The sequence below is a fragment of the Pogoniulus pusillus genome, chromosome 11 (genome assembly GCF_015220805.1).
Source record: "Pogoniulus pusillus isolate bPogPus1 chromosome 11, bPogPus1.pri, whole genome shotgun sequence".
NCBI lineage: Eukaryota > Metazoa > Chordata > Aves > Piciformes > Lybiidae > Pogoniulus > Pogoniulus pusillus.
The window spans coordinates 15401753-15454307 of record NC_087274.1 but is presented as its reverse complement, the minus strand read 5'-3'; the positions used below and the strand labels follow the sequence as shown (position 1 = coordinate 15454307).

At 47.9% G+C, this 52555-nt stretch overlaps 1 protein-coding gene across 1 annotated transcript; it reads left to right on the top strand.

The window, feature by feature from the left end:
• The first annotated feature begins 16368 nt into the window (after nucleotides 1-16368).
• DDRGK1 (DDRGK domain containing 1) lies at nucleotides 16369-51397 on the top strand. Its single transcript, XM_064151177.1, has 9 exons — nucleotides 16369-16507; nucleotides 22356-22514; nucleotides 28489-28595; nucleotides 30352-30453; nucleotides 40534-40656; nucleotides 42665-42703; nucleotides 47261-47317; nucleotides 47978-48026; nucleotides 49906-51397. Exons 1-9 carry the CDS (start codon nucleotides 16420-16422, stop codon nucleotides 50076-50078), a joined length of 897 nt encoding a protein of 298 aa, XP_064007247.1. The 5' UTR covers nucleotides 16369-16419; the 3' UTR covers nucleotides 50079-51397.
• Nucleotides 51398-52555: the final 1158 nt, after the last annotated feature.

Sequence of the window (52555 nt, the reverse complement as noted above, 5' to 3'; positions counted from 1 at the left end):
ATTGAACTACTGAAGCAGGTCCAGCGGAGGCTACAAAGATGATCAGGGAGCTGGAGAACTTCCCCTATAGGGCAGCCTGGGAAAGTTGGGGCTGTTCAGCTTGGAGAAGAGAAGGCTGTGGGGAGGCCTTAGAGCAGCCTTCCAGTACCTGAAGAGGGCTACAGGAGAGCTTTTGATAAGGGCTGGGAGAGACAGGATGGAGTGGCAATGAATGAGAGGCTGGGAGAGGGGAGACTAAGAGTGGAGATAAGGAAGCGATTCTTGACAGTGAGGGTGGAGAGACACTGGAAAAGGTTGCCAAGGGAGGCTGTGGAGGCACCACCACTCACCCCAGAGGTGTTCAAGGCCAGGTTGGACTGACCAGGAGGGGTGGAAGTCCAGAAAAGAGAAACACTGATTCCTGCCCCATCCAGCTCTGCTTTTCAGATAGTCTTCTTGGTGTGGCCTTCAGCACATCTCACTTCTCACCCACACCACCCAGAAGATAAGAGAGGGGCAATCCTCCCCTTCCCACTGACAAATGAGAATCTTCTTGGACTCTGAGTGTGTGAAGTTTTCCCACACATTAGCTCAGGTTTCATTAAAGCAATGACAAGCAACCACTTTGTGCTTCACTTAAAATTTAGCCAGGATAGAAAATACAACTTGGGATGGCAAAATGAGACTGTTTTAATTGAAACTCTTTCTGCACTGAGCTGCTGTTGGCACTTATTTTTCAACCTGCAGTTCCACGGGTTTAGTTCAGGCCTGCCAGCCAAGGCAGAGGAAAAAGTCTAATCATATAAAATCAGAACTTCTGGGTCAGCTTGGAGAGATTCAGAGATTTAAACACAGGTCTGGGCATTTGTTTCACTTCATAGTCCCGGCTCAGTATCCTTCTTGCCATTTCCATGCCCCACATGGTTACCATCACAATCTCTTGAAGAACTGAGGTTGGGGGACACCTCTAAGGTCTCTAGTTCAAATGCTTGCTCAGAGCAGAGACAAACAGAAAGTCAGAGCTGGTTGCTCAGTGCCTTGTCCAGGTCAGATGGACATCTGGTTCCTAGCACTGCTGGGTTAATGGTTGGACCTGAGCACAGAATCATAGAAGGCATCGGGTTGGAAGGAACCCTTAAAGGTCACCTTGTGCAACCCCCTGCAGTGCGCAGGGACATCTTTAACTTGCTCAGGGCCCTGTCAGGATTGGCAGAGTGAAAGCCCTGGGGCTAACGTTTAGTTTGGAGAAGAGCAGCTCCAGAGGGGATCTAATCAGTGCTCAGCGAGTGCTTATAGGGCACAGGGTAAGAGGATGGGGCCAGTCTCTTTCCAGTGGTGCCCAGTGACAGGACAAGGGGCAATTGGCACAAACTGGAACCCAGGAGGTTCCAACTGAACATAAGGAAAAACTTCATTGCTGTGAAGTTAACAGACCCCTGGAGCAGGCTGTCCAGAGAGATTGTGGAGTCTCTTGGAGAGATTCCAAACCCACCCAGACACTGTGATCCTGGCCAAGCTGCTGTGGGTGACCCTGCTTTAATGGGAAGTTTGGACTGGATGATCTCCAGAGGTCCTTTCAAACCCAGACCATGCTGCAATTCTGTGATATGCCAGACCCAGGGCAATGCCACAGAGTGGCCAGGTGGAGCTGGCTTTGCTCCAGGGCAGGGGTGGGGTGCAGTATCAATTCCACCTTGAAGCCACCAATCACACAATAAGTGAGCTGCTTAGCTTTGCTGCCATCTCATCATCTCAGTTCTCAGATACGATCCAAAAGTAGTAATCGTTTTTCCAAATCAAAGCTATTTTCTGGGAGTTTCTTCCAGCATTCTTCCCAGTGGGTGGTGGTCACCTCAACTGCAACTAACTCGCTGGGATTGCTCAAGCCAAGAGCAAGAGGTTGACTGAAGCATGTTTGCTCTCAGCAATCCCCATCCTGGGAAAACCAGAGAGGAGCAGCCCCTGCAAACCAAGCCCTTAAACCCCAGGGCACAGCACAGTAGACCAAGCTGTACTCCTGAGTCTTCTCAAAGGCATTAATCTTCCCATTACAGCCTGACTGAAGTGCTGAAGCTTTTATTGTCCTGGGCGCCTAGAGGTCAGTGGGAGCAAGGGCCTGAGTGTTGGGCAATCAATTTGACTCAGTGTAATGACAGCTAACTGTGCTGTGAAGACAAACCAAGATGCTCCATGCTTAAGTCTGCCCAGAGGCTGCTTTTGTCCCTTTTTTTTCATCCCTGGTGCTATAAGTGTAACTCTCTCAGGTCCTCCAAGCTATTTGCTCTAACCCATTACCCACCAGACTAGAGTAAGTGGAGCTCCAGCTCTTAAATGTTGTGGAGGTTGTTCTTCATTATTCTGATAATGGTTTTTGAGAGGGGTGAAAAAGAGAAAAAACAAGGTGGGGGTTGTGGGGTTGTGGACTTTCCTTTCCCTTTGGTAAAAAAATACAAACATGATCCAGAGATTCTGCTACTGAGGCTAATGTATCACAAGCAGTTACACAGGCTTAACATTGGTCTTGATCTAGATAAATTCCCACCCTACTGCACATCTGGGTGGCATTTCAGCCCTCTGGAAATCAGAGCCTGGATTCTGTATCCAGCCCTGCCAGCCACTTACCCCATAACCCTGAGAAGGTCACCTAGGCTTAGCTAGGGGTGGACAAAGCAGACATTGAGCTGTGCCTGACTCTGTCAGCAACTGGAGGTGAATAGTCTGGGAAGAGGATCAATCCACTTGAAAAGCCACTCTCGTGCTCCTCTGCACAGCAGCACTGCTGCAAGTCATTAAAATTGACTGGATTAATTAATGCTTCTAGCGATTTAATGGAGAGCAAGAAGCCTGTTACCCAAGTGCCTGGGAGTCTGTGCATGGATGGGAGGTCTGGCAGTGTTCAGCCACACCTGCAGGCTGAGGGGACCTTCCTTTCTCAGAAGGTTCTGGGATGAGAAAGCAGCTGGAAAAGCATGGGGAGATCAGGAAGGATCTAGAGAAGCTTCAGAGAAATGTGCCTCCGTCTGCACATGTCAGAACTGGAGGTCTCCACTTTCTGATCAAAGATGGGACATCTAACCTAGAAGACTACCCTTAGCCATATCTAGCAGTGTCCAGCATCTCCAAGGATGGAGAATCACAGCCTTTCTTGATGCTCTTTTCCTGTGCTTGACCACTTTCACAGTGAAAAGGGTTTTTTGCATCTCACCTACCATTGGATTTGTTTGATACCTCCTGCCCTTGCCTGTGCACCTCTCAGAAGAATCATAGAATGAGTTGGGTTGGTTGGGTTACAGGTCCAACCCCCTTGTCATGGACAGGGACATCTGCAACTAGAGCAAGTTGGTCACAGCCCCAAACAACCTGACCTCGAATGGTTCCAGGGATGGCAGCCTGGGCCAGGGTCTCACCACTGTCAGTGTGAAACATTTCCTCCTCCTCTCCCATCTAAATCTCCCTCTTTCAGTTTCAAACCACCCCGTGTCCTGTCACAACAGGCCTGTTCAAAAGTCTGTCCTCATCTTCTTATTGGCCCCTTTAAGTACTGAAAGGCTCACAGAAAGTTTCCCTAGAGCCCTCTCTTCTCTAGGCTGAACACTAACTCTCTCAGCCTGGCTTCTCTCAGCTTCAGGCAGGAGTCCAGCCCCATCTTCTCTATAAATCTCCTTTAGTGGTTGTAGACAGAACTTAGATCCACCTTAGTCCTTTTTTCCACCAAGTTGTCATCTCTCGTGACTGTGCCTGCAGCCAACAGGGACATATTGACTGTGCTTTGAGACACAGCTGTATTTCACATGTGCATTCCACCACTTAGACCACCTCAAAGGTCTCAGAGGATGAAGTGCCAGGCTGATCTGCAGGAGCTACAGGAACCTGGGGCACCTCCTTCTGGATTTTCTGGGCTGAAGACTTTTTTGGCAACTGTCAAAATTAGCTCTGCAGCATACAATGAGGTTGTGAAAAACTGCTGTTTCTCATGTCTCGTGTCTATTACTTGGTGGCCATCCAAGTAATAAAGTCCACTCCAGCTGATTTATTCTCTGGATCAGACTGTGGGCAGGTAGGGAAAGAAAAAAAAAGAGGGGAGGGGGGAAAAAAGCAAAGGAAAGTAAGGGAGATGTAAACGTCAGTGGGGAAAGCTACAATGTGTGGTGGCAAAAGGTGTCTGCTCAGCTCTTAGCTGGGCTTCTTCCATTGGAATTTGAATGGAGAAAGGATGGCATTCACTGTGATATGCCAGTTCTGGTGCCCAGCACGGCCAAAACAGATGTGTAAGGTGTGTAAGGACTCCAAAGCTAACAGCCAGTTTTAGAAAGAATTGGAAAGTTGTCATTAGAAATGGAAGTGGACTTGGCACAGGTGAGCAACCATGGTGGGGTATGGCCATGTGGTGTGGCCAGAGGTTGCTCCTGTGGGGCTTCCAAAGCTGTTCTTCCACATGAGGGCAGACTGAAAGAGCTGGGGCTGTGCAGTCTGGAGAAGAGGAGGCTCCCAGGTGACCATACTGTGGTCTTTTAGTATCTGAAGAGGGCCTACAAAAAAGCTGGGGAGGGACTTCTTAGGGTATCAGGGAGTGACAGGACTAGGGGGAATGGAGCAAAGCTGGAGATGGTTAGGTTCAGACTGGACATGAGGAGGAAGTTTTTCAGCATGAGAGTGGTGAGAGCCTGGAATGGGTTGCCCAGGAAGGTGGTTGAGGCCCCCATCCCTGGAGGTGTTTAAGGCCAGGCTGGATGAGGCTGTGGGCACCCTAATCTAGGGTAGGGTGTCCCTGCCCATGGCAGGGGGGTTGGAACTAGATGATCCTTGTGGTGTCTTCCAACCCTGACTGATTCTATGATTCTATGATTCTGTATTGTGATGGGCAATAGATACAACCGAGGAAGTTCCACCAGAAGAAACTTCTTTGATGTGAGGGTGCTGGAGCTCTGCAGTAGGCTGTCCAAAGAAGAGTCTCCTTCTCTGGAGAGATTCCAAACCCACCTGGACATTGTGATCCTGGGCAATTTGCTCTTACCCTGCTTTAACAGGTTAATTGGTCTAGATGATCTCCAAAGGTCTCTTCCAACCCCTACCATTCTGTGACTGCAATATCCTCAGCAAGACCACACCACGGCTGCTCTGCTGTGCTCCAAAAGTAAGCCTGCACCTTCTCCTTCCTTAATTTTGCTTCTATTTAAAACCCCACATTTCTGTTTTGCTGAGGTTTAGGGGTTTTTTAACATGGCCTAACAAAACTCCAGATAGTGACAAACAAGTGAGCAAGGCTTTTGGCACAGGCAAAGAGATTTAATCTGTCAGCCCGTGGGCGGATGGAGCAGGATACTGCTGGCTCTCTTCTCTTAAGGTGGCTCCTTCCATCCCTGGAGCTGCTTAAAATAAAGCAGATGGGAATACAGAATTATCCTGAAGGCTGAGATACAGTACTCCCTCCAGAAGGTGCTGCTTTTTGTGGAGTCTCTGATCTGACACACTCTGTCCACACCAGACACTCAAACACTGACTGGAAAGCAATCTCCTGGAAGAAGCCCCAGCACTGCAGTCAGCGAAGTGCAGGATCCTCCAGTGGCTCAGACTGGAAGGCACTACAGAGATCATCTCCTACAACCTCCCCCACCATAGGCAGGCACATCTCTCAGCTAGACTCAGATGCACAGAGCTTCATTCCAGCACAGATTTAGGAGGTGCAAGTCCTGCTTGACCAACCTGATTTCCTTCTGTGAACAGGTGAGCGCCTGATGGACATGGAGCAGGCTGTGGATGTAGTCTACCTGGACTTCAGCAAGGCCTTTGACACTGTCTGCCATAGCAAACTCCTGGCCAAGCTGGCAGCCCTTGGCTTGGACAGGGGCACTCTGTACTAAGAACTGGATGGATGGGCAGGCCCAGAGAGTGGTGGTGAATGGTGCCACATCCAGCTGGCAGCTGTCACTAATGGTGTGCCCCAGGGATCAGTGCTGGGCACAGTCCTGTTCAATATCTTCACTAATGATTTGGATGAGGGCATTGAGTCCTCCATCTGTGAGTCTGCAGACAACACCAAGTAGAGGAGGCTCAGGAGAGACCAAATTGCTCTCTACAGCTACTTGAAGAGAGGTCGTAGCCAGATGGAATTGGTCTCTTCTTCCAGACACTCAGGGACAGAACAAGAGGACACAGCCTGAGGCTGTGCCAGGGCAGGTTTAGGCTGGATGTTAGGAAGCAGTTCTTGACAGAAAGAGTGATGGCACTGGAATGGGCTGCCCAGGGAGGTGGTGGAGTCACTGTCCCTGGAGGTGTTTAAAGGGAGACTTAGTGTCAGGGTTTAGTTAATTAGAAGGGTTGGGTGATACGGTGGACTCAATGATCTCAGAGGTCTTTTCCAACCTGTTTGATTCTGTGATCCAATCTGGCCTTGAACATCCCCAGGCAAGAGGCAGACATAACCTCCCTGGGCAGCCTGCTCCAGAGTCTCATCCCCCTGGTACTGAAGAGCTTCTTCCTCAAATCCAGTCTAACCCTGAAGCTCTGCCTCAACTTCAAGCCATTCCCCTTGCCCTGTCTCTAGTCATCCTCATGAAAAGTTCCTCTGCAGCCTCTTGGAAGGCAGCTCTAAGGTCCCCTCAGTCTTCTCTCCATGCTGAACAACCTCAGCTCCCTCAGCCTGTCCTCATAGCAGAGGTGCCCCAGCCCCTGGATCATCTTAGTGGACTTGTTCCAACAGCTCTGTGTCCTTCTTATAACGTTTGGTATGAGTGCTTCATTCCATACTAAGGTCTAGACAAGAGTTCATTTAAGAGTCAAGATCAAGGAGCTGTTTAAGTCACTCTATGAAGTGGGAGTGGCTACTCTTCTGTAACTCCTGTTGACTTTTTTTGCTTCCCTCTGATCTAGACTGTGTTGAGTTGATGAAAATCCAACTTGGTTCACACCAAAGACCTTTTGCACTACAGTAATGGGTCACACCAGGGCAGAAGAATGGATTTGTCCTCTCTCTACAGGAAAGAAAGAGTTAGGAGAGGTTATGTGACTTCTCCAGTGCCACACAGGTAAGCAATGGGAGAAACAGGGACAGAGATCTCCCAACTCCATCAGTGACAGGACCCTGAAAAAGGCTGGCTCTGTCCATCAGCAAAGGGGCTGCAGTGTCTTCACATACTCCAGCACTCCACCATGCCCTGCCCTGAGGCTTAACTGTCAAAGGTGATGCATGGTGAACTTAGGCATGCAAAAGATACAGTCCAAGCTCCATGTGGTGACTGTCTGATTGCATGCTTCATACCCAAGGAATATGTGGGAGGAGGAAAATGCATCCAAGGAGCAGAGTCAGGGACCTGCAAGTGAGCCTGAGGAGCAAAGGGGACCTTCAGTTTACCCAAGATCCATGAGGAGGATAAGCTGCTGCAGAGATGCTGCAAAGGACAGGATTTGGACACTAGACTGAGATTGAAACCCCTCTGTAAATACAGAAAACAGGGGCGACAAGTGTACAACCACCAGCAGCCCCAAGAAAGCAGGAGGAAAGTGGAGGCCATGACTCTAGAGGCCACAGCCAGGCTGCAGGAAGGACTTTGGCAGGAAAATGGACAGTTTAGCCATCCCAGACCTAAAGCAAGGACTGTGAGGGTGCTGCCCAGATCTCATAGACTCCTGCCATCCTCTGGCAACTGAGGCACAGAGACTTGAGACTGACTTCAGCCAGAGCAAGATGAATCCCTTATCTTATGCCTCCCAGCCTTCCTGCTTGTGTCCTTTAAAGACCTGGGTGTAGGTTTAGAAAGGTTTTTAGGCACCTAGAGATGAAAATAGCATCCCATGGCCACCCTCATGCCTAATGGTGGTTAAGGCCCTACTCGGCATCTGCCCCTATATGTCCTGTCCCCGTATTTCAAAAGGAGAAAGGAGGGGCAGCCACCTTCCTTTCTCTCACCTTTGACTGCTTTGTGCCTGGTCAGTGGTGGTCTGTCCACCTAGGACCCGGAAGAGACATTGCAAGACCTGTTGCAGGATGGAAACCACCAAATTGCTGCCTTCAAACCAGTTCAGTGGCTTCAAAGGGCAATGACCACAGGATGGCAGCAAAATCTGTCTCTGAAGAAGTATCCAAACCAGTTCTCCCAGTTCTTTGTTGAGTACAGCTGGTGGCATCAGGAGATGCAGGTGTAGAGGCTGGAGGCGTCAGGTGAGTGCAGAACCCAGCTCAAGGCTGTAAAGAGACAGGGCTGAGGTAAGGTAAAATGGCTGATGTTCACCTGACTGGGAACATGGGTCTGCTCTCAGCTCCTCAGGGTTATTCTGGGGTATTTTTTTTTGTTCTTGAACTGAAAATCCTACAAAAAACCCAATATAACTTCCAAATCACACCAGAATATTTCCATTTCCTCTTGGCCAGATCCTCCAGGGCCAGATGTTCCCTGGGGAAGAAGATGAATGGGAGAGAAGAAAAATAAAGATGTTTGCAAAATCCAGCCTATTATTATTATTATTACAAACACAAATACATAGCAATCTGGTGAAGCTGTAAGGTTTAGCTGCACAAAGGCTGCAGCTCTCTGAGGGTCTGTGCCTCCTAGCATGCAGCTCTGTGGGTGGCAGGAGAGCAGGAGAGGACCACGGCAGGCACAGGGCAGGGAGAACAAGCTGTTCTACTGAACGAGGAGATCTCTGGCTGATGAGTTGGCCAGATTTCCAGAAGAGCTGCCAGGATGAAATGGGGTCTCTCCTCCATTTATTCATTTGAATTGGATACTTAAAGCCTCTCCATCTGTGTCACTGCTGCGAGGAGAAGCAAAGTGGACCGGGAAGAAGAGGAATGCACTCCTATTTATCTCTGGGCCTGAATCCTGCCTGAGCCCCACGAAAACCAGAGTAAATCAGGGCTCTTCATCAAAGCCTTCCAAACCAACACCTACCCAGTGTCCCTTGCCTTGCTTCTCCGACTTCTAGAGAGGAGAGAGGAAAACTAAAGGTGTGAGGTTTGGGCATATTTTAAGTGGGACATTTTGGGAATAATCATAGAATCAGAGAATGGGTTGAGTGGAAGGGATCTTAAAGACCAGCCAGCTCCAACCCCTGCCACTACCCCAGGTTGCTCAAGGCCCCATCCAATCTGGCCTTGAACACCTCCACAATCTCCCAAACCTGTAGGTTTGGGGTTATTTTAATAATCTGGGGGTTTGGTGGGGTTTTGTTGTTGGTTTTGATGGGGTTTTGGTTGGTTTTGTTTGGGGTTTGAGGGTGTGTGTGTTTGTCTTCTTTCAATAAAGCTAAAACTGGAGCAGGCTGCCCAGAGAGGCTGCGGAGTCTCCTTCTCTGGAGACATTCAAAACCCACCTGGATGTATTCCTGTGTGACTTACTCGAGGTGAACCTGCATTGGCAGAGGGATTGGACTGGATGATCTTTGAAGGTCCCTTGCAACCCCTAACGTTCTGTGATTCTATGATTTTCTGGTTGACTTTTCTCCCCCTTCTTGTTTTAACCCACATAAACTTCCTAACTCCACACAGCTGGAATTTTGGAGTGTCTCATTTGATTCAGAATCTCCCACAAACAAGGCAAGGCAGATAAGCCTGCATGAAGGGCTCTTGATCTGCTTTCAGTGTAATGGAGGCATAAGTCTCCATTAAGTATCCAGCATGGCACTGGACAGAAATTGGAGGCAGATGTTTGCTTGCTGTCTGCAGTGAATAAATCCTAGAGAGACAAAAAGTCTCTGCATGGGCCTCTCAGCAAAACCCATCCCTAAGCCTAGTAACTTAGAGCTAGAATAGACCAAGGCCTAAGCTGCACAGTAGATGTTCTCCACCCACCATCCCCACAGTCACTCCAGAAGTGTGCATGAAAACCATCCCAGCAGGAGAAGATGGCTTGGCTGTATCACATGGGGGTGTCAGCACGCACACAAGTTGAACCCCTACATCTCCAGCATAAAGAGACCTTCTAAGACTGCAGGCTTAGGAGTGAAGAGTGTAATAAGCCTGCAGTCACTTGGACTAATTGAAATTAGGTTGTTGTTTTTTCCATTTGATTAAAATAAGTCTTAAAATTTCCCTTCCCACCTGTGTTTCTTATTCAGGCAGAATTTCCACTACCTTCAGTTGATGCTTTATTTAACTACCTGAAGCTAAAACTTGATGGCTTCCTTTCACCTGGCTGCCAGGACTTTCCTTAGCACCTTGCCACTCTTATGATACTAATGACAGGACCTCCCTGCTATATCCACCAGTCACCTCTGTCATTAACTGGACCTCCTGCTGCCTCTCCTCTATCTTGTAAAGAACATAGTGCTTCGTTATGCATTGTAGTGAATATTCCTCCCAGACAGGGGGCAATATCAGGCTCTCACTGCCCCAGGAAGATGTAAAATATACCTAAATAGAAGCCTTATTGTGATATGAACAGTAATGAACTAGAAGGACTTGGAGGTGGCACAAGGCATGTATCCCATCACTGGAGGCTTTCAGGCACACAGTCAAAGATAAGGGGTGTAGCAGGTAGGGTCAGTGCTGATTTGGGTCAGATATCTACCTATGTGACCTGCCCTAGGTGATCCTCTTTTGGCAGAGGGGTTGAACTCAATGACCTCTGGAGGTGCCTTCCAACTCCTGACATTCTATGACTTCATGAAATCTATCAGTCACCTGCAGGAAGGGATGGAACGGACCCTCGGCAAGTTTGCTGGTGATACCAAACTGGGAGGAGTGGCTGATGCCCCATCAGGCTGTGCTGTCAGTCAGCAAGACCTGGATAGGCTGGAGAGCTGGACAAAGGAGATGCCCACCCTGCTGGTCCCCTATTCAGTGCTTTGATTTTATGGATTTGGGGTTTTGTAATCTATTTTTAAATAAAGACACTCTGTCTTCTCCGGCTCCCCCCCTCCCCAGCTTCCTCCAGCAAAGTTATCTATTAGGATTAGCTCCAGAGAGATGAAAGTAGCCTCACTGCTTTCAGTTATCAGTGGAGTCCATGCAGTTTGAGTAGAGAAGGAAATATGCCACACTGTTGGTGCAGCTCGCTCAGCTCTGGGCCAGCCAGCAGCAAGGAGCTGCTGAAATGGAGAAGTGCATACCCTGCATTCAGATCAAGCTCTTCTTGTCCATGCATTTCCTTCTGCTTTATTTCATGGTCATTTGTAAAGTGGCAGCAAAAATCTGTCCAGCTGAGTGTGGAATATCTCCAAGGAAAGCAATGTCTCCAACTCTGTACCAAGCACTCATGAGCCTGCACTTTGGATGCTGGGTTCAGTTTTGGGCATGGGGGACTGGAGTGGATCCAAAGAAGAGCAATGAAGCTGGTGATGGGCATGAGAGCAGGGCTGGTGAGGAGCCGCTGAGGGACCAGGGGGTTTTCAGCCTGGAGAAAAGGAGGCTGAGGGGAGACCTCATTGCTCTCTACAACTTCCTGGAAGGAGGTTGGAGCCAGGTGCATGTGGTAGGACAAGAGGACACAGCCTCATCTTGCACCATAAGGAACGATGTCTTCCTCAAAAGGGTTGTCAAGCCCTGAAACAGGCTGCCCAGGGCAGTGGTGGAGTCCCCAGCCCCAGAGGCCTTTAAAAGTTATGTAGATGTGGTGCTGAGGGACATGGCTTAGTGGCGACCTGGCAGTGCTGTGTTGTGGTTGGACCTGATGTTAAAGATCTGTTCCAGTCACAGCAGTTCCAAGATTTGTAAGTTCATGGTACTCTACCTGCAGACAGCAGCACAGCTGATGACTGTGATCACCTGAACTCTGTAGAGAAAAGGCAAGTAAAGAGAGACATCCATGACATCCCACCTGGCAGGGTCTTTCTCATGTAACTTCCAGCTAAGCTCAGTTAGCATTGCCACAGTCTCACCAAAGCCCATCACAAAGCTTTGCTTGCATTCAGTAGTATCCAGGGAGCACATGGGAGACAAGAACACAGGGCTGCAACTCTTTGGCATTGTCTCCTTTGCACAAAAACTTCAGCAACTAGAACAAGGGACCAATGCAAGCAGAACCTGACTTTCCTCTGCCTTTGCTTTCATCTCAATTTGACAGATGTCTTAATGTTGCAGGCCTGTTTGAAAGAACTAAGACTCTTGTTTGTTACTTTTGTTTAAATTTCTACACTTAAGGTAAATTTAGAGGTTCTCAAACAACACCAAACTGTGTCCTTCCTCTTAAACAAGCAATTTAAGACAAAGTAATGAAAACAAAGCATCAGGGTCAGGCCAAGATAGTTCTTGGAAGCTTCTTTAGAGGCTCTGGAGAGGTGCTGAGATATCACAGTATCACCAAGGTTGGAAGAGACCTCATAGATTATAAAGTCGAACCTGATCCTGGGGGAGTTCACCTCACATCTACAGCTACCAACTCATTGCCTTGCAACCACAGGCAAACTGTCTCATGACCAGTGGGATCAAGATCATACTCAGCAAGTCTGAAGATGAGACAAACTGAGTGGTGTGGCTGACACACCTGAGGGACCTGGACAAGATTGAGAAAGGGACCTGTGAGTGAACTTCATGAGGTTTAACGAGGCCAAATACAGCTCTGCAGCTCTTGAACTCAATACAAGGAGTCAGACACTGATCCTGCAGCCCACTGAGTGCTTCCTGGAAGGTGATGAAGACCTTTTGTACCCACTGGCGCAGTGGAGTAGATGCAGAAATGCTTCTATTCATTAGCACATTTCCAGATGAGTGATTGGAAGAATACCAGAGGTCCATAGCTGCGTGGGAGGGAGTGGGCAGGCAGCATTTGCCTTGTTTCTCCCTGTGAACATGTTCTATTACATCCACACTGTAAACCCAGGCACGCCCAGGCACTGGTAAGCAAGCATCCACGCGAGGAGATTGTCAGAATGTTCCCCAGCAGAGATCAGGGTGCCAGATTTGCATGTTCTTAGATAATTCCCAGGCATGGCTCAAGGCACAGAAGAGTCCAAGCACAAGTTCTAGCAGGCACTTTGCTTCCAGCCACCCTCTTGTGGCAGGCAAGATCGTTTGCAGGTTGTGCCAGCTGGCCACAGGGCTCAGAATGCATTCGGTCCGTGGATGCACTTAGTTTATTAGGAAAGATGGAGCTGAATTGCCTCTACTTAGAGGCTCATTACCGGACATCAAGACCTGACCCACCTCTCACTCGCTGAACCGAACCCGCCAGGGCTGCTCTGCCAGCGGCACTCAGGCTCCTGCTGTCACCCAACGGGGACACTCAGGCAAGTCTGTGGCACCTCACACACACAGGGGCACCTGAGGGGGCAATGTGCTGTTTGACCTTTTGTCAAAATAAAGACTAAGTGTGGCCGGCCGGACCAGGGCAGGGGGATTGTACCCCTGTACTTGGCACTGGCAAGGCCACACCTTGATTACTGGCTGAGGTTAGTTTTGGGCCCCTCACTACAAGAAGGACATTGAGGGGTTGGAGTGTATCCAAAGGATAAGACAGCTGGTAAAGGGGCTGGAGCACAAGTCTTGTGAGAACCTGACAGAACTGGGGGTGTTCAGCATGGAGAAAAGGAGGTTGGAGCTAGGTGGGGGCCAGTCTCTTCCCTCAAGGAACAAGTGACCGAACAAGATGAGTAAGCACCAAGTTGCTCCAAGTGAGGTTATTTAGGACATTCGAACAATTCCTTCCCCAAAAGGGTTGCCAAGCACTGGAACAGGCTGCCCAGGGTGGAGTCCCCATCCCTGGAGGGATCAAAAAACTGTGTAGATGTGTTGCTGAGGGACATTGTCTAGTGGTATACATGGCAGGGCTGGGTTAATGGTTGGATCTGATGATCTTAAATGTCATTTCCAACTAAACAATCCTATGATTCCATGAAAAGCCACATACTTCCCCTCGAGACTGCCTGCATCAGTATCAGGCACTGCTCCCACACTGCCTGAGGGAATCATGTAAACCTGCAAGATCCCATCAGATTTCAGTGATTGAGTGGGAGGTCTGATGCACCATCGGTGGTCAGGTCACTGAACTCCATCAACCTGCTGCTCATCACAAAAGCTTGATGTCCAGATAGGGGCAGATGACAAGTGGTGTCCCTCAGCGGTCCACATCAGGGCTCCTGCTGCTCATCACTGACAGGCACTAGGATTGAGTGCACCCTGAGTGAGTTTGCCAAGCTGAGAGGTGCAGATGACAACTCCTAAGGGACAGGATGTGATCCAGAGGGACCTGGACAGGATTGAAAGGTGGGTCCTCACAAGGTTCAACAAGGCCAAGTGCAAGGTCCTGCACCTGGGTTGGGGCAATTTCAAAGTCTCAGTAGAGGTGGCTAAAGTGCTGGCAAGTGACCCTGTGGAGGACTTGGAGGCTAGCATCTTGTTACAAAGTCAGTCTCAAAATCCTCTGAAATCCACAGTTATTACAGAAACAGGAGGCATTTATTTCAAACATAAACCAGGGAAAACATAAGAGAGCATCTGAGAAATACAACGCAAGGGATATGAAATGTTTCTTAAGACCCTAGTGTCACCATCGAACCGAAAAGTGTCCCATGTGCTGCCGCTCATCTCTAGTTAGAGCTCCCCTTCTACAGTATGGCACTGCTGACACCTACAGGGAAAACCTCACACAGCCCAGAACGGTGCCCGTGACATCACCTCTTTAATATTATTCCCTTCTTAACAGCCCCAGGGTCCGTGCACGCAAATAAAACACATACCTCACACAAGTACTGGCTTCAGGGGAAGGTCCTTAACTGGATGATGAGGAAGGAAACAGGATCTGGGAGACATCAACTGCCTTCACATCTGCTGGGGCCACTGATACTAAGCAAAGTACAAATGACAGCAGAGATAAGCAAAGCAAGAAGTTGGGAGGAAAAGGAAGAAAGTGAGAAAGAACATTTCTATGAAAATGCTTCTTTCTGGATGCATCGTTTGAGCTTTGCTTGGTGGATGCCTCACTGTCCACCACAGCGGTTCACACGATCCCGCTGTCAGCACAGAATGCTTGGCCAGGACCTGCTACAGGCAATGAGCTGCTGGGTCACAGCGAGTATATTACAGTATCACAGTATCATCAAGGTTGGAAGAGACCTCATAGAACATCGAGTCCAACCCTTTACCACAGAGCTCAAGGCTAGACCATGGCATCAAGTGCCACGTCCAGTCCTGCCTTGAACTGCCCCAGGGACGGCGACTCCACCACCTCCCCGGGCAGCCCATTCCAGTGTCCAATGACTCTCTCAGTGAAGAACTTTCTCCTCACCTCCAGCCTAAATCTCCCCTGGTGCAGCCTGAGGCTGTGTCCTCTCGTTCTGGCGCTGGCCACCTGAGAGAAGAGAGACAGAGCCAGGCAGCTGCAGGCGGAGAAGGTCAGCCCACCGTGACGCCAAGAGGCGCACCCCAGCGGCCACCCTCGGCAGCCCTGCCCAAAAGCCAGGCCCACCAGTGCCACGCTCACGCACGGGTTTGCCTCGTAGTTCCTAATTACAGTCACAGCATTGTTTAGGTTGGGAAAACCTTTTAAGATCATCAGGTCCAACCTTTAACCCAGCATTGCCAGGTCAGCACTAAACCACGTCCCTCAGTACTATGTCCACACAGCTTTTAAGTCCCTCCAGAGATGGGGACTCCACCACAGCCCTGGGCAGCCTGGTCACAGGCTCGACAACCCTTTCAGAGAAAATGTTCCTCAAGTCCAGCCTAAACCTAATCTGGAGCAATCTGAGGCTGCTCCTCTTGTCCTATCACTTGTTCTTTAGGTGAAAAGATCAACCCCCACCTGGCTCAAACTTCCTTTCAGGGAGCTGCAGAGCCTCCTTTTCTCCAGGCTGAACCCCAGTCCTGTCAGCTGCTCATGACTTGTGCTCCAGACCCTTCAACGATTTTGTTGCCCCCCTTTGGACACGCTCCAGCACCTCGATGTCCTTCTTGGAGTGGCCCAAAACCGAACACAGTATTGGAGTTATGGCCTCACCAGTAGCAAGTACAGAGGCATCATCACTGCCCCGGTCCTGCTGGACACAGTATTTCTGATCCAGGCCAGGATGCTAGTGGCCTTCTTGGCCACTTGGGCACACGTTGGCTCATCTTCAGCCAGCTCTCCTCCAACACCCCCCAGGGTCTTTTTGCTGAGCAGTTTCCAGCCCCTTTGCACCAAGCCCGGGGCATTCACGGTGAGGCTGCGGCTCAAGTGCAGAACCCGGCACTTGGCCTTGTTGAACCTCAGCCCATTGGTTTTGGCGCACTGATCCACCCTGGCCATGGCCCTCTGCAGTCGCTCTCTACCCTCCAGCAGCCCAGCACCACCACCCAACTCGGCGTCACCCCAAGCTCTCCTCTCCCTGTCCCTCCCTCCCGCCCCGGCGCTGACACCGCCCGCCGCCCGCTCAGGTCCCCTCGCCCCAAGCGGGCTGCCCTTACCGCGCCGGTGCGGCCCCGTCGAGCCCTCCCCAGCGTTTTTCCGCTGCAGGCAGCGTGCGGGCAGCCCGGCTCGGGGTCCTTGCGGCGCTGAGTGCCGGTGTGGGCGGCCCGCCCGGGGTTGGAGGATGGATGCGGTGCTGCTGGCTGCAGCTGCGGTGCTCCTCGCCGTCCTCCTCTTCTTCGCCACCCGCCTCCGAGGCCAAGCGAGGGCAGGTGGGTCACGGCTCGGCTGGACTTCCCCTCCCGCCGCCCCCGGGGCTACTGCCCGTCCCGGTCGGGCCGGTCTGCTTTCGCGGAGGAAGGAGCCGCTGGGGTGGGAAGAACCTTTCCCTGGTCAGGAGTCCTCTTAGTGGGGGCTCCCGGTGGTTCCCTTGGGGTCCCCACCTTCCTGCCCGCTCCTCCGCCCGCTGAGGTCGGCTCTCCAGCGGCGGCGAGGCCTCCTGCTGGTCGCCGGGCCTGAGCCCGGTTACTGGGCCGAGGGGTGAGTTGGCTGTCTCTGAGTTCCTATTCTCCGCCTAGGCGGGAGGAGGGAGAGTGTCCTTAAGCTTCCTCCGCTGCGTGAGGTGACAGGTGGCTCTTCACTCCGGTCGCCTCTGGCAGGTCCTGGGTGGCTTTCTCACCTTGCCTGGCGCTGCCAGGGATTGCTAGCCACGCCAGGTGTAGGTGCAAGCTTGCGCGGCCCGCTTGGGGGAAGAGGTAGATGATACAGCACTTGCAGTCCGCTCTCCAGCAGCTAGAGCCATAGCATCGTTTAGGCTGGAGAAGAGTTTTAAAATCACAGATTTCAACCGTAAACCTAACTCTGTTAAGTCCACTGTGGCAGCGTGAAACTGTGGTGGAAGTGACCTTGTTTAGATACAGGTTGAATGCTATGGGAAGAAGTCAGATGGAACTGTGAATTCATCAGCCTTGTGTTTTCAGAGTGGATAAAGGCAGTTTGTTTAGCTGTGGGTCTGAAATTCAGATATTTAGCTAGGGCAAACACCGAAGCCTTTGTCAATATAACACCATTTCTTGGTTTTGGGGAGCTTTAGGGACTTCTGTTTATCTTTTGAACTCTTGTAATCCTTATTTTAAGACAAAAACCCTACAAATGCCCCAAGTATGAATGCAGTTGTGCCAGCGCAAAAGTGTGTGCTGCTGAGGACTTGGGATTAAAAGCAGGTATTGCTGCTACTAAATTCTCCAACACATTTCTCTCCTTGCATAGACTAAGATTTCTCAACAGCTTGAAATTTCATCAGATTCAGAGTGACTTATTGCTGAGCTTTTGGTAAATGCAAGTGACGTGTCCCAGGGAAATGAGACTGCTGGAGAGAAGATTATTTCCTCAGCTTGACTTTTAGCACCACTTAGGTAAATTAGGGGCTGTGGGGCTTGGGAGGATTTGTTTTCTAAGTGTGCAAAGTTAGAACAAATTTGAAGCCCAAAGATTTGTTTGAAATGATCTGAGCTCTCAAAAAGCTTTAATAGTGGTTTTGTGCAGCTTGGTTATAGTTAGTTTACATTAAGTATAATAATTTTGAAGCCTCTTTTTTGGCATCTTTTAGACACTTCCACATTGGTCTTGCTTTTTTTTTTTGTTGTTGTTGTCTTTTCAAGAGGTTTTCTACCTTAATGTAGAAACAGAAACCAGGATAAAGGCCTTTGCAGAAAGTCAGTCATGGGGATCTCTTTGTTCTTACATGACAGAAATGATTTCTCAAAACCACTGGGGCTGTGATGCATTTAACATCTGCAAAACTTGGTTTCAAGCAGGATTTTGCTTTCCTGTTCCTTTTTCTCATGTGGAAAATGGAGGCTGCTACAATTCTGCTAGTAAATGTCTCATGGGAAGGCATTCTTGACCTAGAGGACTGGTTGGCAGCTCTCACTTTTGTAATGCCCTGGGATAGGGGCAGAAGGGCTTGCCTGTGTTAGATAATGAAGGCAGCTCATGATCACAAGAGGTAAATCCTGCCTTTCATTTGAAAGGTCATTTGGAGCAGTACAGTGCTTCCAGCAAGATCATGCCTGGACTTGTTCTGCTGAGAACAGAAACAGACAGGAAGCATTTCTACCTGTTTGGCCTATCTTTGTGAACAAGTCTTGATGTGATAAGCCGCACTAGGCAAAAGCACCTCCCCAGGGAAGCCGGGTATTTTGACTCCTTCTGCTTCAATTAGGTTAGCAGGAGTGGCAGATGCCGGACGCTGCTGGTGTGGTGGTGTTTACCACTGACCTGTGGGGGTGCAGCAGGTGGAGCTCTCGTCGCACGGGTGCAGGATGAGGCAACCCACAAAGTGTGGTTTGCTGGGCTGCCTCGGAAGCTGCCAGTCCAAGTGATACCCTGGTGGGTTTGTTTATCTGCTGTAACTGGAGATAAAGTGCTGTGACAGGCGAAAGGGGACCTCTCCAGAGAAAAATCTCTTAGCTCTGAGCCGGTGGAAATTTGCAAAGCTTTGTAAAGGAGCAGATTTCTACTTTAGGACATGTGAAATCAAGTTCTGAGACATCTGGGGTCTGAAAGAGTTCATAGTGTTCCCTGCAGCACTAGAACAGTGGTGCTTCACACCCAATTTAGGAAAGAGTTTTGCTTTCTGAGCAGTCCCTCAGAGTAGAACTGGAGTCTCACAGGTGCTGCTGTGCACTGCCTGAAGAGTCAGATGAAATCATCTCCCTGAAAGCACGAGGCAGGGCTGCTGTCTCATCACGGCTCTAAACGTGCTGTTCCCAAAAAAAAGAGGCATAGGATGGAGTTTTTAGGAGGCTGAGTCAGAAACTAGAAAACCTAAAGCTTAAAATACAAACTAAACCTGTGAGCATTTTTAACATATCTGTTTAATACTTTGTGTTCTTAATTCCAAGGCTTTATCTCATTAGTTTCTTCTGGCCTGCCTTCCTGCAATGCCATCAAGCAGCTGGTGGATCACTTGTCATGCCTGTATAATATTGGTCACTAAGTTTGACTCCTGTGGTTCTGTGTGAAGTCTAATTGGTCCCTGTGCAACTAATCTCTGCATTAATTGGTTAGCCTGAGGGGCCACTTCTGCTGGAGACCTCTTGCAGCTACAGGAAAATGAAGACATGCCATCAGATCAGTGCAGTGGCCAAACCACACCCTGTGCTGCAGGAGGAGGTGGAGGAAAGCACAGCTGGACTCCTGAGAGAATGGCTCTTCACCTTGAATTTGTCAGTCGAGTTCCAAGAGTAAGAGCAGGAGGGTTTTTAAGTGTATTCTTTGTGTTCTGTGAAATTGTCACACAGAGTCCTCTGTGTGCAGCGGTAGGCCCAGTTCAGAGGGAGAGTGAGCACATCCAGCTGCTGAGATACTGCATCAAGGGATCTGTCTTGATCCTAGGCAAATCACTGACCCCTGAAGAACCAGCCAAGTGTGTTACAAGCAGAGGAACTGATTTTTCTCCTCCTCCTCATGAAGGATGGGAGGAAGTGCAAGGACAGACATGTCCAGCTGAATGTCTTCAGTTCTTTCAATGTTTTGGAGATCTGGCAGGTGTTGCCCAACAGCTGCCTTGTGTGTTTGACCGTAACATGAGTTGGGCTTTTCCTGATTTCTGAGTCCTGCTCACGCTGGTAAACTTTGAGGAATGACCTTGTCTCCTGTAGAGAATTTGACTGAGGAAACAGGGTAGCTTGGTTCATGGGTGGCTCTGTGAGAGTTAAGCACCTTGGTTCGGTATGAACCCATGGCTTGTAAATAGATTCCTCTTTCACAAAATGCAAAGCAGGCTGTTTTGCAGGACCATGGAAACCAAAAGCCAGCTCCATAAGGAATGGGCACAGCCCAGCTGACACCTGGGCAGGACCACCTCTGGAAAGGGCCAAGGTGCTGCAACTCAAATCACAACATATCTCAAGAACGTGGAGAAATACTGCACTGGTATAAAAAGTCTGCAAAGTCTTTCTGACATTTAGCAGTGTCCCAGTAAGTGATCTGCTGCTCTGCAGTTCTCTAGCACTCAAAAGAGTCATGGTCATGTTTTAAGACTGGACAGGCCTTGAAGTGATTAGATTCTTGGAGACTACACTACTTTATTGCAAACCTGGCTTGGTCTGCAGATAAATGGAGCTGATGGGAGTGAGAGAGTGAGTGCAGGGACTCAGTACAGAATCCCAGCATGGTGCAGGGTGGAAGGGACCTCTTGAGGTCATCCAGTCCAATCCCCTGCTAAAGCAAGGTCACCCACAGCAGCTTCCCCAGAGTTGCACTGTCCAGTGGGTTTGGAATATCTCCAGAGAAGGAGATTGCACAGCCTCACTGGGCAGCCTGCTCCAGGGTTCCAACACCTCAAAGTGAACAATTTTGCCCTGATGTTCAGGTTGAACCTCCCGGGTTCCACTTTGTATCCACTGCCCCTTGTGTCACTGGGCAGCACTGCAGAGTCTGGCCACTAGACAGGGCGGCACTGACACAGTGCATGCTAGTGCTGGTGTCTAACGTCATTGTTGCTGCAATCCAGACCTGTTAATGTCTTTGCTGACCACAGCTCCACAGCTTGCTCTGCTCTGCAGCCTCAGCTGAGCCGTCTGCTGCTGCAGCTGTGTTGTTATCAGTCCCTGGGTTAGCTGCTTTCAAGCTAGTTGAGATATACTGAGATGGGCTGCAAGCACACCTTTGATCCTCATGTAGTCATGATGAATCTCATTTTCTGATCATAGATATGCTAATAGTAGTTTTTTTTAGGAAGGCATCACTTGGATCAGAGGATGCTGGAGACTTGGCAGTGTGGAAAGTGTTTTGAACTCCTGCAGGGACACTAATCTGGCAAAGCACAAAAGAGTGTCCTGAGCTGAGGTACATGAGGAGTTCTGCAGCTTTAAAATTGTCAGAGAATCAGAGGACAGCCTAGATTGGAAGAGACCTTGGAGACCATCTCCTCCAACACCCCTACCATAGGCAGGGGTGCCTCTTAGCTAGACTTGATTGCCCAAGGCTTCACCCAGTCTGGCCTTAAACACTTGTGGGAGGTATCCCTGAGACATTGTAAGTCTTGACCTGAACTAAGGCCTAGCAGTTAATGTTTTTTAGGACTGAGCAGGTAACAACATACGCAAACCTCTGACACACTTAGCAACTGAATATGCAGAGTGGATGTCAAGGGTGGTGATCTTAATCTGCTTGCTTTGGCATGACTGCCATAGTTGATAGCAGTAAGGAGTCATGGAGGGAAATCCCAGTGGAAGGTTTTCAATGGAGGAATTATGAAAGGAGCCCTGTGGTCAGTCTCTTGCTCACACTCGTCTCCAAGCTGCTCCTGTAAGGGTGTTCCCTGTTTGTCAGCTCTTAATTAGTCACTGTGGAGAGGGCAGCAGCAAGAGCTGCAGTGACCTGTGGTGTTCTGTTTTCCCTACATGTGTTTGTCGGGACACCTGCAGTGTCACTCAACATGGCACAATGAAGTCAAGCCTGGATGTGTGTAATTTATACTGCTTCTTAGCTATGCAGGGTTTGTTTCAGGCATCACCACTTGCATTTTGCGTTCTGAAACATGCATGCTCTGCACTCAGTGCAAAATAAGTTGCAAATTCACAATACTTTGGAAGAGGAGAAAAAGTACTTTTGGTTTCTTGCCTTTTGATAGCTTTAAAATTATATGCTGCTAGTCCTGCCAGATAAAGAATTGCTTTCTGGTAAAGGGAAAACCAGATTATCAGTACCTTCAGTTACTAGGTTCTGAGCACTTTGGGAGAGGGGCTGTCCTTATTTTGTGGTGGGGTGATTTTTTCTGGTGGGGGCCTCTGTCAGATCAAGGAACATTATCAACTTGTAGCTGTACCTTTTTCTTTACAATAATCTGTATGCTGTTGCCACAGGGACTGCTGGCAGGATAAAATTCCTGTTGCAGAGCACTGTGCATACACAGGCTCCAGTGTGTGATCCTGTTTCATCATGGGAAAGCAGCTTCCAGGAATCTCCTGTCTGCAGGAGAAAAAACACATGGGAATGGGGAGCCATTCTCCACCTGGAAGACAGCACTGGTATTGCAAAAGCTGAGTGGCAAAAGAACAGCTGTGGCAAGCAGAGGTGGCAGATCTCTCATGGATTGTTTTCCTTTTACAGCTGACGAGGAGCACCAGCAAAATGTGGCAGCAGCAGCAGTGGCCAGGCCTTGGCCCCATGCTGAGGAGCAGGGGGAAGGGATGCCACGGCGCAGGAGGAACATGGGCAGCAGGATGATGGCCCAGAGGAGAGCTCAGCAGGCAGAAGACAGGCTGGAAGGTAACATGTGGTTCAGTTCATCTTGCAGATGTTGAAATAGACCTCAACAGCAGATGTTAGGGCAGGTGAAGGAGCGCAGTTGGCTGCTGAAGAATTTTTTCATTTCTACTGGCTGTGAATTATTTACAACTTGACTACAACTTACTTGAGTCTCCAACTTCTCTCTGTATTTTCTTTCCCTCTAGATAGCACTTCTCTTTAAGTGAAGTGTCTGCCACCTCCTGTGGGGAATTCTGGCAGGCTGTTGTGCCAACAGTGCATCCCAACGTAGTCTGTACTTCCTAGGAACTGCCTTTTGTATTTCTTGTTCAGCCATGCAGGTTGAATTTGGGTAAACAGAACCCACACCTTGCACCAGAGTAACACGCTGCAGTAGAAGCAATTGTTTCTTCCTAATTAGTGTGAAGCATTATTTTTTTTCCAACATGATCTTTGCAAAAGTTGTAGTTTTCTTTCTGACAACTCATCCAGGTGGTGAACAGAATCCAACCAGTTAGCTGGAGATCACCACACACTGTAGCTTTGTCTTGCTGCCAGCACCTTGTGGACAGCAAATCCTGTGCTGAATCTACAGTTGGTAGAATGCTTTGGGTAAAGAGGGACCTGTGAAAGTCATCTAATTTCAACCTTTAGCAGTCAGCAGGGACATCTGCAACTAGAGCAGTTTGCTCGAAGCCCCAGAACACCTGATCTGGAATGGTTCCAGGGATGGGGCATCTGCCACCTCTGGGCAACCTGGGCCAGGGTTTCACCACTTTCAGTGTAAAGCATTTCTTCTGTAGTCTAAGTCTCCCTCTTTTACTTTAAAACCATCACTCCTTATCCTGTCAGAGCAGACCCTGCTAAGATGACAGTTAGCAACCCTTTCTAACAGGCCCTCTATGTTCTGAAAGGCCACCAGAAGGTCTCCCTGAGCCTTCTCTTTTCCAGGATGAACAATCTCAACCCTCTCAGCCTGGCCTCACAGCCCTTTGAGCCCTCCCAGCATTGCCATGGCCTCCTCTGCCCCCACTCCAACATGTCCATATCTCTGCTTTTCTGAGGACTCCAGGGCTGGGGACAGTACTCCAGCTGAAGTCTCAGCAGAGCAGAGGGGAAGAATCCCCTCCCTACCCCTGCTGCCCACGCTGGTGGGGATCATAGAATCAACCAGGTTGGAAGAGACTTCAAGATCATCCAGTCCAACCTATCACCCAGCCCCATCCAATCAACTAGACCATGGCACTAACTGCCTCATTCAGTCTTTTCCTAAACACCTCCAGGGACAGTGACTCCACCTGGGCAATCTATTCCAATGCCAATCACTCTCTCTGGCAAGAACTTCCTCCTAAGATCCAGCCTAGACCTCTTCTGACACAACTTGAGACTATGTCTCCTTGTTCTGTTGCTGGTTGCCTGGCTACAACCTCCTTTCAGGTAGTTGTAGACAGCAATGAGGTCACCCCTGAGCCTTCTTTTCTCCAGGCTGCACACCCCCAGCTCCCTCAGCCTCTCCTCATAGGGTTTGTGTTCCAGGCCTCTCACCAGCTTCGTTACCCTTTTCTGGACATGTTCCAGTATCTGAACATCTCTCTTGAACTGAGGGGCCCAGAACTGGACACAAGACTCAAGGTGTGGCCTGATCAATGCTGAATACAGGGGCAGACAGAATAACCTCTCTTTTCTTACTGGCCACACTGTTCCTGATACAGGCTCTCCTGGCCACCTGGGCACACTGCAGGTTCATGTTCAGCTGCTCTCTACCAGTATCCCCAGGTCCCTTTCTTCCTGGCTGCTCTCCAGCCACTCTGTCCCCAGCCTGTAGCACCACTTGGGGCTGTTGTGGCCGAAGTGTAGAACCCTGCACTTGGCCTTGTTAAATCTCATCCCATTGGTCTCTGCCCACTGGGCTGGAAGGGACATCCAGAGATCATTCAGTCCAGCCCTTCTGCAGTCAGTGGGGACATCCCCACTAGAGCAGGTCACCCAGGGCCCTGTCAAGCCTCACCTTGAATGTCTCCAGGGAAGCAACTGAATATGCATAGTAGATGGACATTCCCCAGCCTGTACTGATAGTAAGGATTGTTCTAGCCCAGCTGCAGGACCCTGCACTTGCTCTTGTTAAACTTCATGAGGTTTACTTCTCCAGCTTGTCCAGGTTCCTCTGGATGACCTTCTGTCCCCCTGGTGTGTCATCACTGTCACACAGTTTGGTGTCATCTGTACACTTGCTGATGGTGCCCTCCATCCCTCTCTCTGTGTTATTGATAAAAATATTAAATAGCACAGGTCCCAGTATGGCCCCCTGAGGAACACCACCTGTCACTGCTCTCCATCTGGATGCATCAGTCCAGGACACATGTACGTGATGCTCTGATTAGGGGCTGGCTGCACTTCCTTCAGCCTGTCTTGCAGTTTGTAGAAAGAGTCTTGCACTGGCTGCCAGGTAAACCTGCTCTTCTAGCTAATTATCTTCAGAAAGCTTTCACCAGTGGAAAATTGACAGGGCTGAACTATTCAACTTCAATTCTTTCTTTTCATGTGATAATGTCCTGGAAAGAAAATGAAATCTGAAAATTTTTTGCCTTAAATTCCAGACATCAAAAGTTTGGGTGCTGAAGGCTGTCAGTGAAGCTGTCAAAGCAAGCAGCTTGTCTTTCTCCATTGCTTGAGCAAGAGAAGAATCTGTGTCATTGGGCTTTATAAATAATTCTTTTGCAGCTCACTGTACATCACCTGTGAGTGCTGAGGTTCTAGCAGAAAGTCTTTGAAATGACATCATTTAATTAGGGAGTTTAATCTCTTTTTCCCAAATCAAAACAACTTCTTGCTCTCTGCTTCTCAATTCACATTCTGGGTTGGTGTTTGCAAGTGCCGAAGCACTGCTTCACACCCGTAACACCACTTAGCCTTTGAAGGCTGTGCACAGACTTCAGCAATGTAACTGTAGAGAGAAGCATCTGTCCTGCTTCCCCAGTGCTGAGGGCACTAGTGGCCGTTACTGCTTGGCATTAGCTACCTTCTGTCATGGAGTGGCTTGCCACTGACCTGCAGAGCTCCTAGCCTGACTCTGAGCTACTTGGACTTGTGGCAGGGCTGGGAGGATTCCACCTTAGAGAAGGCTATTTTGCATCTTTTCAAGTGAGCATAGAGCCCAGGCTTGGATTTGTCTCCTTTGTGCTGGGGCCATGTGCATTTTCTCCAAGGCACTGCAATACAGAACCTCCATCTGAAGAGGTGATGCATAGTCCCTGGCAGTGCAGGACCAGCTGGGGCATTGCAAATAACTAAGTGCCTCATCCTATCTTTTCTTGAACACCTCCAGGGATGGCAACTCCATCACCTCCCTGGGCAGCCCATTCTAATGCCAATCACCTGGCTACAACCTCTCTTTAGGTAGTTGTAGACAGCAATGGCTCTGCCCTGACCCTTCTCTTCTCCAGCCTGCACACCCCCAGCTCCCTCAGCCTCTCCTTATAGGGCTGTGTTCCAGGCCCCTTGCCAGCTTTGTAGCCCTTCTCTAGACATCATTCCAGTATCTCAACACCTCTCTTGAATTGAGGGAATGAGCACGAGTAGCTGAACACCTTGCACCACATCTGAAGTACTGGGGGTAGATGGAGTGCACATTCTCACAGACTGACCCCTTGTCAGGTCTGCTGTGAGTGTATCAACACAGGTTTTTAAAAGCTACTGAAATGACAACTTCTTGATATCAAGCAAAGGCAATCCCACTGGTCTGTGCACCTCCAACTCTGCTCTGATGACCAGCTGACTGAGCAAACCCATAGCTTCTTGTCAGCATGTTCAAGTTTATTTAGCAGATATTAACTGAGCCCAGGCTTAGTGCCCTGAGTGCACCAAGCTGACCTTTAAAGCTCTGCTGAGTCATAGGCTGTCTGCATCAGTATCTCTGTTTTTTGTTGAATGGAACTCCACGCGCTAGGAAAAGCTTGAGGGAAGTGATGCTTAAGGGATTACATCAGGTGCTTCAAACAGGAAGAAAGCCAATGCTGCTGAGCAAAGCCATGTTTGATCCAGCACTGAAAAAAGGCTTAAAAAGCCTCTCCAATCTTCTGCCTAACCTCTGGCTCAGGTATTCTTGAGGACATCTGAGAAGCGTTGAGAGCCTGAGGTTGAACATTCCCATAGATGGTGTTTTGTGCTTGTGGTGTTCTCCAGAAAGAACATTTTAAATGAGAACGATGCCGGTACTGAACTGTTACTATTAGAGTAATAACTCCTAATGCTGGGTCACTCACTCATGTTCTGAACTCCCCTTGGCCTGGTATTTCAAATACAAATACATTTATTTTAAGCTTAAGCAAAACTGTAGAAGCAACTATGTCAAGTCCCAGTGTCTCTTGTTGCCCTCTTTGTGGTGTAGGAAGGAAAAACCCTTTTGATCATCCCAGTAAACAGCTACCAGTAGATCTCTAAAGCCTAGTTCAGCAAACCTGCCTTGTGTTGACTTCCATGAACTGGAAACAGCAAAGTTATTTGAGAGCCACCTGCACAGCTCTCAGTTGCATTTGTTTGTGATGATGTGTCTCGGTGGCTTGACCATGGCACCGTGCTGTGTACTGGAATTAGTAGAACCAGAGTCCTTAAAACCAGAGTCCACACAGAGAAACAGGGTGAGGCTTGCACGTGCTCCTTTAGTGGCAGCTTTTGGGGCTTCTCAAAAGTGGAGACCAGGCTCTGAAGTGAGCTGCCTATGGAAGATAGCTACCAAACCAGTTCTGGTGGTTGCCACAACGTGGTGAGGTCCAGCTCCAGCTGCTGCAGGCTCTTGTGGAACTGGTTATTGAACATGGTGGGCTTTTTCTTCTTGTTAGCTTGACCTTACAAACCAAGGGCTGTTGTGTAAGTTTGGAATAGTTAGGATTTCTTCCCCCTTGAAGATGAAAGCTAAATAAGAACAACTTTCCCCCTCACACTCCAACTCTATTCCCTTTTTCCCTCCCTAAATAAATGCTGTATCTCAGGAGAGGAGCAGCAGCTGGCAGTGCCACTCTTCAGTGAGTGAAGATGCGTGGATCTGAAGCATAGCAGCAGTGTGGGTGCTTGATGTGTAGGTTACCCCACCAGAGATGCACGTGACAAAGGTCTTTCATTTTGGTTCTGCCATCTGATACAGGTACAGGCATTTCTAGGTGGTGTGTGGTGGTTCACAAAGTGACCTTATTTCTCTTAATGTGTCGAGGTCAAGCCAGTGCACTTGGGTTGTAGTACCAAAGACTAATTTAGGTCATCAAATAAAGTGGCCAAACATTCCTGAGCCATGGAGAGGAACTGGCAGTCTTTAAAAGCTCCTAAGTCTTCCTTAGCCCATGGGTGAGCAGGAATGTAATGCATTTGCACACCATTGCAGCGTGACTCCTATTTCCCAGCTGTAGAAATCATCTTTACACAGATAATAATCTCTGTAAATTGTACAAAAGGGAACTGTTTCCCTTTACCTTTGGTGCAGTCAAGCTCAAGATTCACTGTGCAGGGAGCTTCTATTTTTCTTCCTCCTCCCTTAAATGTTGGTTATATCAGACTAGAACTAGTGGGTGGGTGACACGCCTGACTCCCACTTCTTGAATGGATGGCTGTTGAGCTGAGCTTGAAGGTTACTGGGACAAAAGGGGCCTGCAGGTAGGGTGTAAGTAATTGCATCGTGATAGCCAGAGGCACATTCTATGTACAATAGAAAGGATCTATTCTAATTGTGGGAAGCAGGAGGTGTTTATGAAAAGCCTTCTCTCAAAAAAGCAACTGTTTCTTTACCTCTGGCGTCACTCAAGCCTGTGTTTGCCTTCTTACTTTGTGACTTTTGGCTATCCCTTGGTATTTTGGGTGTTTTGCCTCTTTCCACCTAAAAGACCTTGTCTGAAGTGTACATATGTGTCCCCTTTCCATCTGCTGCTGCTGGCCTAGGCAGCAGTGAAGTTTCCTAAAGGGACTTTTTACATCTGATTTAAAAGTTACTGTTTGCTCTTAAATGCAGAGGAAGATGATGCTGAGGAGGTGCCAGAATTTCAGGTGTCTGGCAAAATTGGTGCAAAGAAGCAGAGGAAATTAGAAGAGAAACAAGCCAGAAAAGCACAGAGAGAGGTAAGCAGTTCCTGCCGTGGAGAGAGCCCAGAGAGCCTGAATGGCAGCAAAGACTTGCTGATGGTAGGCACCCCAGAAAGGCAAAGGCAGTGTCATCAGCACTGTGCTTTGGTCTTACAAACCAGCTCTTGATGAATCCAGCTCTTGATGTCATAGCCCATGGAGTTCATAGACTGTGGTGTCTTTTCTTTCCCACAGGTTCTCTGGCATTCTCATGGGAAAGAGAGAGGAGTTGATCTCTCCAATGCTTTTTAATTGGATGCTTCCTCTGGTTTGCAACTTAGTCCTATCTCCCCCTAAAGATAGACTTAGCACCCACATAGCAATGCTGTGCAGCACTGTAAGCAGAACCAGGGGCAGTTCTGAGTAGTGTTCTGGCAGTGCAAAAGCCTTTTGTGTCTATTGACCCATGTTTGTTGTTATGGACTTGGGTGAGATGAGAATCAGAGCCTATTGTCCCCTGAAATCTGCAATGAAGGCACATTTTGGGACTGTAGATTTTAATTCCAGGGAAGCAACAAGCATTTTGAAACTTCCTCTGGAGTGTGCTCATGGATGGCAGCAGGCTATTCATGAATTCCTTTTAGTTGTTCTAAATGTGTTTTACAAACTCTGAGACTTGGAATGTGTGGTTGTAAGAAGCAGATAAGAATTCAAGCTGCTTTTTCCTGGCAGAGGCTGGAGTGCACAGTAGACTTCACTCATCTTACAAAAAGGCAAGGTTTATGAGAGTACCAACATGTCTGGAGTGTATAGGGTCCAATTGAAGCCAAGGAGATTCCATCCTGAGATGTTAGTATCACCTGAGGTTCAAATCCAGTTTCTTAGCCCACAGTGACATGCCCTGTAGCTGATGTGTTTGGTATTTTGCTTGGTTAGTTTTTTTATATCAACTTCCATCATGGTCACCTTTGCACTCTGTGCTTCAACCATTTTGTTGCTACTTTCTGTATTATTTCTATGCAATTGACTATTGTGGAAAATGTGAGCAGAGTTGAAGTTAGCTAAGCATGGGCTGGTGGAGTGGGGAATCTTTTGGTTCATCTGAAAACGTGATGAGTTTTATTTTCCCATGCAGACAACTAAATTACTCTGCTAAGTAATTCTCTGAAACATTCACAGCCACAAATCCTCCCTTTGAATGTTCTTTGCTTGTTCTCTTGATATAATTTCAAATAGAAGTGTACTGAAGAGACTGCAGAACAACTTAAATCTCTAACCAATACACTAAATGCTTTGGCTTTTCCCCGTTTCACAATAATCCCTTTGCTAGATTTAGTTTAAAAACCAATAATAAAATGATCCAGAGACCAGTACAATCTCTCTGAGAGATTCAGTCCAGGTTAATGAGAAATGTGAATACTTGGGTTAAAGAATCTATATTCTGCTGTTTTTAACTCTCCTTAAAGTCCCTTCTAACTAAATTTTGAGGAGAAATGGAATGCTGTGATGGACTATTGCTTAATATTACTCTTGAAATAAGCTCACAGGCATTTAGCAAGCTGAAACCCTTATGGAGATAGAGCTAATGCAAGTGAGAAGGGTGATTTCTCAATTTACCATGATAAGAATGCTGAATGTTTGGGGATTTTCTTTTTCCTCATTCTCTTTACTCTTTGTTGTGTGTTGTTTTTTTTTCCTTCTGAACATGCATCTGAGAAGATATAACCCCCCCATGCTACCACAATAGGGAATGAAAATCTAGATGCCCAGGAAGAGCAAGGCTTGCCTTGACTAATGGTTCTGTGTTTTTCAGGCTGAAGAAGCAGAGCGAGAAGAAAGGAGAAAGCTTGAGTCAAAAAGAGAGGAGGAAAGGAGGAAAGAAGAGGAGAGAATCCGTCTGGAGGAGGAGCGGCAGGTGGGCATGGCTGGGTTGGCAGCTGGAAAGTTTGGAACCAAGTTCGTCTTTGAGATTGCAGCTCTGAGTGTTCTGTGAGCAGCAGAGCTCCCTTTGCCTTTCAGTACTGCTGCATACGTTTGAATTGGTTTTTCTGTTACTCCTTTCTGAGTTGCAGTAACTCTCAGTGATTTCAGCTGTAGATCCCAGTGTTGTTCTTCCAAGTGTTTGGCAGAAGTGAGCACTGCTCCAGCCATCTACACATGTGGAACAGCTAGCACCCACCCGTGGGCAAGTCTAGGGCAAAATGAATCCCAGTCTCCAGGTTGTGGACCTGCTACTGCTGTGTGTCATGCTGACAGCTCCCTCGAGTTGCCTGCCTAACAACTGTAACCAGCAGGGCAGAAAGTGAAAGACTGCAGTTGAGCATGGCCAACCTGCTGAAAAGAAGCTATTGCCCAAGACAAAATCTTTTTGTTTGTTTGTATGTGGCCTGGGGTTTGGCAGTGCAGCTGGCTGAGCAGGAACAGTCAGGCTGAAAAGCTGTCTAGAAAATCAGGGTGAAATTCTGACCAGAGACCACTCCACGTGCAATGTGCTTATTAACATGTTCAGCTTTTGTGTGTGGCTCCCTCTGATTCACTTCAGTTTGGGGCTGAGAAATTTCTTATGGCTGGATAAGAAAACTCTTCTTTGCTTTAATTTTCAGTGTTCTGAGTACAGGCTGCACTAAAGCACTTCCACCTACGTTTTGCAAGGCTCAGTGAAAAAGAGAGAAGGCTGGGGGTGGTTGTGGTTTGTTTTATTTATTTGAGCTTTGTGCTTAGCAAAGAGCAGCTGCAAGAATTTTGAGAACTGCTCAGGTGCCTGAATCTAGCTTGCTGTTGACTTTAGCTAATACCTGCCTTAGCTACTTCAATTCTGCAATTGTAACCTTTTTTTGTTTGGTTTGTTTACTTTTCCCAGTGGCCTTTATCAGGACACCAAGCCAGCCCACCAGGCTCTGGGACAAACATGCTGCCACTTTGTTTTCAAGATTTTGTTATTTCCTTGTGTCTAAGACAAATTGATAATCCAGTCATATTTTGAGCACAGGTCAAAGTCAGTATGTCTGACGTTATTTAATGTCCATCCTTAAGTGTTTCCTAGCAATTTGAGGTCTGTCTTCATGCAAACCTTTAACAGGAAACAGAACCATTCAAGACTGTAGATGTCTGGGCTGTGTCACTCAAGTTCCTGTGTCAGTCAGCAAAGCAAGCAGTGGTACAGGGAGCGCTGTAATAACCAGACTTCAGTTTGTGTTGCCTGAGGGGGCAGGGGGAAGAGAAATGAAATTAATAGATACTTGATTACTCTGCATGCAAGCATTGTCTGTCTATTAACTTTCCAGTCCTGTTACAGACAGGCCTGCCAGTGCCTGAAGTGTGCTACAAGAAGGCTGCAGAGGGACTGTTTACTAAGGCCTTCAGTGACAAGATAAGGGGCAATGGTTTGAGATAAGAGCAGATTTAGATTGGATGTGAAGAACAAGTTCTGTGCCATGACAGTGCTGGAACACTGCAACAGGTTGCCCAGGCAGGTAGTTGAGGCCCCATCCCAGGAGGTGTTCAAGGTGAGACTCAACAGGGCTCTGGGCAACTTGATCTAGTTGAGGATGTCCCTGCCGACTGCAGAGGGTTTGGACTAGATGACCTTTGGAGGTCCTTTCCAACCTAAACCCTTCTATGATACTGCCTCTCCCTTCTAGGCCCCTAGAAGTGGTTAAGGGATCAGTGGATGTATCTGGTTTTATAGCACACATGGGGCAAAGTGTCACTTGCACATTCCTCCAGAGGCAGGATTCTTCAATTCCACAAGTGACATTTTGCTATCAGTGAGTCCTTAGAAAGTACTTAAGGGGTGACAGTGTTTCTCCATAGAAGTTAAGGCATGGAAAGACACACTTAGAGAAGGTAGCTCAAGCAAGGATTTATAGTCATGAAATAAAACCAGCTGCCCTTTGGATTTCATCATTCTTGGAGGCAGCTTGGTGACTGACATACCTATAGTTAAGACAATTCCAAAGGCACAACAGGTTTAGATCACTGAAGTTTGTCTGGGGATTGTTACAGTAGTCAGCTCCATTGCCCCTCTTCCTTTCTCAGTGCATCAGAACATTTCTGTTGTGGCAAGTTTGTCATTTTGACTGTCTTTTGCAGTACTGGAAAGGTACTAAGAATCACAGAATGGTACACATTGGAAGCAACCTGTGGAGATCAAATCCAACCCCCCTGCCAAGGCAGGTTCCCCTAGAGAAGGTCACACAGGAGCACATCCAGGCAGGTTTTGAATGTCTCCAGAGATAGAGACTCTACCACCTCTCTAGGCAGCCTGTTCCAGTGCTCTGCCGCCCTTAAATTAAAGAAGTTCCTCCTCATGTTTAGATGTAAGTTCATATGTTCAGATCTGTGCCTGTTCCCCCTTGTCCTGTCACTGGGCACCACTGAAAAAACGCCTGGTCCTATCATCCTGACACCCACAGTATTGATCAGCATTGATGAGATCCTCCCTCTGTTTTCTTTTCCAGACTAAAAAGCCCCAATTCTCCCAGACTTTCCTCATCAGAGAGATGTTCCAGTCTCCTCAGCAGCTTTGTAGGAAGAATACTTTTCCTTCCTAAGGCACTGTCTGCCTGCCTTGCATGAGCAGCTTTCAAAAGTCAGGAGGATTTCTGAGTCTCTAGAAGGCTGTGAACTGCTGATGGTGGTAGAGACTCACAGAGGGTCAGAGGGGTGAATGATTGTGGTTGACACAGCACCATGGGCTGCAGAGACAGCCAGGAGAAGTGAGATGGTGTCCCACTGGGTAGGTGGAGAGAGGGCAGGACAGCTCCATTTTGGTTGAAGCTCTTTTTCACTCTCTGCAAAAGAAGTGCTAGCAAATTAGTGCATGCTTCTGTGAACGTGAAGTTGTGTTTGGGTAAAGCAAAGTTTCAGCATTTCAGCTGCAGCCTCAGACCAACAGATCCCAGTCAACAGCAGCAGGGGATTCCTGTGTCATCAAATATCTTCTAGAAGTGTGTCAGATAATGAGGGAGGGTAGAAATCATGTTGCACTGTGTAGATCTAGAAGGTCCTCAGTGCTGATCTTCGGTAAAGTCACCAGCACTGCTAACCCTGTCACAGATGCTCCCCACTTAAGCAGTCTGAGATACAGAGTCCAGGGAAACAAGGAATTCTTGAGCTGTGTTTATAAGCACATAGACCTCCCCAGTTTGTTTTGGGCAACTACACATTGTTTCACATAGGAAGTGTACCCTCAAAGGAGATAAAGGCTAAAATCTTGCATATTCTTGACACAGAGTTATTGGAGAGAGTCCAGTGGGGACTGTGAAAACACTGAGGGGCCTGGAGCAGCTCTATGAGGAGCAAAGGCTGAGAGCCCTGGGACTGCTGAGCTTGCAGAAGAGCAGCCCCAGAGGGCATCTGAGCAATGGTCAGTAAGAATTGAAGGGAAGGTGGCAAAAGGATGGGGGCAGATTCTTCTCAGTGGTGCCCAGTGACAGGACAAGGGGCAATGGGCAGAAACTGGAACCCAAGAGGTTCCAATTGAACCTGAGAAGAAACTTGTTGCCTGTGAGGGTGCTGGAGCCCTGGAACAGGCTGCCCAGACAGGTTGTGGAGTCTTTTTCTCAGGAGAGATTCCATCCCCATCTGGCCATTGTGATCCTGGGCAAACTGTTGTGGGTACCCTGCTTTAGCAAGGGGGTTGGACTGGATGATCTCCAAAGGATCCTTCCAGCCTTCACCGTGCTGGGATTCTGTGCAGATGCCCTCCTTCTATCTCCATGTGCTTGTATGCAGGTATCAATAAATGCAGTTGCCCCTTGGCTTCAGTGTTGCAAACCAGCTAATTTATTTTTAACCGTTAAGTTTCCGGTGTTGTGATGACCTGATTGGCTCTAGGTGTGAGGGACCTCCTTTGTAACTGGCGCTTGCCTCAGCTCTGCTTCACCCTGGGCATTTCCCTTTCACTCCTGGAGTTTTTTCGTGGTGAGCTGGTTTACCAACTGACACCTTGCCAATGAGACCCAACTTCCTCAGATGCTGGAAAACAGAGCCTTCACCCAGAGCCTTGCAGGGTGCTCACTCAAGAGGTTGGGGCTTGCTTCTCTGTGCACCGGCATTTCTGTAGGCAGGACTCCCTCAGCCCAGCTTTAGCCGTGCCAAGGAGCCTGCTTGTGCAGATGCAGGGCTGACAGCTGTGGCTCCTCTAGAAGAGCAGCACTGAACAGCCAGCATTGCCTCTAAATGCACTGCAGAGTGGATGCAGCTTGGTGCAGCAGAGAAGCTGCCAATCTTCAGTGAGCAGGCTTTTAAGTGTTGTGAAATAAGAGGTCACAGCAGGAGTGGGGGCTGGAGGTTATTCATTGTTAGGTTAAAATGAGATTGCTGTTGCAAAAGCTGAGTTCTGCCCAGAGCTTGTAAAGTGGGGAAATTTTTTTTTCAGGCTTTCAGTTTTGCATTCCAGTACCTAAGTAGCAATGATCTGGACTATTGGGCTGTAGGAATGGAGGATCAGCTGGTGGTCCCTAGGGTCCCACTGAAACTTTTCAGAACTTGGACCCTTAAGTTATGGTTCTTTATGCCAGAGGAGACTAAGGTTGGGTATTAGCAAAAATTCCTTTGCTGCAAGAATGGTCAGGGATTGGAACAGCCTGCCCAGAGTGGTGATGGAGTCACTGTCCCTGGAGGTGTTTAAAACACCTGTAGATGTGGCACTCTGGAACATGGGTTAGTGGCTGTTGTGGCATTAGGTGAATGGTTGGACTTGGTGATCTTAGAGACATTTTCCAATGGAAACAATTCTGTGATTCTGTAGAGGATCTTTGGTTATGTAAGAACAGACAACAAGCTTTAAAATGTTGATTGTCAAGTGATTTTTGGTCTGCCTAGTATTATCATAAACTCACAGAATGCTTTGGGTGGAAAGGGACCTTTAAAGCTCATCCAGTCCACCTGTCCTGCAGTGTGCAGGGACATCTGCAGCTGGAGCAGGTTGCACAGAGCCCCCAGCAACCTGAGCTGGAATGCTTCCAGGGATGGGGAGCATCTCCCAACTCTCTGGGCAACCTGGGCCAGGGTCTCACCACCATCACTGTAAAATATTTGTTCAAGGGATCTGGCATTTAGACTGCTCGGAACCAGCTGTGTAGTTTCACTTCAGGCATTTGTTTTCAAGTCTGTCGTTTTCCTGCAAAATAATTTCTCCCAAGGAAGAATTGAAAAGCTTGCAGAAAACATATTCCACTCGGATTTCTAGGGGGTGAGGAGAGTTAAGAACACTTACCTTAACTTCTTACAGTGCTTTTTGATGTGGTGTCTAACCAGTGGTTAGGGGAGGAGATGTCTGCCGAATCATCTACTTGATAAGTTCCTTTTCACTTCCTGAGGAACCTGCACCAACAGCATAAAAACTGGATGCTAGACAAGGCCCATCAGCCCCAAAGCATTTGGCACAGGATTCAGTGTGCTCTTTCTCATCCTGCACGTTGAGGAACCTGCCACCAACAAGGAACAACTGGCAACAAGTGGTGGCTGGAGAGTGCAGTGTTTGCTCTGTCTTCCCTTCCTCACTACCAGTGGATCTCCTCCACTTAGCAGTGGAATAAATTGCTTATACATGATCTCTTTGTCAGCAAGGTGGTCCTCTAGCTCATCTGGAGGAGCTGGCAAGCACTTTCCTCACTGGGAAGGCTGCTTAGGCAAAGCTCTCAGAAAAGCACCTTACTCTGTAGGCAAATGTAAGTCTGAGTGCCACCTTAAGTGGGTTACTGCATGGAAAGCTTCAGCACCTTCCTGCCTAACAGTGCAGTAAGAGTCCTCACCCTTTACTAAAAACAGTCATGCCTTCAAAGGCTGTGAGCTCTCAGCTAGCCAGAACAGTTCCCAGGGCTCCAGAGGGGTGTTTGATCCCAAGAGTCAAGGTCTGCTTCCAGCTGTTAGTCTAAAAGAGTTTAAGTTACCATGGGTTTCACCTGGCTAAGTTTGGCTTCCTATGTAGTTGGCATAATGAGTGTTAGAGAATGTGGACAACCTGGCAAAAATGAAAAAGAGAAGGAAGGTTTAAGTCATCAATTATTTTCTAATAAAGACATGATCAAAGTGGGAGAGTTTGTTCTACATACTCACTGAACTGATCAAAAAGAAACTTTGGCACTGTAGCAAGCCCCCAGTTGGGGTAACAGTTGGGTGGGTGAGGAGAGATGCAAACCTGCTAAGAGGGGGGGAGGGGGGAAGGCAGGCAGCTGAAGATGAGCATCTGTAGGTAGCAAATTTCCATGGTGCTGGGATTTCCCCACACCCCAGCCGTGGCTGGAGGGAGCTGGCCACATGCTTTACTACTGAACTCCACAGCAGTGAAGTGAGATCAGCTGGGGAGGTGCAAAGAAACCTAACAAAGATGTGTGTGTGACATTTCTGTTCTGAGTGCCCTCTGTGTGACTTGTACGAAGCAAGTGCTGGCCTGTTTCATTAGCAGATCCTTGGGTGCTGAGAGTGTTCCTGAGTGTGGCTTGTGCACACAGAGTGATGGTTTTAGGAAGGCAACCTGCACCTTCCATGCAATCGCTGCATGACTTGGGCATGCGGAAGAAAAGGGTTTCCATGATGGTGGGGAAAGGCTCTGAGAACAAGTGTGAACAGGCAGCCTGGCTTTACTAGGCTTCCTCTGCTCAGCTTCTACTGCTGTTGCGGGTCACTTCTTCCAGGACAGTTGTCTAAAGTCATCTTTTGGCTTTGAACAGTTTGCAGTTTGTCTAAATCCTCTTTTTGTACAGATTGAGTCATAGGTGAACTTAGGGAGTGAAGCATGCAAGACTGATCAGGAATCACAGAACCATTTTGGTTGGAAAAGGCCTTAAAGATAATTGAGTCCAACCCAACCATTTTCTAACTCCAAGTCTGGTGCTAAATTCTGTCCCTCAGCATCATATCTCTGTTTTTTTAAACCCCTCCTGGGATGGTGTTCAACCATCTCCCTAAGGAAGTGGCTGGGATATTTAGATGGAAAAAGCTTCTGAAGATACCTAGTGTTATGGAACCACCAAGAAATGCGAGGCTTTGAGGGCTGCCACACTTAGCTACTCACCTGGAAAAGCTCTGCTGATCCTAGCATTAAAATTTAGGATCTGGAAAGCAAGCTTTCAGGGAGACTGTAAAGGGGATGCTGAGAGGTGGCTGCTTTGCCAGGCTTGCAGCAGAGAATCACAGAAGCATCCAGGTTGGAAATGACCCTCAGGATCATCAGGTCCAACCTATAACCCTACTTTACAAGATTCACCCTAAACCATATTCCCAAGCACTACAGAAGCTTTTCTGCCTGTGTTGGGAATGGAAGCACTGTAACATCTTGGTGTGCTTTGATAGCAGGTAGGTGAGACAGAGAGCATTTGTTATTAGACCTTCCAGAAACAGGAAATTATTTCTTAGTTACTGTTGCTCCCATCTGTAAATAAGACGTGAGGAAAAGTGTCTTAGCTATGAGGGTGCTGGAGCAGGCTTCCCAGAGAGGTTCTGGAATGTCCTTCTATGGAGAGATTCCAGACTCACCTGGACATTGTGATCCTGGGCAATCTGTTATGGGTGCCTTTGCATTAGCAGGGGGTTGGACTGGATGATCCCCAGGGGTTCTGCTTTTAGCAGGAGGGTTGGACCAGATGATCTCCAGATGTCTGTTCCAACCCCCATCATGCTGGCATTGTGTGGGAAGCTCTGTTCTGATGGATGTTTTTATAGACTCTTCTAGAAACTATTTGCAAAGCAATTTGCAGGGCTTGTGATTGTTTTGTTGTTGTTGTTCTCATTTAAAACTCAGTTGAATTCCAGCCTCTGCAGTAGGCTAGGGGAAGAGCCTTGTTGTTGTGTTTCCAGGCTCAAGATTAAATTCAGTGCATTTACAGGAAAAGAACAATTGTTGTCACTTGCAGATGAAATATGGGGATGTTGTGCTTGGCACCTGTAACACAAAGAAATTACTGTTGGGCTTTTGCTAATAATCATTGCAGTGATGACTGACCCAGAAAATGGCCTTGTTTTGTCTCAAGAGCTTCCTCAGATCTCTCTCTGCATGAGGTTAACAAAACAGTTTTGACTTGCATGTACAGCAAGAGCCTTCCAGTCCTAATTTTCTTCTGCTTGCCAGTTGAAAGCATTCAATCTTATGACTTTCTGAGAGTTTGGTTAAACACAGTCATCACCAAAGGCACTTTCTCTTTGGTTTTTGTGGAAAGACAACCCTCCCATCCTCGTTTCTAGTATCTTGCTGATTTTGGCCTTGCATAGCATCTTGGGTTTTAATGTGCACATTCTCCAATATACTTAATGACCTGTTCCTGTCTCTTCCTGTTTTAATGGAACAAACATTTGCTTTCCAGCCATTTAAGGAAGCAATTATCATATTAGCATCAAAGATGGAGCACGACAAGCATTTCAAAATCAATTTGATTGCTCTTTAAGAGATCGATTCCTATGCTAATAATGAAGGAATGCCTAGAGGTTGTCACTGAAATGTGAAGAACTCTTCCTATGTTTCAATAAAGCCTTTGCAATGTGATAGCAGCCAGGGGCAGGTCCAATTGGAATCCCATTCTCCTAAGTGCTCTACAAACATAAAGGAACCGTTGTGTAAGGAAACACTTTTCTTGTGTGGGGCTACATGGGTCAAATGTTTTGGAGAAGAGCAAAACAACCTTTAAAAGAAAATGATGGAAAGCTGCAAATGTGTGAGAGCTCACAATAAAAATCTGTTCCCATTTGAAACAGTTTAAGTGATCTATCACAGAATCCCAGCATGGTAGAGTTGGAACGGACCTCTGGAGATAATCTAGTCCAGCCCCCTGCTAAAACAGGGCTATCTGCAACAGACTGCACACAGGTGAGCTTTGAAAGCCTCCAGGGCAGCCTGTTCCAGGGCTCCAGCAGCCTCCACAGTGAAGAAGTTTCAGATGGAACTTTCTGGGCTCCAGTTTTAGCCTGTTGTGCCTTGTCCTGTCACTTCATGTCCAGTCTGGCCCCATCCTCTTATCCTCCATCCTTTAGCTCTTGCTGAACGTTGCTCGGTCCCCTCTGAGGCTGCTCTTCTGCAGGTTCAACAGCCCCAGGGCTCTCAGCCTTTGCTCCTTGCAGAGATGCTCCAGGCCCTTTGGTATTTTTGTAGCCCCCACTGGACTCTTTCCAGTAGTTCCCTGTCTCTGATGGACTGGAGAGCCCAGGACTGGGTACGCTACCCCAGATGTGGCCTCACTAGGGCAGAGCATTTGAGGAGGACCTCCCATACTATTAGTGTACCCCAGGATCTCCTTGGCCGTTTTAGCCTCGAGGGCACATTGCTGGCTCATTTTAACTGCAGTGTGATGCTGGTTTTGCTGTGTGAGTCTGACTGCTCTGCAGGCCTCAGCCTTTTGCTGACCTCAGGCTTGGAGTCTTCTGGGTCAGCATTATTATTTCTGTGTTTTAAAGTTTAATGTATTGTTCAGGGTAAACAACTGACAATATTTTTCCTGTGAATAATCAAGAGCCTGTGGGTTTTGGTTAACAGTGAAATGTATCGTACCTTGCCCCTCCTCTGTCTACCATACTTGAGTCTTTCCAGTCCATGTACACATTTGTTTTTGTGTCCTGAGGAAGAGATTTTACTTCAGACTCTTTTACAGGCCAACAGATGGGCACCAGTGTAACTCCACTGTCCTTTGTGACCACCTACTGAAAACGTGGATGTTGCATGAAAGTACACTTAGGGGCAGGGACTTCCTGTCCCAGGATCTGCAGAAGAACCAGATTCATGCAAATTAGGAAAGCAGGTTGCTCTAGCTGGGTGCTCTGCTCACTGGTGTCACAGCAGTTAGAAGCCAGCGTAGGTGTACTGCATGCGAGCTGGCACTGCCTTGTGAGCTGGCTACTGCTGAAATAATGATGCCATCAAGGGAGAACTTAGACTCGTTTTGGAAACATTTGATCTGCTGTCAGTCCTAGTAAAGCCAGACCACAGAGAAAGACAATGCTGCTTTACTTAAACCTGCTTTGTGGAGGAGCAGACTGACTACTTTTTATCTGTTCTGTCCAGGAAGAGGAAAAAAGGAAGGCAAAAGAAGAAGAGGAGAAGAGAGAGTATGAAGAGTACCTGAAGCTGAAGGAGAGTTTTGTAGTTGAAGAGGAAGGGGTTGAAGAATCAATGACAGAGGAAGAGGTATGTACGTTGGGCTATTACTGCAGGTCTTTTATCTTGGTTAGACCCTTACTGCATTCTGCTTCATAATAAATGAACTAGAAATCAGGAGACAGCCAAACATTCCTGCTTGTGAAAGCTGGGTGGTGTGTATGGCACACATAAACCTGGAGTATTTCCTCGTGCTGCAGCCCTTCGTTCCAGACTCCCACAAGTTCAGAGTGTGGAGTTGTATTGCTGGAAAAGAGTTTTCTCCTCTTTTCATCTAAGGACTGAAATCAAACTCTCTTACTGTCAGCTTTACCCTGCTCCTGTAGCATGGGCCGGGTGAAAAGAAGGCTCAATGCGGAATTTGATGCCCATTTATCTTAGGGGGAATTGCTTGGGTTGGAGCTGCTGTGGAATCAAATGAAAAAAACAAGCTCTTGCCTTAAAAGGCTTCAATTAAGAGAATTCTACAGGACACAGCTGAGGTGCTTGTGGGCTGTACACTGGAAAACTGCATCCTGGACTGCAGGTGCCTGCTGTGGTTGGCAGCATTTCAAACTCGCAGCCTTCTAGCCTGCAGCCACACTGCTCGGTCTATTGCTTGAAATGGGATACTTGGTATATCACAGTCAACCTGAGAAGGTTTCCCTGCTGTGGGAGGCAGTGCTCTTATGCTGTCCACTGGAAACCTGTTAGACACATTTTAATTGCTGAAATTGATCTTGGGTTGTAACTAACAAGTTTGAGCTCTCCCATGCATCTCATGAGAAGGCCTTTGTCCAGAGCCCTGTGAGCATTTTCTCCTCTGCTAAAGTGACCACGTTGAGTGGAGTGAGCATCACAGAGAGTAGCTTTGGGCTGAGGAGCTTGTAAGGAGTCAATACCACTCAACATTAGTCACCAGTTCTCACTAAGGACCCCTCCCTGTAGGAGCAATTCCTCCGTCATGCCAGGGTTAACACCAAGAGAGGTTGTGTCTGGTGATGGGGAATTTCCTGAGACGCAGGGAACAGCCAAATGCATACTTCTGACAAAAGTTCCTTCCAAAAAGAGTGTATCTTGTTAAAAAATTAGACTGTACTTAAATATTAAACCGTTCCACTTCAGACACCCTTTAAAGCTAGAAAGTGTTTCTTGTCTGTGTTCCTACAGCTGCCTGTCAAGGAGAAAATAATCTTTCTGTGTGGGGGAACACAGAAGGGTGTTCTCCATTCTAAAGAGTTTGGCAGGCAGCTAACGATTCTAGGTCTCAACACAGGATATCTTTGGTAGGGGTGGGGAATTAGAACTTTAACAGGAGTTGATTTGAAAGTAATCTTCAGAAGCAATTTTAGGTACACAGCTCGTTGGAGACACAGCTTTGCAAGAAGGGCAAGCCACACCTGTGCCTCGTGGTGGGCAATGTGCAGAAGCATTTCAGTAGCCTGTTAGAAAAGCTGGCTCTGCCTTGTTGAGACCAGCTGCTGAAAATTAAGGTCCTGAGTCTAGAGCAGTTGATTAAGGCTGGTAGATTTCCAGGCTCCCAGAGTAACTTTATCTCTTTGTTTGCATTGCTTTTGAAAACAGAGCCACTTACAATGAAATGCAGGATTTCAGGTGCACAAATGATTCCAGGTGGAAATAACTAGCTTTTTCCATGTGTGCTGTGCACAAGAGTAGATGGGGGCTACTCTTGGGCATCTGCATTAGCAGAATTACTTGATGTTTTACCACTGTAATGAGTGTCCTTGCCCAGATGTGGCTGTTCCAGGGTATGTGTGATGTGAAGAGTAAAAGATTCAAAGATTTCGTTTCAGAAAGCAAATGCAAATTGTCCTTGAGCCATATTCTGTCTTAGAAAATGCCTGTCATAAATGGCTAGTTTAGATTCAGTCTAGATATGGGTTGTGCAAGGGCTCTCACAGCATTTCTATTTAAAACTTGGGAAGTATGGAAACTGAACAGTTAAAATATTTGTACTCGGCAAGTTTGTGGTGGATTTAATGTTCATGACTTCAGTGTCTGACGTGACAGTAACAATTGTTCTTCTTGCTGTGTGCAGTCTCGCAGCTTTCTGATGGACTTCCTTGCCTACGTGAAGGTAAGCCAGCCCTGAGCTTGCTCATCCTTCCAGCCTCCTGTAAAGTGCCTTTGGCAAAGAGCTCAGTTGCTCTTCGATTTTACTTAGATATTCAACAGGCAGCCGAAGTGACTGCTGAGATCTGCCTTATTTCCTTGCCCATGCGCGGGTTCCAATGGTCTGTAATGATAGCTGTCTCTTGCCTTTTGGGGGCAGCACTGTGGCTCTTACCTTCTCTCATCAGAACACAGCATTGCAAACAGTGCCTGATGGATCACCCCTGGGGTTTCTGAACGGTGATGTTTGCTGGTGATTGGGATTTGGGTCATTCAGGCTTTTTGTCTGTGAACATCAGCTGCCGATGTAGAAAACAATCCCCGTGTCTCAGCTCAGCGTGAAGGGGAATCGCTGCAGCAGCTGTGGCCTGCCGGGCAGGATGTATCTGTCTGAAAAGGTCAAGCCCACTTCTCGTGTATTCTCTTGTTTGCAACTGTTGTCTTAATGTTTGACAGGGATACTTAAGGAGATGGTACTTTGTTTTTAAGAGGGTTTGCCGGTTTCCCTTTCACCGTGTTGAGTGGTTTGCTATTGATAAAAAGCTGTGGTGTGTTCCTGAGCATTTCCACTTTTGATCTGTAACAACAAATGCTTCTCCCTCCACTGTTGGTATATCAAAGGTCTGATGCATTCTTCTGCTCTTACTCTAATAGTGTTATGCAAACCTTTTGTCCTAATGAATCCTTTTCCTCCTTTACTGGAAGCTGGACCCTTATCTGGATGTGTGGAGTGTGTGGGAAAGGCTTGGTTAGTGAGCAAATCATTTGCCTGTTTAGCAGCTTTCTAATCATTATGTGAATCCAGAATCTCGCAGCCTGGACCAGTTTTGCATGTCTGCTGCCACAGCAGGCCCCCGGCGTTACAGGCAGGTTTGTCGTGGGTAACTGCTCCAGAAGTTCGTTTGAGTGGTTGCCGAGTGAAATCTGAGCAGTGGCTTGATGGTTCTGGAGTGGCTGCAAAGCCGCGGCACGGGCAGCTTTTGCTATGCTGCTCTCTGCCTCCTCTGCCACTGGCACAGGGCCACGGTGAGAGAGGTGCTAGGCCTGCATCTGCCGATGCTTGCTGGTCAGTGTGCTTTCGGGGGTAGCTGGGCAATGTCCAGGCTGGCAGCACGCTGACCGTTCGTTGCTGCAGCCCAGACAACAGTAGCCTCTGTTCGGTAACCAAGCCCCTGGTACAGGCCAGGCAGCTCTGATCAGAAGCACCACCAAAAGCAGACAAGAGAGCCAAGGAGAGACAGGAAGAGCTCTGGATGATGTGTTTAAAGCTTATGGAAAAGCAGGGAGTGAAGATGAACCATGGGATGGCACATTTCCTCTTGCAGGCGTGCGGCGATTTCAGTATTCTGTTTCCCACCAAATCAGAGAGATTTCTTTGGAAGGGAGGGGACTGGAAACAGCCATGCCTGTGAAGACCACCTTCTGTTTTCCATTGCTGTCTGTGCAAAGGGACTCCATGGTATGGCACGGTCCTGGTCCACCCATTCCCATCCAAGGCTTTCCAGATACAGCCAAGCAGCAGATGGAGGAAAACGTGCTGTTCTTTATCCTAAGGCAGCTTGCTTTTTCTCTGCTGTCTCATCGTCCCTTGGGATCTCCCAGAAAAGCCGAGATGGTTTCCAAGGGATAGCACAGAGGGGTCTGATTCTGCACGTTGCCCTGGTGGTTGTGGTGGATGGAACAGATTAGTCACAAACTCTCAGTTCAGCTTGAGCACATCTGTATAGTTTTATATTAGTCACTTTAGCTGACATCAGAAAAACGAAGCAGGGGCTGAAAACCTAATTTGACATCTGATTTCCTCTGTAGAGATGAGTTGCAGAACTGGGGCACTTCTTGTTTTTACAACTGTTTTGGGTTTTTTAATTAGGGTTTTTTTTTTTGCTTGTTTGTCTTTTTAATCTTGAAAGTGTGCTGAAATTTAGATTGTATTGCCCTCATCTTCTGCTCTATTCACAGAGATGATTGACTTGGATCAAGAAGCAGTGCCAAGCTGCTGGTGGCTGGCTGAAAACTATATCAATGAAGAGCACTTGGCACTTTTAAAAGCTAAAATTCATTTTAGCTCTTCTGTTGAATAATTTACTGGTGTAACTGGCTGGAGGCAGCTCACCTCACACCTGCTTGCTAGCTGAAGGTGTCTGAATTCAAATGCAGCCTCTTGCCCAGCTCTGCCTCTTGGGATTGTTTTAAATGAGATTGTTCCTAAACACAACAAAAGAGTTGATGTCCTCCAATTCTGCTTTCTGAAAGCTGAGCATCTCTTTCCCTTCGGGGTTTTCAAGTAGCCCCTCAGCCTCAGTCTGACCACCTCAGACCTCCGGCTGCGGTATTTTCTGCTGCAGGAGCTACCCCGTGTTTTCTTCTTACAGTGGCCAGTCCTCAGGTTACAGACTTGACGGCTCTGCTCCTGGAGGAGCAGAATAACCCACTCCTCATGGGAGGGAGCCTCAGGGGTTCACTCAGCAGTGGTGTAGCTGCACCACACGGCTTACAAACCAGCTCTGTGGGCTTCTTGAGCGCTTGCAAACACCAACAATGAAGCGGGCAGAGGTTAAAGAGGGGGCTGAGCAGTTCCTCTGCTGTAGAGCACTGGCTCTCTTGGCCCAGGGAAATGTGAGCCTGCACGTTGTCCATCAAAGCCTTCTGCCCCAGCCTGGCAGCTTATCATTGGACGCATCTGAATTGCAGGCAGTGAACTGAAACAGCAAGCTGCATTTGAAAGGGATAGCAAAGGACTCGCAGCCTTTATGCTCTGTCCTCATTCCCCTCAAGAAGATAAGGGGGGGAAAAATGATACTTAACTCAATCCTGGGAGCTCTTGCTATGTCTCCTCCATTGCCAAGGATAGCAGCAGAATCATAGCTGAACTGAAATGGATCATTGGTGCGTTGTTTGCTCTGCAAAATATGAAACGTGGTGAAGTGTTCTGTGCACCTGGGACTTTGCAATGCCATTATAGTCCCGTATGTGGGGAGTGCATCCCAATTCCACACCAGCCTCTGGGATCTCCCTTGAAAAGCTTCCACCAAACTTGGTCATTGAGGGTGAATAAGTGAAGGTTTATTCCTGTTTTTCTTGTTTCTGTGACTTCTTTTAAAAGAAGATGTGACGAATCTGGGCAGGTCCCAGCTCTGAGAACTGAATTCCATGGACTGGTTCCAGTTCCATGCATTCAGTCCATGGTATTCAGTTCTCTAGCTTGGCTGCATCGAACTTCACAGCACCTAATTCTGTGTGGCTTTTTTGTCTGATTTTATGAATGAAAAAAGATTTATTTCAACCTCTCTAAATCTTCAGTGTCCTTCCAGTGTACTCTTAAGATCAGCAACAAATGTATTGATGGTTTGGGGGTATTGCATCTGATGATACAGATGTAGCTCTCATGGCCATACTTACCTGGCACGTAGTGTAGGCCAGAGTGTTAAGTGAAGAGTTCTATAAGCGTTATGCTTTCCAGATTCCTCACAAGCAGTGAATCCCTTTGCTGCCTCTAAACAAAGATAAAAAGACAGGAACTAAGGAGCTCCAGATGAGTGCACCAAGTGTTTCCTCTGTGATTCTCTGCAGCTACAGAGAAATGTCAAACCAGGTGTGAGCAATGGTGGCTGCACACTGACAGGGCTGTAGCAAGAACCTCTTTGAAAACCAAAATGAAAATGAGCAGCTCCCGTTTCAGCCTTTGTTCTGAGAGATCATTATGCTGTCTGCCCAGGGGTGCACCAGTGCTGTGAAGGTGTTCACTTGCTCAGGAGGATTATTACAGCATTAATACCCATGGCATCAGTAAAAGAGACTAAAGAATTTAATGCTGCCAGTTTTGTCTGGATTTTGATGTCTGTGCTGCTACAGACCTGTGCATTTAAATGCCTTTTAAGATGTACTTCGATCACAAAGTGGTTTGGGTTGGAAGGTACCTTTAAGGGTCACCTAGTCCAACCCCCTGCAGCCAGCAGGGACATCTGCAACAAGAGCAGGTTGCTTAGAGTCCCACACAGTCTGACCTGGCATGGTTCCAGGGATGGGGCATCTACCACCTCTCTGAATGACCTGGGCCAGGGTCTTGCCACCATCAGCATAAAACATTTCTTCCTTAGATGTAGTCTAAATTTTTCCTCTTAGTTCCAAACCATCACTCCTTGTCCTGTCACAAGAAGCCAGCTCAAATGAAAATCCAAAGAGGATCTTGCTAAAGCATACTGGAAATTAGAGGTAGCAATTGAGAAGCACAGGTGGCAGGAGAACAGAGCTCATGCTGCTGCTGACCTAAGCAAAGGTTCAGGGTGAACAATAGCAAATGTATCTGTGCCTTCACTTCAGTGGGTCAGAGCAAACAGTCATTCCACAGAGCAGAGGGGTTTAAATGACTTCAGTTAGGAGGATTTTGCTAGAGAGAAATGCTTGCTGGGAGAAGTTAGGTAGAATGACAGCTTTCTGCCTTCCTGTGAAATTATTTTTCACTGGAAAGAAAAAGATCAAACTCAAACTGATCAGCTGCACTGACTCTGCTTTGTCTCCATAGAAAACAAAGGTCATCCAGCTGGAGGACTTGGCTTCTCATTTGGGGTTAAGAACACAGGTAAGGACTAACTTTTGGGGTGCAAGAAATGAGTTCAAAAGACAGGAGAGAAAGTAAGCAAAGGCAAAATCCATTCTCCTGGTTGAAATCTAAACTGTAGCTTGATTCAGCAGTCACATAAAGGCAAGAAAGGGCAGGAGGCAGAACAGTGGAAGCAGGGCTTAGATTCTAGCTTAAGGTGTAGTGGAACTGCATGATTGGAGTAACTGTGGAGTTAACCAAGCAATCAAATCAACAAGTTGGTGTTTGGATTCGTCAAAGAGGTTTTCTCTAAAATGGAGCAAGGAAAAAAAAAACCTGAAAAGCTCTGGAATGTATTCAGCATAGCCAGGATCTTGGAGAAGTACCTCAGTTTACTTCCTGGAACTTTGCTCTTGCACTGGCAGTACTCAGCCTTTCCTGGGCAGATTGCTGTAGCCACAAAACTCTTTGGGGCATAGGGAAGTTATTTGAATGGCCCAAAGTGCAGAAGCCCACTTCATCATTCTCAGATCGAGGGGCTCACTGCCTCAGCCTGTGTGGAAATGCTGTTGTGTCCTTCACCTGTCTTTCACACTGTGGAGTTCAATGCAAGCCCCAACCTGTAGTTGATCTGAACATGTGAAATGTTTGTTGCCTCCCTTTTGATCAATTTGTTGTTCCTTTTTCTCCTCTGAACAGGATGCAATTAACAGAATCCAGGACCTGATGGCAGATGGCACTCTAACAGGTGACAGCCAAAACACAAAGGGTGCTTAGCTGTAGCTGGCGAAGAGGCGATGCCTTCCCCATGGCAGAGTGACTTCCAGTGCAGATGCTCTTTAAAACCATAGAGGATCATGGATGCACAGAATGGTTTGGGTTGAGAGGGACCTTTTAAAAGTCATCTAGTCCAACCCCCTTGCCATGGACAGGGACATCTGCCACTAGAGAAGGGTGCTCAGAGCCCCAAGCAACCAACCTGGATGGTTCCAGGGATGGGGCATCTCCCATCTCTCCGAATGACCTGGGACAGGGTCTTGCCATCCTTAGGGCAAAAAATGTCTTCCTTTTCTCTAGTTCAAATCTCCCTCTTTTAGGTTCATACCATCATCCCTTGTCCTGTCACAATAGGCCCTAATAAAAAGTCTGTCCCCAGCTTTCTGATCAGCATCTTTAAGCACTGAAAGGCCACCAGAAGGTCTCCCTGGAGCCTTCTCTTCTCCAGGCTCAACACCCCCAACTTTCTCAGCCTAGCCTCACAGCAGAGCCCTTCCAGCACTGCTGTGGCCTCCTCTGGCCCTGCTGCAACAGGTCCCTGTCTGTGCTGTGCTGAGGAGCCTGACAGGACTTGATAAATAGCTCTCTTTATTCTCCCTGATTCAGCTGCCATCAAAGGGCTGTTTAAGGCACTGTGGGATGTGACTGCCTCTAAGGATTGAGGGTGAATGTCCCCAGCAGCTCAGGAACCAGTACCAGGCCTGTGAATTGAGCCCTGCTGAAGTCATTCAGGGGCTCCTGGGCATCCAGCTGCAAAGAATGTCCTCTGAAATCTGCATTTGAAAGAATCATTTGGATGTTTTGGGGTAGCTTGCAAGCTTGTTTTAAGGTGCTGTGGCTCAAACCAAGGCGGGGTTATGTCGTACTGCAGGAGACGCAAACATTCCACGCGCTCCAGCATGCTGTTGTAAGTGAAGTGCCTGTTCTGAGCTGTGTGCCCACATAATCAAAGCTGGGGTGTGAGCAGAGACTGAGCATGTGAGTAGCTCCCTGCCTGAACAAACTTGTTTTATTGCTGGGCAGTCATCTTCTTTCAGAGGGTGAAGTGGGGAAGGTGCCAGTGCAAATATTGGCTAATCTTATACCCTGGACCTGGCTGGGAAACAGCCCAGTGGGTACCTGCGGATACCCATTCAGACTGGCCCTGCTCACTGGAGGGGATTGGACTAGATGACCTTCAGAGCCCCTTCCAACCCAAACCATTCTATGATTCTGTGATTCAAATGACCTGAAAGTGCTGTGGATCAAAGCCGCCAAGGATGTGTATTTTCCTGGTTGTGTCAGTGAGGTTTTCTGCCTTGCATTCGAGATGGTAACATGTTCAGAACAGATAGATCTGTTCTCCCTCTTGCAGGAGCTACTCAAGTATGGGAATTGAGCTTCATTCCCTTGGTAAGAGGGTAAAATGAAAGAGCTGAGCTGGCCCCACAGAAGTTGAGTCACCTCCTGAACCCTCCTGCTGCTCTGCCTTCCTCCACCAGCTTCCTCAGCTTGGAACATCAAGACCAAATCTACATGCCTGAAGTAGCTGCTGGGGTACTCCCAGCTATTTGCCCACAATGAAAAGAATGGAGTCATAGCATTACAGAATTATTTAGGTTGGAAAGGACCTGTAAGATGTGTCACTTTGAACAAAATTAGTCTTACCAAGGTACTTGGCTATTGTCCCTGCTCAAAGAGCAGTAGGGAGGAGATAAAAGCCTGGCTGCTGGCACATTGTTCTGCCTGCCCTAGATAGGAAATACAAACTCAGCAGTTTGAACATCTTTTCCAGAAGGATTGACTGATGTCTGTTGGGAAGTGAGAGGAGCCAAAGTGCTGACTTCCAGGTCCTTTCTTTCCCCCTGCAGGTGTGATTGATGACAGAGGGAAGTTCATCTACATCACTCCAGAGGAGATGGCTGCCGTGGCTCAGTACATCAAACGGAGAGGACGAGTCTCCATTGCAGAGCTAGCCCAAGCAAGCAATTCCCTCATCAACCTCCAGCCTGACAGCCAAGCTGTTGCTCCAACTGTGGCCTGAAATGGTGACATGAGAGAAAAATACAGCAGGTGTTAATGAATGAACCCCATCATTAAACCCAAACAAGAACCGCTCCAGGCCACGTGCAGTGCTTGAATATAGGATGCTGCTCTTAAGCATCAGCTGCAAGACTTGCTCAAAAGTTTCTCTTTTCATTCTGCTCTTTTGATACCAGCTCTAAGCTGGTATCAAATTGGTCAGGCCTTGGTTCTAGTCAAGAACTTGGGACTAAAACACTGATGCGCCTGTACCCTGGGGAATTTAGGTGCTTACTTTACGTTGGCAGTCAGTTTCGTGTGACCACACCCAGAGTTTTTATTGTTTCCAGATTCTGGTGTCTGTATCAAATATAGTTGGCTTTGATCGTCTCTGGGCTTCTCCAAGCTTGCTCTGCATTGTCAGAGCTGTGTAACTTTGTGGCAATGCCACATACAACTTAGGGTGATAAATGTGTGTGCAGGGGGAGGCTTGCAGATCATGTCCTCTGCAAACATGGGAAGGCTGGATTGAAGAAGCCAATGCTGCAAGTGAGCCTGTTCTGTTCCTACTGAAACTCTAGAAATGTGAGAACTTCAAGAGGTGACTTCAGAAACCTTTGCCATATCAGCATGGCTTGGTTTGTGCAACGTGTTGGGTTTGATTGCAGCCAAGCTGAGTTATTTTTCTATAGCTGAGACAAAGAATCCCCTCCAGGGAAAGGAAACCTGCCTCATGCATTGTGCAGGCTCATTCTGCTGATTCCAGCCAGTTTCTGATGAGTCATCCTTTGAAGTAAGAGCCAGCTCAGGCAGCCTCAGCCTGCCTTACTCCATGGCCTTTGTGTCCTGGGTGGTTTGGTGTTTTAACAAATCAAAAATTCAAATACTGTGAGTCATGGTACATATTAAATTATTATTAATATGTGATTTTTAGGGGTTAGGATATATCCTGCATCAGAATATTTATTTAATGGCCTAATTGATTTCAGAAAGGAGAACTACCCAAACTGGCGTGCATGCGTGGCAGCTGCGGAGGGCAAGAGGGGCTGCTTTGATCTCTGCCAGCCTTAGAGCTGACTGGAGTAGAGGGAAAGCTGCTTTCTAAGTGAGAGGAGAGCAATGATCTGGTGGGAGGAGGAACAGTTCCTTCTTAACCTCTGAACTGCTGCTGATTGTAGCACTGCAGAGCTGCTGAGTTACCATCAAGGGCCGGTACCTGGCACAACAAAAACATGAGATGAGAGACTTCCCAAGTCTCTTCCTTACTCAAAAAAAGTATTTTTTACCATGACTTGTATTGTTCTGCTCTAGATTACTCTTGAAATAAAATAAACAACATTGGTGGAGGGTGCTTTTCATATCTTCTAAGGGAGTCTGCTAAATCAAGGAGCCCACAGGCACAGCCGGCATTGTGCCAGTCAGAGCCCAGTGCTTCCACTGAGCCCCCTGAAACGACTGCAGCGTGCACCTAGCTTCTGTGAAAGTAACAAACACCATCCTATCCAGGCTCATTTCTGCTCTGCTAGTGCAGCCACACCAGGAGAGCTGCCCTGGCACTTCAGTGTGACCCAGCTGCCTGCCAGTAGTGGTGCCATCTCCTGTTTCTTACCATGAGATAGATTCCTGTCTTGGCGTGCCAGAACCACTCAGATGGTGTCTGTTCGGCAGGGCTGTGCCAAAGCCAGAGGGGATGATTGTGGTTCACTGGCAGGTCACAGAAAGACAGGATCAAAGGAGTTGTCTAAAGGAGGTGCTAAGCAGAGGACTGAGGACGTTAATGAGGAGCCACCCCTGGGGTCTGTCAGGGTTCTCACAGTATCAGGCACCTTGGAAGTGCTGTCTGCCTGAGCTCCAGCTTCAGAATTTGATTTTGAAGGGAGTGCTTCCACTCGAAGCTGTGAGGCCAGCAGGGGAGCTAGGCCAAGCCTTTTCCAGTGGCCTGCAGCTTACCAAACAAGTTCTGCAGATCTTTCTGCATGTTCTCTGTGGTTGCAGGAGGGCAGATTTTACCTCGGGGGCCTTCCTAGTACTGGGCTCGTACCTAATGCCAGGGTTTGGAGGTCCATGCTGGGTTTATCCATGATTCACAGTATCGCATGTTGGACCTGACTCTGGCCATGCTGCTCCTCAGGTTGTGGAGTTACTGTGTTGAAACTGCAGCGTAGAGCTGATGATCTCCAGAAGAGCTGAAGCTGAGTGTTGTGGTCCCAGATGTAACAGCCAGGATAAGATGTGACTATGTAACTGTGACAGCAGTTCATTGTTGCTGTCCTCTGTCCCTGCTGGCTGCACAGGGGTTGGACTAGATGGCCTTTGGCAGTCACTTCCAACCCAAACCACCCTGTGATTCTTTGGGAACAGTGAAATACTGGGACACATCACCAGATTGTTGGCCATTGCATGCATAAAGCACAAAAAGCTCTTTGGCTGCTCCTCTCTGAGTTCTGAACATGTGAGTCCATACTGAAGCTTCTCACAGGTGCTATTTTGTCATGTACC

What these genes read in the sequence shown, in the direction of transcription:
- DDRGK1 (XM_064151177.1), top strand. Translation starts at nt 16,420, where the DNA reads ATGGATGCGGTGCTGCTGGCTGCAGCTGCGGTGCTCCTCGCCGTCCTC. An exon ending in CCAGAAAAGCACAGAGAGAG is followed by an intron (nt 28,596 to 30,351) that starts GTAAGCAGTTCC and finishes TGTGTTTTTCAG; the next exon opens with GCTGAAGAAGCAGAGCGAGA. An exon ending in ATTTGGGGTTAAGAACACAG is followed by an intron (nt 47,318 to 47,977) that starts GTAAGGACTAAC and finishes TCCTCTGAACAG; the next exon opens with GATGCAATTAACAGAATCCA.